Source organism: Diplotaxodon limnothrissa, linkage group LG8, assembly GCF_057381915.1.
Source record: "Diplotaxodon limnothrissa isolate DT_005_m linkage group LG8, D_limnothrissa_male_GT1.1, whole genome shotgun sequence".
In the NCBI taxonomy this organism is placed as follows: Eukaryota; Metazoa; Chordata; class Actinopteri; order Cichliformes; family Cichlidae; genus Diplotaxodon; species Diplotaxodon limnothrissa.
The window spans coordinates 11,328,374-11,400,462 of NC_140603.1; the positions used below are offsets into that span (position 1 = coordinate 11,328,374).

Genomic DNA, 72,089 nt, shown 5'->3' on the forward strand with positions numbered 1-72,089 from the left:
ATCGAATATATTTCCACATGCAAGCCCCTCTGTCACCTCTGATGATTCATTCTCTGGTTAAAAACCGATTTCTAAAGGACCTTCGATGTATTCAAACTGTCTGGCAAGCAAGAAAAAAAACCTTTGATTTGCCCTTATTCAGCTAGTGTTAAAGTATGCAGACAATCAGCGCGGTGAGGAGGACGGGTGGACGTGGCTCTCTCCGTGGTTCTGAAAGACTCTATCCTCTGTCCAAGGTTCTTCTTTCGTGTGGTTTCTTATTTTGCCATTCTCACACACAGCTAAAACACGTAATGGTGTGGACGATGCAGATGTTTGCTTTGTAAAGGTTTATCGGAAGAAGATGCGAATGTTTGATGACTTGATCGATTTTTCCCCCTTTTGTTTTCTGATTTATAAACGATGAGTTGTGGCTAAAACGATAGCATAATTCTCTTTCTTGTCGTTGAAACTAGTTAAACAGTAAGCATGAAGGTTGTATCTGGTTTAAAAGTTTGCGGGAAAACCTGTTAAACTGACTTTTTTTTCGCTTGTACTTGCCTTAACTGGTAGTCACACTGGGGGCCGCTGCAGTGACGATCACATACACACTCACAAAAAGGCTGTTTAGTCGATCGCCGAGAGTCTCGGGTTTAGCTAGCCGCAGGAACAGCTGAGGAGAAGCATAACAGCTACATAACCATCCCACTCGGACCTGCCGGTTTGCTCTGGAGACGGTTTAACCAAGCGGGTGTTATGGCTGAGAGTGAGAATATCTTTCTCAAGGCAAAACACCGGACATTCAGCGGACTCACTGAAGGTAACTGACTGCCTTTAGCTTCTTTAGCTCTGCCGGCTAGCCAACTTCTGTGAGCTAACTTGGCAGCACCGGTGACACAGGTTGTTGGTGGCGACAGGTTAATATTCTGACAGAGGGAAAGCTGTCACTTAGGTTTGCGTAGCTTTCTTTTAACCAACAAGCTGACACTGTCAACCACAGGAAGACAGAGTGGCTAGCTAGCTAGCTAGCTCGTGTTTACAAAATTAAAAGTAGGGAGCGTGGCAATCTTGTTCTTGCAAAGAATCAAATCGGGGCAATCCATAAACACAGGGGTTGCGGCTATTTCGATTTGCATTTGTTTCTAACTCTGGTGCAGAAGAGCTACAGAGCTGAGTATTCATTCATGCACAACTTACAAATAAAACCCATGCTTGACTTCGGCTGCAGTCTCTAATTAGTCATTCATTTATAGCTAAATCAAGCCCTGTCCTGGAAGGTTTAGGCAGACTTCTTTCAGTCGAAAGTGTTTTCTGTGCCTCGGAAGAAACTGAGGGGTGTATTAGATTTAGATGGTTTACTCTTAAGTGGCAAAGTAGTCCTGCCGTTAAGATATTCAAATATTGAAAACATGATCACAGCGCCCACAGCTATGTGTTTATGAGCTGCTGCCCCTCCTGTTTGTTTTACTTTATTTAGCACCCCCTGCTGGAGGCAGGCTAGTATGAGGAAACTGGGGGACAAAAATTGAGATCTTCAGTATTTTATTATTTGCAGCCCATTCACTTTAATCTGAAATGGTCATAAGTTTTGTTATGTGGAGTCCACGCAGTGGCCGAAATCAGCGCGATTGGTGTTTGACTTTGCAAGAAGGCTGCTGCTTATCTCTGGGTGTGAGAGCACTGCCAGTTTCTTTTCTTTTAAAATATGCCATTCAAATAGACACATACCTGGCTTCACAGAGTAAAAACATTTTCACTATAAAGTGTCCTGAATCTAATAAAAAGGTTTATTTATTTATTTTAATGAGGTCAGTTAAATCTTTTGTATCTGTTAGTTATTCAGTACTCAGGGGCAGGACCAGCATTTTAAGGGACATATGTTTGCATATTGAACTTGCCTTTTTCCTTTGCCAAGAATATCCCATCCAAAGTTGATATTTTCAGGAAGCAAAATTCACATCAAAGCATATTTAAAGCTGGTGCAAAATTAAAAACTTTTCTGTCAAACAATGAGTTCAAAGATGTGAAAGTTTTTGGTTTTAGGAGGTTAGTTCACAGCTATAAAAGTGTACCTGAAGCATTTCAGTGGGTGGCTCCACGGTGTACTGGTTAACACATTCACCTTGCATGCAGAAGATCCCCAGTCTGACACCAGGAGGAATTGCAAACACAGTCTGAGAGGGTGGTGCAGGATAAATGGGAGGGTTTTGTCAGGAAGGGCATCCTGTGTAAAACAAATCTGTGCCAAGTCATGCAGATCTATTCACTGTGGTGACCCCTTGGGAAATGAGGTAGCGGGTAGAAGTACCAACAACTGAAACATTTCAGTGCCGGTGTCAATATTGACATTTCTGTCAAACTTATTTAAACATGGTAACCTAGCAATGCACTCTAATCCGGATTGGCTGGCACACCTTCTCCATACACTGGTCTTAAGTGGAATTTAGTGAAAGTACTTTCATTTTGCATATGCAAATATAAAATCATCATCAATAGGGGGCTTCCACATTTTACTAACCTTCTACTTAGTGGTTTTATTTATTTAGAGATGTTAGATCACTCTATTGATACCTGAGAGGAAGAGAGAGCCAGAGTGAGTGAGCTCTGACTTTGGGCATTACAGGGGCTGGATCTAATGGCACAATTTAATTCCACACCGTGGTCCTTCACCACACTAAATATCCCCTTTAGATTTAGTATGGGGGAGATTCAGGAGAGGAAAAATCATTAGAAAGTATGTGCTGTTTTATGTCACTCTCCATTTTTCTGTGGCCCCTGAGTACCCCCGGCCTCACACATCCACAGCTCCTCTCCCTGCTCTTGCAAACTTTTGAGGATTTTTCAAAACTGTGCAATGGGTGGTGTTTGGCTCAGAGCTGGGGGTCAAGTTACACTTTAAAATGCAGCTTTAGTCTTTATCCTCTCAAGAAGTAAAAATGCTGACAGACTGTCACAGCCCGCTAAGATAAAATTAGGCTTTTTCCACCAAACTTAAGGAGGACTTTTATGCTCATTTCCATATTTTTATTTGTGAACTGTTTGCATGAGTCACAGTTCGAAATGATGCTTATTTATCAAACAGTGGCAGCCCCTCACTGCTCTCTGTCTGAAACAAGCCTTAGCTCCCTTCCCCCAGCTTTTAAGCAATGGTACTATGCAAAAGTCTTGAGACACACACATTTCTTTATCTTTATGCAAGGAACATCTGCAAACATCCATGGGAAAATGGTATATAAGGAAAACAGTTTGTACAATTCTAACAAGCTTAAAAGTCCATATTTGGCAGTGTGTTTGAGATCATCCTCATGCTCAAAAATGAAGCTGTTGGAAGTCTGACACTTTCCAGATGGTATTGCATGGTGGATTGAAATCTGATGGTGCTTTTCTGCACTCATAATTCATCAGTTTTGACAAGAAACAAACACCTCTGGCTGAAATGCATTCCCAAACCATGATGCTCACTGCTTTATGTCTCTCCCTACCAACTCTGTACATGTTGATGGTGATTTGAACCAAACTTGGATTCATCACTCCACGAGACCTGTTGTAAGAGACTTTCAGTCTAGTTCTTGTATAATTTGGCATACCTCACCCTTCCTTAGGAATGGCTTCTTGACAAACATCATTGAATAGAGACTATTTCTGATGAGGCTTCAGTGAAGTAGATGGATGAACTGAAGGGCTAGGTCCCATGTCAGATCTTTGTTGGATTTTTGCTCTTTTGGATTCTTGGATTTGTTTCTTTTGGATACTGTTCATGCTGTAGATCAGGCACCATGTTCATTCACTCATGAGCTGCTGTAACATGAATCAAATGGCTGAATTGCCACCTCAGCATGCAGTCAGGTGCTATGGAGTCTTGCTAATGACTTGCTAATTTTATTCAGGTGTGTTGCAGCAGGGACACATGGAAAAGTTTCAGGACACCGGCCTTCGAGGACTGGAGTTTGAAACCCCTGCTGTAGATAGTCTTTTTTTTAATGTCTGCTACTTTTGGCCTTTTTCCAGTTTCCTCAAAGTTTTGTATGGGCACACTGCACACCATGCCAACATATACCAAGTTTTTGGCTAATAGGTTTTTGGTTTTTGCAACAAACTGCTGGTGCCTCTCTCGAGCCATTCTCTTCAAGTTATTCCACTTAGCCTACAGCCTATTCCAGCTAACAGCCTATGGTAGTATTGTAGTTGTCCAAAGCACAACTTTGAATGCTGAAAGTCTCAAACGGTTGCTCAAGACCACTTTTTTAAAAAAAACAGAAAAGTCTGGCTCATTGGGAGCAAAATATGAAGACGTTAGGGATTGCTTAAGACTTTCGCATTGCGTTCTATATATTGCTGAAAGTCTGGAAAAGATATATTAGGTGCTTCTAAATTTTGTTACATTAATATGGCCAGCCTCAGGTTGAATTCAAAATTCATCAACAGCACTCGCTGTGTAGTATAAGCTGAGATCAAGGCTGGGCTTGTTTGGATCGAGGCATTCTAAAATAATCGAGTTGATGATGATGATAATCATAAAAGCAAAATGTGTCATAAATGTCAATTACACCGAGTTCGTCATTGTTGAGATTTTACGAGTTTTCCTCCCAGGAGCAAGGCAGTTTTTCTTTTTCTTTTTTGTTGCTCTTTCTTTTCTTATCTTCGCTCGAGTTTCTCTGGAGGACAGAATTATCGCCGACTCATTTGGGAGAGTGATACATGGAGAGCATGTTAAACACAGGATGCTGAACAGTTACAAGCCCCCGCTGAGTGAGAGTGAGGGGATTTGTGCAGAATGCAGATGCGGGCTCTCCACGATGACAGAGCAGTGCATAACTACAGTGGTACTGCTTCCACGTCCTCCGGAAACTCGGCGAGTGGAGTAGAAAGCTGTTGTTTACACCTGCTCTTAGTATCTGTCTGTTTCGGGGGAAATGGCGAGCCTCCGTTTCCATATTACTTTGGCGGGCGTCCTTCATGTCACGCCTTGTCATTACCATCAGCCAAGCCTCACTGAGTGTCTGCTTGTCTCTTTTCATGGAAAGGTGGGCACTGTTTGCCTTGTAAATGAATATTTGAGAGTGACTAGATTGTAGGGCCCTTCTGTTGCGTAATATCAGGATTATGTAAAACACTTGTTCTTTGCCATTCATCCTCTAACGTGTATCTCGCTGTTAATTATTTAGCATTGGTTACTCACAGGGAGAGAGCACGTACGTCTCTTCCCCGCCGACGAGGTTTAATTCCCAGTCCTACATCCTGATCCACGTCGGTTTTAACTAATCAAGTGTTGTGCCAATTCCAAGAATGAATATGATGAGGTTTTCACAGCAGGCCTTCCACTGATAAATGAGTAATGCTGTGGTCACACCTAATTCATGAAGCTTTAATGTTTCTGCTCATTACATTTTTTTATTTTTTATTTTTTTTAAAGCATCATGTAGTTTATTGGTATAGAAACACCAATGTTTACTGTAGATGTAACCAGTAGTTGATACCCAGGAGATAGCAAAACGATTTGAGTGCATATTAGAGCTGGGCGATAGAACGATAACGATATGTATCGCGATATAACTTTTTCTCGATAGAAAAATTAAACTATCGCGATAGACCTCGCCGCTCTTGTCCTCTTAAAAAAAAAAAGAAAAAAAAAAGAACAGCCAATCCAAATTAAGTAGCGCAGAGCCGAACCAATCACAGCCGCAGCGTCACGTCACGTGACTTGTTACGTACAGCACAAGTGCCAAGCCGCACATGTGTATTTGTTTGGGAAGCAGCCAGCCACCGTACCGCCCGGGTAATGGAGGAAATGAGTGTGCCGACTAGAGAAATCAACCGAGCGTGACCGAAGGTTACCGAAGAGAAAACAGATGATGGTTCCAATGCCGGAGAGATTGTCGAACGGAAGAGCAACAGAAGTTCCGTAGTGTGAAGGTATTTTGGCTATTTCAAGTCTGACAAAAAACAGAGTAGCGTCCACTGTAAATTGTGCCGAAAGCAAGTCTGGAAATACAATAAACTGGTGCATGCGCTACGTCCACACGTACCCGGGTATTTTTGAAAACGCAGATTTTTCTATGCGTTTGCACCTTTCGTCCACACGTAAACGGCGTTTTTGGTCACTGAAAACGAAGATTTTTAAAAACTCCGGCCAGGGTGGATATTTTTGAAAACTCCGTTTTTGCATTTACGTGTGGACGAGAAAAACGGAGAAAACGCAGCGTCAAAGGTGTGCGCATTTTTTGACGTCACACTGTGCGCCACGTTATTGTTTCGGTGAAATGAATTTCTACAATACTGTTACTGTTAATTCTACTCTCTGCAGTGTTTAAATGCTTACATATACACACAGTTACTGTCCCTCCACACATACGACTCGGTTCTGCTTCTATGCCCCAGCTTTGTTTACTTTTTCCCACCGAGGCTTCTAGACTTCTGATTGGCCAACATTTCTGCACGGTTAGGAATCTAGCGCCACCTGCTGCTTTGGCATGTTCATAGCAGCGTTTTCACTTCATTTCTCCCTTTATGTGTGGACGGGATTATTTTTTAAAACGAAAACGGAAAATCTTCGTTTTCAAAAATACCCGTGTACATGTGGACGTAGCCTCAGTCTCTGACTGGAAGCGCTAATTCATCATTCGGCTTTTGTCAGACTAAAGTAACTGTTAAAACTGTTTGAAAAGCTAAGCTATACAACAAGGAGAGATTGAGAATTTCCTTTTAGTTCTCAGTTTATTTGATATTGACAAAAGTTAGTCAGTTTTGTCTGTTCTTCTGTAAAACAAACTAAGATTTATTTTTTAGAATTAATATTTTGTTTCCAAGTGGAATTGACAATTTAGTCTGTTTCGTTTGTTCTATTTTGAAACTTAAACGCTTTAGCGGCTGCCTTTTGTGTAGTTTGCAATATTTGCCTTTATTTATCTGAAAAAGTCTCATGTTCCTTAAGTACATCTACCCTGTTGAACTTATTATGGGAAATAAATATTTAAATAAAAACAAGCTGCTGATTATTTCACATTTTACTTGTGAGCAACGGCACATTTAAATCTTACAAATATAGTTATTTGGCTTATATCGTGATAGATATCGTTATCGCCTGAAATGAAAAAAACATCGTGATATGAAAAAAATCTTATATCGCCCAGCTCTAGTGCATGCATATATATATATATATATATATATATATATATATATATATATATATATAAAAATTAGTGGGGGGGGGGATTCAATTAAAAATGTAAACTTTTGTTTTGTTTTTTATTTATCAGCTTGTCTTCTCATTTTGCAACAGCTGAAGCTTCCAGGTAAACCAGTGTAGGCTGTTCAGATAGATGGATATTTAGTTCAAGACAGTGCAGGTCATTGTTTGCAGATACAGACTACTCAAAAAGAAAAATTAGATTCAGTTAAGCTTCAGGGGTATTGCAGACTGACTCAGTTTTGTTGTCATTTTATTGTGGTTTTTCACAAACCCATGTGGCTTTGAAGATGGCGACTGACAGCAAGTGGGCAAAACCTTGAGGACCATCTTTGAAGCAACCGCTTAAATGCAACAGTATCACATGTTCATATGCAAACAATGCTTTTGATTGTACTGCAGTATTCAACCACTGTTTACTTGGTGTGCTTGTCACTACCAATGCATGCCATCTCAGAGGTCCTCAGTTGGTTTCAGGTCCTGTTGTCACTTTTATTTGCACCGAAGCAGATAAAATGGATTCACAAAAGTTTGTGCTTACTAACAGGACAGATTGATATCCATGAAGTTAAGCTGAATTCGTGTTATGCTGTCATGATACAGCGTTCCCTTAATTTGTTTTTTGAGTGTTGCAATTAGAAGAGGTAATTTGTTCACTAGCTGGTGGTTTCAAGATGGCTTTTTGAAACCACCTCGTGCACACACTGTTTACTGCCTCAAATGTATTTGGTTAATGGAACTCAAGCAACAAAGTGGAGGATACACAGAAATCTAAAGGACTGCACTTGATTTTTGTAGTGATTTGCACTCACTAGTGCTCTAACTGTGTGTTACAAACTGAATAACAGAGCTCTGGGCACACAGTGAGTCCCAGGAGAGAGAACACAAGGGGTTCACAGTTTTTAACATCTGAACTATAACCTCGTTCATATGCCGCAATGAATAATCCGACCTTGTAAACTGTAGTTAACGGACAAAATAGATGGATTTTAGCTGATCAGTTGCAGCTGTTCAGTCATTAAAATTTTCTGATTCTTTAGTTAGTTCTATTTCTTATTATATTTCTATGTGAAACAGTAGTCTTACAATACACAATAGCTAACCTGACAGTGTAGGTTTTGTATCTTAAAAAATCCCTAGTGCTGTGGCCCCAGCGGGAGAGTGATTTAGGCCTGGTGTGCTGCTGGGCTTCAGTACTATAGTGAAAACACTGTTATTTTTTGAGATTAGTCATTTGCTTTGCTGCACTAACTGATTCTTTTTTTTCTTTTTTGGAGGGGGATTCACCAGAGAGCTCAGCTTATCAACAATTTTTATATATATATATATATATATATATATATATATAGATAGATATGTACAGTGCTGTGCAAGCATCTCAAACCACCCCTCACTTATTTACTTCCAAGGAGCCAGACTTACCTGTATTTCTTTTTTAAGTTGTCATTGAGCAGTAGTTCTTCAGACTTTATGAAGGTCTTTCAAAGTTTTTCTTTGGATGTTGGCAGCTTTTTCACTCATTTTCAGTCCAGTTCTTGGTCTCGACCAATTTCACAGGAATGTTTTTCTGTTTATTTGTTCTGTGAATCCTCAGTTATTTAAAAAAAAAAGCATCTATTCTCAAAGGATGAATCAGACAACTTCGCAAAGATCTGTTAGTAGATTTTTTTTTTTTTTTTAAAACAGACATAACACAAAAGCACATAATTTGCTCTGTATTTCTTAGTTGAGTCAGCAAAAAATACATGAGGTAACAGTTTAAGAGGCATGAAATAGTATTTTTGCAGTTGATTCCCATGAGTTGTTAGCATCAAACTTACATGTTTTGGCATGCTGTGCAGTGTGTCCTGAGTGGAAGACAAAAGAGTGGCACTCCTAAAAGCTGTCTAACCTGCATTGTCTTTTAGCTAAAAGAAGCTTTATTCTGTTTTCGTTTTAGACGCAGAGCACAAATGGACTGGACCATTTTTCTTCATCCAAGCTGCAGACCCCCAGCTTGGGCTTATGAAGGCCTGGAGGGACGGCGACTGTGACGGCGGGGGGGAAGAATGGGCTGAGGAAGTGGAGCTCACTAAGCAGGCCGTGGAGGCCATTAACCAACTCAGACCCAGGCCGAGATTCATGGTGCTGTGCGGCGACTTGGTCCACGCCATGCCAGGTAGGGGTTAGAGCACAACAAAGAAACATTTACAGTTCTTTAAAAATGTTGCAAGGTTACTAAATGATTGTGTTAGTGGTGTAATATTTTATAAAAATGAAGAGGTAGGCTTGACAGTTTTTCACACGGTAAAGTTTTACCGGGCAGTCTTTGTCATTTTTCAAGGATTCAGAGATTTTTCAACAGGTGTTTAGGGAAAGCACAGAGCGTCCTTCCTGCTGTTCCTTCGTAATGAAACTCTGAAGTGCATCGCCTTTCGCTAAACACTAAATTACTTTTAACTTAACTGAGCGAAAGCACAACAGCCAAAAGAGGGAAAAAAAGGAAGCCACAGCAGCGATGAGAGGTTCCCAGTGGATGTACAGCCATATGGACAGGAAAAACAAGATAGCAGCATCAACCAGTCTGACTGCCAATTATCTGCGAATGTTTGGGGACATAATGTGAACTCACAGATGCCGAACTGCATGAGATTTAGCTCCGCTTAGCCTCTTATGGTCTGACCAGATTATACAGTATCGGTCCTGGGAGTGCTATCCCATCGCATCTGGGATGTCACTCCAGCCTGTTCAAAGGCTGCACGTATTTCAAAGTGTTCAAAATGTCTTTCCCAGGTTACAGATAACAGCATGTTATTGAGAACCACACGCTGTGATTTCATGCACTGAACAGCATTTCAACAATACAGCTTGCTTCATACTTCATTTGGTAATTTTCTCTGTACGTATTTGTTGAGGAAAGAATACAAACTAAATGACTTCGTTAAGATGTAAGTGATCCGTCTAGACTGTTTTGGTCTAAGTTGATGTGAGACGTCTGCCATTTTGGCATCTTTGAAGCAGATGTGAAGAACAAGGGGTGGATCCGACTAGGCAACTGAGGGACACTGAATACTAATACCCTGCTTTGTCCTTTTTGACTATTGGGAACCATAAGCCACAAAATGAACCTCATTTTGTATTTAGTAGGGTTTGAAAGTAGTGTTTGAGACGATCAACTCTGCAATAAAGTGCTTATTGAGGTAATAAAAAAAGGGCTCTTGAAAGTCTTCCCATAGACTTTCTTATTGTACCCACAAGAGTCGCCCCCTGCTGGCTAATTCTATTTCATGGTGCACTGTGCTTTTCTGTTTTGACAAGATTCTCAACACCACTGTCTGAAACGTAACCCCAAACCATGACAGAGCCTCCACTGTGTTTTACAGATGGTTGTAGACACCCACTGTTGTATCACTTTTTCTTTTCTTTTTCACTTTTTCAGTTTTCTGAGTTTTTTAGGGACGTGCACAACATGCTGAGAGGCTCCATATTCAATGTTTTCAGCTACTTTGGGATTCTTTGGGAGACAAAGAAATATGTTTTGTGAAAGGCTGTCAGAAATAAGGATTCTGCACAGTTATGTGAGGACACAGCATTGTAGGGCTGCTCGATTATGGCAAAAATGATAATCATGATTATTTTCACTGAAATTGAGATCTCGATTATTTGACGATATTTATTTAACAATGTATTGAATAATGGCTTTAAAGATTGTCAAAAAATAGTATAAAATAGTGTGCAAATACTGATAACAGTGCAAATGTTTGCAATATAAAAAATAAATGAAAAATGTAAATATCTATGTTTAGTGAACTTTGCAGTGTTGCTCTGTGGTGCAGCTACGACACCGTAGCAAAGTTTACACACTATGTCTACTTGATCCACGTCTGACTCCACGAACCCATAATGTTTCCACACCACTGAAGGGTTTTTTTTACCTCTCTTTTCAACCAACGGCAGTCACTCTCCTCTCCAAATAACTTCTGCTTAGCTTTCCGAGCTTCCCTCTGTTAGCTCCTCTTAATTGTTGTGATGCCTGTTCGAAACGCAGAGAGGTGCGCTCGATTTGCCACACGGAGCAGCGCGAGAGTAAAGCACGAGGGAGGTGCTAATAATCGGCTCAGTCCTTTTTAATGATCGTTGAAAGCCCAGATCGTAATTTCGATTAAAATTCGATTAATTGAGCAGCCCTACAGCATTGGTTCACCAATCATTTCATTGGAATGAAAATGAGTGAAAAAGCAGCAAATGTCCAAAGGAAAAGGTCTGAAAGACCTTCAGAAAGCCTGGAGAACAATTGCTCAGGACCACTTTAAAAAAAATTGCAACTCAGGCTCTCAGAAGAAAGTGTGAAGAAATGAGGGATAGTTCAAGGTTTTTTTTCACAGTTCTGTATAATGTAAACTGTGTGCTTATATTTGCCTTTATAAGCTGAAATGTTACTCAGTTTAAAACAGCTGCTGCATTGTGATCTAAACTGTGAACATATCGTTTCGGTCTGATGTTTGACTGGTGTTACTGTACGAAACAGGCAGATCTGACTCTACTTACACTTCTCCCACTGTGGGTTTTAACTTATGATATGAGGGAAGCCTCGACATCCCCGATAAGTCCCTTTAACCCAGTATGAAATACATCAGTCACAATGGTAAAACAGTTATGCTTTTTCTGTTAATCATGGTCACAAAGAGTGCAGGGCTCACCTGACCTGAAAAATCAGCACATGTATGCGTCTCTGCTAATATTAAAGTGGCAACTGCCAAGCATATAACAGACATGTTTTTTTCAAATTCAGACTCATTTCCCATGTGTGGTTATTAGTTATGTGTGAGTGAACATGTATATCATAGTTTGTCTTGAGTTTTAAACCCACCCCATGCAGCACCTTACATCTGTGTCCACTGCTCTAGATGTTTTCAAGAGAAACAGAGTTTTGTGATATTTATGCAAATGTTGAATGTAAACGCATATATATTGAGATAACCCTGCTCTAATTCATTTATTCCACGAAGAACATCAGCTTTGGGACTGTTCAGCCTCAGAATAGTTTTCACTGAGGTAGGTTTGAGCATTAGCTTTCTTCTGTTTCCCAGCCAGAGTCTGTAAACAACGTATTCCCATTTGACAGTAGCTGATATTTATCTATGAAAAGCAGAAGGTTTCTGTCTGTTCTCACGATGCTGATGCTGATTAGGATTTCGGCTATCGATCAGACCAGACAGGCTTTAAATTCTCGCCCAATTTAAAGGAATCCGTGCAAGAAAGATGCCGCTGTGTTGCGGTGCTACGACTCTTGCAGCTTGAAGGCAAAAGAAAAGAAAGTTAGTTCTGCCCATGAAGTCTAGTTTGAACACATCAGACCCCCCTGTGACAGCATGCAGTATTTATCTATAAAAAACACCTGGGTGCCTTCAAGCTATTTGCAGGAAGAGAAGATTTTTCTTTCACTTTTTTTTTATTTTTATTTTTTTAGTTGAATTATTCAGTAGAAGTCTGCTAGCTGCAAATGAAGGTTTGTTAGGCTATAAACAGTATATGTGAATGGGCTGCACTTGATTCTGTCTCTGTCCTATTCTCTGAGGTAAAGATTGTAGCTATCTTGTAAGCAGCACAGCAAACCTGTGAGAGTGTGTGTGTGTGTTTGCCACAGTGGCAGCTGGTTCCCCCCAATCCTGTCACCTGATGCTTTCTGAATCGCAACTGAATTTGAAAAAAGCTGGTTACATTAGAAATGCCTGAATGTGGAAACGCCACAATCACTGTGTTGCCCACCTTGTCTGATACCGAGACACCAGGTTTGACTTGTCCTGCGTCCAGTCCTCCCCTCTGCTTGTCTGTTTCAGTAGAACGTAGGATGATTTACACCACATAACCTTTAAATAGAAAACAAATTATTATACTCTTAAGGTAAAGACATCAAATTTACACTTTAGCTGAAGACGATGGCTCTGTGTTCTTGATTTTCTGAGTGTGCAGTCTGACTTTACAACAGGTTATGAGGAACGGGCTGACAGAGCCCACTGCAGGTTTAATGCTTGATGCAAAAAAGCGCCGCAAGCCGTTAAGCAATGCAGACTACCTTTGCATGAAAATTAGGGGTCTAAAGTGTGGCGCCTACCTGCCTGGCTGGCCTCCAGGAAGGGAAATCAGCAAGCAAACCTGTCTCCCTCCATCTCTGCATGTTCTTGCTCTTTCTCTCTCTGGGCTCTGGTGACATGTTTGATTGGATCGTGATGAAAGTTTTATTCTGCCTAATCCTGGAGACCATGTAAGATATTAAAGCCAATAAAAATATTTATATGTGGAGCAGTATGCCATTAGTAAAATGTCCTTCTGCTCCCCATTTTCTAAAATTTGACTCGAAGCAAACTATTCATATTCAGCAGAGATGTGGTTTGGCTTAGTCACAGAGGTACTCTTCCCCCCCCCCCCCGTCTTTTTTTTCTTTTTTTCTTTTTCTGGGTCGTAATGACCACCAATTTTAGCTGCACAGCCACAGTCATGAACCCTCCCGGAGCTGTCTCCCACTATCATCTAGCTGAGTCTGGCTGTAGGCATCCAAGTCTCCTTATTATCCCCATGACTGCACCATTTAAACCAAAAACATGTCCACATCAGTTTACCCCCCCCCCCCGACACACACACACACTCGTCTCCATGTTCCTGCCATCTCCTTATGATCAGTCGCATTTGGAGGTCAAAGCGCGATCTACTTCGCATGTCGTCGTACAGTAAATAGTGTAAGCATCAGGTTTAAACCTAAAGACTTCAGGGACCTTTAAACACCGCGGCGTCAGCTGCTGTTACTGTCAGCACCAGCAGAGCAGGTTGTGCGTGCCATCCTCATTACTCGCCACGTCTGTCACTCGGCTGGCAACTGGGCCGCCGCATTGGTAGGAAGGAGGGAAATAGGTATTATAACCGAAGCTGCTCCTTCCGTCTCTCGGCTGACATTTCCCCTTAAACTGTTTATTTACAATACAGAATGAATGTGTGGCGGCCAGGGGAAGCTGGCTGTCAACCGGCATTGTCAACACCGCTGCCTGTCGGCGACAGGAAATTGGCAACTGTATTTCTGCTCCTACAGATTTCATCTCTCTTCGCCGTTGCTCCTCACAGTGTCTTTTTCTTTTCGGTCTCTTTCCTCTATTATCTGTCTGCTCTCTTTAGTAAACCGCTGCGGTAACATGCCTCATACCCTATTTTGACAACCTTCATTTGCAAGTCTGACACTTACGCAAACATGCTGATTAATTCTTGCCTCTGATGAATCTGTGTGAAGCATCTATGTGAATTAACTGTGTGTTGAGGGTGTAAAGGTCCTGTCTTGTAATTGTTAGGGAAGAAATGTATGTGTGTGGGTGTAAGTGTCAGTTTCAGGTTTAAATTTATACTGTAGGAAAACTGCGGGCTAAGTGGTGATGTCTTGGTATAACAAATGATCTTCCTTATCAAAGACTTGGGCAGACTGATGGATTTGTTTGCGTCTCATCGCAGTGGTCCACAAGGAGCGACCCATTCCCCAAAACGAAAAGTTGTAGAAAGTGTCTCATCTAACTTCATCATGTCATCCAGACCTTTACTGATAGCACGTTCCTTGATTCTAATTCCCTGTCTCCTCTCCTCCACAATCCCAACTAAACCCCCAAGAGATGCTTTCTCTTCTCAAGGACTTCCTTCAATCTCACCTAATTTTCTGTCTGCCATTGCCGCCTCTCCCTCGCTTAATTTCACTTTCCCGTGTCTTTCTCTCACTTACTTTCAAAGCTGACAAATGAAGAGGATAAAGAGTAGGAGGGGGTGGGGGCAGCAAAGGGAGGTGGTGGGGGTGGGGGAGCCAGATATAGAGCTGATTAGATTAGAGAAACATGCTGGACTTGACACTCTCCTAATGAGCACTACAAAGGATTCAAGCTGTGTCTCTGGGGGTTCTTGAAGGATGTTACGCATAATACAGCAGGGAGAAATGTTTAAGTACGCATGTACACGCCTGTGTGCAAAACTCGGAAAGGTGAAGGAGAGGTTGCCTTGGGACTTCCCTGTCCCCTCTCTGTATTTGTGGAAACTAAAGGTGTACTAACTGTAGGGCTGCTCAATTAATCGAATTTTAATCACGATTACGATCTGGGCTTTCAACGATCATTAAAAATGACTGAGCCGATTATTAGCCCCTCCCTCATTTATCCGCGACACCTTAAAGGCCGGTCTGTGAAAATATTGTCGGGCATAAACCATCCGTGGCGCAAAAAAGGTTGGAGACCGCTGATTAAGAGGACCCGAGGGAAGCTCGGAAAGCTAAGCAGAAGTTATTTGGAGAGGAGAGTGACTGCTGTTGGTTGAAAAGAGAGGTAAAAAAAAAAAAAAAACTTCAGTGGTGTTGCACACTATTTTATATTATTTTTTAAAGTCATTGTTAACCCTTTAAATCCGGTCAGAGCTGCATGCTCCGTTTTGTGTAACTATTTTTAAATCCCTGTAGAACCTGAACCACGTAGCGCAATAATTTGTTTTGCATATGAAACCGGAGGAGTTGTACTTACATCTTATGCCATCAGCTTGTCCTCGGTCACGGTTTCCTTCCACATAAAGCTTTGCAAAAATTGCATAAAAAGCGCTTGCAGGAACAAAAACATAATATTCCAGAAACACGCTTTGCCGATCCGATCAGCTGTTCGTAACACTTCCCACAGTGAAACAAACGTCAGCGCGAACTGTCGCATGTCCGCCATTTTCTGGCCGAAACCGGAAGTGACGTCATTTTCGCGGAAATGTAGTTTTTAACTTGTAGGCCTTAAAAACCTCTACTGGTCATGTTTGACTTTTCTGAATAGTTTCTGGGATGCTTGCACTGCTGGAAATAGTTTATTTTGATGCACATGCTGTTTTCTTTGCAAATTTGCATCATAGGATTGGTTTTTTTTGTTTTTCCTGCAGTATATAAAAATTGGTGTATCTCCAAAATAAAACTATGAAGACACTCAAAATAAGTTTCCTGTTGTTGTAAACTATTTTTTGCAACTTTTTTGTATTTAAAGTTTTGAGGGATAAACCTCTTAAATTTCTCCAAGTAGAAATATATGTAAAAACAAAACAAAAACGATTTTCAATTTTTTTTGTAATTTATTGCACTTTTTTGCAATTAATGTAGTTACTATGGACTTAATGCATACATATTATTAAAATATGGGCTATAACAGTTATTTAGCAACTTGAAATGCTCCCACAAATGGCACTACAACATGTAAAAAAATAATATAAGCTCTGGCGGACTTGGTTCTATAGTAGGTCTTAAAGGGTTAAATAAATATCGTCAAATAATCGCGATCTCAATTTCAGTGAAAATAATCGTGATTATCATTTTTGCCATAATCGAGCAGCCCTAACTAACTGCAGTTTTCTTGGGTGACTTAATTGTTAGTTTATTCTGTTTTGTGGTAAAAGTCTGACCTCACAGTGGATCAAGTGGAATCTGGCTGATTTCAATCACCAGTTGATTGACTCCAAAGAATTAAAAAAAACAGGGTTTTGGTGCCTTATCCGAGTCCAAATTATGGTAGCAGTGTGATTAAATATAGTAGTCTAGACATTCTTTCCGTGAGCCAATCCTCTGGGCCTGAAGGTCGGAACAGCAATAAACACTTTTGTGTTTTTGCATTGGCTGCTGCGTTTCAGGCATAACGTTGTCTTAATCAGATCTGGGACTGCTTTTTGGGTGACAGAGAGCTCCACTCAGTCCCTAATACTATCTTATAACTTTTAGGCCTGCTGCCCTTTCAAAGAAATTCATTTCAGACACGTCCATCAGTGATCCCACCTGTTGAGTTCAGTTGCAAGCTTTACACATCTTCATCTTTTTTGGTAAGGCAGCATTAGGTAAGGTCACTAGTACTGATGAGTCTGCGCTTTTGGAAGAACAAACTAATCACACTAATTGTAATGCACAGAGAAAACGTGAAGAGACAATGTTACCTTTAACCAGTGCAGGCTTAAAAATGATTGAAACTGTAGAAAATTAATTCTTGAGGTTATCTTTAGCAAAGAAATCGCAGCATGTTTCAGATGATAGTTCACAAGTTTTGGAGTTTAAAGTGTTTTTCTGTGAATTTTTTCTCAGCCATAATTAATGGTAAAAATACTCACTGTGGCTGCTTCTCAAAAAACCTTTACTTGTGTTCATGGAGTCCGGCTTCATGGTTCTGGACTGCAGCTATTTGTCCTGCTTATGAAGCTGTTCTCCACCCGAGTCATGTTGCAGCTTGAAGCAGATCTATTATCACAAGCAGCAGTCCATGCCTGCTTAGTTAGAGTCCCATCCATGATGCTTTCAATGGTGTAACGAGAGATGCTCTGGAGAGGCAGCTGAATGTTAGCTTGGTTACCAGCAGCTAAACTTTCAAAATACCCTCACAACCACTTTATTGGGAACACCTGTAAATGCAAATATCTAATTAGCTAATGACATGGAAACAACTCGATGCATTTAGGCATGTAGACACAATAAGGTCATGATTTACTTTATGACCACAGTGTACCCATCTTCTGATGGTTGTTTCCAGCAGGGTAATATTCCATGTCACAAAGCTTAGTTTTTCTTAAACTAGTCACTTTAACATGGCATTGTAAATGGATGGCCTTCACAGTCACCAAATCTCAGTCCAATAAAGGACCTTTGGGATGTAATTTGTGGCTGCGCAACCAACAAATCTGCAGCAACCTTGTTGAATCTATGCCACGAAGCATTAAGGCTTTCCTTACTGGTCCAATCCAGTACTAACAAAGTGTACCTAATAAATCAGCCTGTGAGTGTAAATTTAAGGGGGCTGTCGACTAGTATTAGTACAGTATAGTTTGTACAGGGCAGATGTATCAGTTGCCAATATGTACTTGGGCAACTGTAGAAAACACTATTTACCTCATTTTGCGTTTGTGAGATTGTCTGAAGTATTTAATATAACATCTTCACTAAGATCTTGCCAAACACCAGTGCCACATCAGCACAAGCACAACATGTCGATGCATGCTTGAGTTAGTCACAAATATAGAGGCCACAAAATACAGTTGTTCAAGTGTAGAAAATGTATACAACAGCAAGACCCCAGGCACTGAGGACTCAGTGCAGCTTCGACAGCCAGTCTTTAAAGGAAATTGAGAGAAGTGCTTACAGTGTTGGACAGGCTCAATGAGAACCTGCCAAAGTCTCCTGTCAGGTTTTAAGAATCAGTGTTGCAATCTCATTAAGTGAACAAGGCCTTTCAGTTAGAGCCCCACGGGGAGTGGAGAGCAGCATTGTGTTTTTATTTGCGTATACCCTACATGTGCTGCATATTGCAGGGAGGAAAGTAGGGCAAGACAGTGCTGGCGTTAAAAATGTTTGTATGAAATGGAATTTCTCGCTATTTCTTATATATGAAAAATCCTTATCATTTATTTCATTTAGTGATGCACAACACATCTGCTTTAACCACTTGCTTTAACAAGCAAGATATCTTAAATGCAGATGGGGCTTGGATGAGGATTGGTTCGAGCTGTGTCACAGAGATTGTTGATTCATGCTTGTACTATGTCAACAGATGGCTGTAATTGAGGGCAGGCAGGTGGTGGTGTGAGGAAGCAGAAGGCAGCACAGCGTCCCTGCCACTGTGTGTCGCAACCAGTGCTATTTATTCACATTTATTTATCAGGAGAAACGTAAGTGTGGCTAGATGCTGTTGTTGAGCCCAAAATCCAGTACATTTGATAAGTGTGAACGTTGCATAGGGTAGTCGAGCACAGCGTGACAGTCAATCTCAAAGGGCAGAGGACGTCAACATTTTTCGACTATTGTTGTCGTTCTCTCCGGTCTCACAGAGACACTGGATGTTTTACAACATATTTGGAAAAAGCCTCCATTTCTGCACCACCTCATAAATCTGTGCGTTTTTCCGATTTCGACTCTCGCATCTGCTACCGTGCATGACAGATGAGGTTTCCAGACAGACGCGAGTGTCGAATAAATCCAAAACAGCGGTGGAAACTTGAAGTAGTACTCAATTATAAAGTTAGCTGTACAAACTTTATCAGTTGTTTTACATTTTCAAGCCTGTTCAAGTGCTCGATAGAACCTCAGTCCCAGAAATGTTGGGACACTGCGCAAGATGTAAATAACAACAGAATGGAATGATTTGCAAATCTCACAAACACAGATTTTATTCACAGTGGAACATAGAAAACATGTCAAATGGTTAAACTGAGTCATTTTACTGCTTCATGAAAAATATCAATAATAGCAAGTCGTCTGAAAAACATTGGGACAGGAGCAATAAAAGACTGGAAAAGTAAGTGCTGCTAAAAAGGAACAGCTGGAGGAACATTTTACAGTTAATTGGTTTAACTGTTAACATGTCAGCATATGATCGAGTATAAAAAAAGAGCATCTCAGAGATTTTCTGAAGTAAACATGGGCAGAGGTTCACCACTTTGGAGAAAAACTGAATCTACAAATGAAGGAAATCTCTCATCATCAACAGAGCATAATGTCCTCAAATGATTCTGAAAATCTGGAGAAATCTCTGTGCATAATTGACAGGGTCGAAAATCAGAAGTGTATTCCCGTGATCTTGTGCGCAGGCTCAGTCAGTGAGCAGTTTCCTGCAACATCAACAAATGCAGGTTAAGGCTGTATCATACAAAGAAGAAGCTTTATGTGAAAATGATCCAGAAACACTGCTGTCTTGACTAGATCCAAACTCATTTAAAATGGACCGAGGCAAAGCGGATAACTGGAAAGCATGGACACCGCGTCTTCTGGTCTAAGAGGAGAGAGACTAGCTGACTTGCTATTAGCATTCAGATAAAAAGCTTGCATCTCTGACGGTAAAACCTGTCCTGTAAATTTACACCTTTTATCTTCTACAATTTAATCCCAAAAAGACATGCTGACAGATTTCTTTCATTTATTACAGCAGCATTTCTTTGTCACGTAGCAAAACTGAGACTTGCTGTTGAAATTGCACTTTTTCTTATATTAGGATATGTCAGGGATTAAATATGTAGTTGCATTGGATGTGTTGTGAATAATCTATTGTGAATGACATTGTTTTTATTTACATTTTGTAAAGCGTCCTGTTTTTTGGCATTTGTAATCGAAGATAAGAGTATGCAACATCAACACACACACACAGAGGAAAGATCAATTGTATCTAATGTGGAATCTCCCTTGATTACCTATTATGTATTCACATTTAGGCGATGTCAAGCATAAACATGTTTTGCTATTCCACTGAGCAAATCCACTGGAGCAGCTGACAAGGTCAGGTACCTTCCTAAGGGGCATATTCATGGTGCTAAAATATACAGTAGACTGATTCTCATTCGCCAATCCTAAAGAAAATGACCTCATGCAAATTAAAACTTGTAAATAAACGAAGAAAATCAGGTACTGTAATCTGTCTGTAGCAGCAAAGTTGCAGAGAGTGCTATCAGCTGGAACAGTTGCCTAACAATCTTTGCGCCCCCGGTTTTTCATCTAAACTTCATTAGTGAGACGGCCTTTGTTTGTATGTAATTGTGGCAGCGGTCAAATATTGTGAAATAATTAATCCGCTTTGTTGTGGCTTCAGCTGTCATTTCCTTTCATCAGGATTATACTTGAAAATATCAGGTCAACAGGGAACGAAAAAAGCAAGTTTGAGTTTGTGCTGGCATCAGAGAAAAACCACTTATCTACTTATTGATAATTTGTAAGGCAGTTTTATTCATGCAGAACTAAATTATTTTGATGTCATTTGTGTTTCGCACAAATTAAATTTTTTGCTTGTTTTCGTGATAGTTGTGGAATATCTTATAGGATGGCAATTAAATTCTATCTTGGAGCAAAACTAACAACTCATTTGTTTTGGTGAGTAACATTGAATAAAAATCTAGCATACTTACAAGGAAGCTCAGTGGGCTACAGTTGAATTTGGACTCATTTTAGCATTAAATTCCAAATAAATGTCAAACTCTCCACCTGCACTCATCCACAGCGACATGGTGTTGCTGTTCAATAGTTCAGAAGTAATTTGACTACACGGTCAATAGTACCATGTCCGCAAAAAGAAAAGAAAACTGAAAGTATTACTAGTGGTACTATAATGATGTTATGAAAGTGGGCCCAACCAAAAGGACTATTCACTCCATGATCATGAACAACAAGTATATTAGATATTTTACGTTTTGAAGCTTTACCTGCAGAGGAGTACCAAGTGACAGCTCCAGGATGCATGGTGGTCCAGTGGCAGTACTGTTGCCTCACAGCGTATGGTCCAAACTCTGGCTGGCACCTTTCTGAATACCTCCTCAAACAGTCTGAAAATATTAATGTTTGGTTAATTAGCTCTAAATTAGCCATAGTTGAGGGTAGATAACGTGCTTTTGTTGCGTAGATTAAGTCGATATGTGACTTGCAGTCTACAAAGCACCTTAAGTGGTCAGTAAGATTGGAAGAGCGTTGTATAAACGTCAGTCCATGTTTTCCCTTTTAATGTTTCTTAAACTCTACACTTTCTCCCACTGTCACGAATAAGATGTTCTTTGGGGAAAGGCTCTTATGTAATGAGCCCTATCTAAATATCCGAGGAAAGATTTGCTCCAAAACTAGGCCAGTAAAATAATTACTCAGATGAATAAAAATGAAAAGAAATATGAGAGGGAAGAGAGAGAGAGGACCGGGGATAACACAAGAGCAGGGGCTGATGGGTTTGTTTGATATAAATTCAAAGTTATAAATAGATTTGAGAGTCACCCATTCTCTGCCCTTTATACACTCTGGGATTGAATTAATTTGGCTCAGAACATTACCCATTTTTGGATGTTTACCCTTTTTGTGAACTCCAGGCTTATAGCACTTTTAAAATTTTTGGGGGGGGAGGTGTATTTAAAGCAAATAGCCTCGTATGTCTTCACAAACCTGAATCTGGAAAGCGGTCTACACAGCTGTTGCCTGCAACATGTGGACCGAGAGGATACCGCCAGAGCACCACTAATCATGTCAGTAACCATGGTGATATGAAGTCGAGCTGTACTGAGCATTCATCATCCTTTGAGCGCTCTCATCATCATCCATATAATCTCTCTCTCACTCTCACGTTGTCCTCATTCACACTTTTAGGCTGTCTTTGGCTCATTTCCACCCGCATACAGTAGAATGCTTTTCTTAATCAAACATCTGTTTTTTTAGGTCCAGGTCGTAAATTGTTTGGTTTTATGTTACCTTTAATCATATGTGTGACAGTAACACATGCCATGTTGACAATAGGTTTTCTGTTATTCTTCCTTTAGGTACACCCTTTAGAGAAGGTCAGGAGAAAGATCTGAAGGCAGCCTTGAAGGGGACCGATCCCTCCATTCCTCTGGTGTTTGTCAGTGGAAACCATGACCTGGGTAACACCCCCACTCCCAGCACAGTGGAGCAGTATTGCAGGGAGTGGGGGGATGACTATTTCAGCTTCTGGGTAAGCAGACACAAACCATAATTAGTAGTAGCAGCCTGTAGCAGTGGTTGTTGGATGAATGGAATATTATAATGACGGGTACCTGCGAACACCATCTCTGCTCTTACAGGATTAAGAATAGCAAAGGACCAAAAACCCTGCACCTGTTTTGGTGTGTGACATTAAATATGTTTTGGTTCTATTTTCCTCAGCATGTATAGCTAATGTCATTTAGACTACTTTTGTGCATTAGACTTCCCTGTACTTTGATATTGCAGTTAAAAAATATATGTATATCACGGTGTGGTCCAGTTTTTATGGTGGCCATTTAGACCTCTTTTACCAGAAGTTGCACAAGGGAGCTTTGTGACGATGCATATTTCAGTTATAGCAACTGTTTCTTGGTAACATAACAAACTTTGATGTGGTGCCATGGGCACACAGTTGGTAAACATAAAAGCATTACTAATTAGGATTGCAAAGTTTTTTTAGAGTCTTATTAACATAAGACCAGAATGCATAGTATATGGACAGTATATGGTTCCTTAAAGGCCTTGCAATTTGGGACATGGCTAATGAGTTTTATACATGTAGTTTAAAATGCATGCCAGAGGTATTTTGCTAAAATTCTGCATGGTTGGAGTGTTTTTGCCACTGCGCATTCACCAACATTTTTATTGTCAGCAGTTAGGTTTGGATAATCTATAGGAATATAATATTAAATTGGGTGTAGGGACGGCAGATGAAATGGGAAATGATTCAAGTTGTTGTTTTCCTCTCTTGTTTTCTTTTTCTCACACTTTTGCCGTCTCAGGTGGGCGGAGTTCTCTGCCTGGTTCTGAACTCCCAGCTGTTCTTCGACGCCTCGGCCTGCCCTGAGCTGAGGGAGGCTCAGGAGGCCTGGCTGGAGGCGCAGCTGAGCAGAGCATCCTCCTCCTCTTCTACGGTAGGATGGCATGACCCCAGCGTGATTGAGCCTTTTTAAGCCATGTGGGCACATCATTTGAATTTCTGTCTTTAGAGATCTTGTGATGTAATCAACGCTCACATCTGTCTCCATTTAGGAACCTAAACCCAAACACATCCTGATATTTCAGCACATTCCCCTGTACCTAAAGAGTCCTGATGAAGAGGATGACTACTTCAACCTGCAGAGGACAGTCAGGCAAAACCTGCTGGACAGGTTCAAGAAAGCAGGTAGGAGACCAGAATACAGAAAATTATGGGGGTTTTCTGATTTCCTCTGGTTAAAAATTGGCAGCCTAGTTCAGGTTTGTGCATTTGGTTAGAATTAGAAGTCGCAGAATAGATAAATCAATTTTACTATCTTAAATGTCAAGCATCTCTGGCTTCCACAGCTCTGAAATAAGAGCATTATTATTTGTTCTTTTCTTTTCTTTTAGAATAATGGATTTAGGCCAATGTGAGTGGTCTTAAGTTTCTTGTCTTAATACGCCTTAGCTGCTATTCCTATTAAACCTGTTCATTTTAAGCATATCTCACTGAAGCACAGTTAAGATCCCAGCCCAGAGGATTAATATGTCATTATCCAGCAGCCTCAGGAAGAGCTGTTGGCACACACACACACACACACACACACACACACACACAATGCAGACATAATTGAATTAATTATTCCATTCACTTCCTATAAGGAGAATAAATCCTTAATCAATCCATTGTTGTAAGCTTATAAGAGAACGATACAAAAGTAGTGGGCAAAAAAGAAAAAAATAACCCTCCCTCAAGGACAACACGTCTTTAGGCAGAATCTCAGCGAAGGTGCGTCAGCCAGCTTTGCGCTGCTGACTGACAGCAGCCACCACTCAGTGCCGAGCTTTTCAATCATGCATCAAGGTGACAGACGGTGGATGGTTTTAATTTCATTATCCATCCATTATTTCTGCACATATTTAACCATGTTGGCCCGTCTTGGTCTGATGACCCTTCTCTCTCATAATTGATCTCTCCTCCAGGGCAACACTGCTTAAAATTTTAAAGGGCAGTCTCTACAAGCTTTTTCTTATCATGAGCAGGAGGGTATTGCTGTAGAATGAGCTGGTGCCCTTTTTCTTACCCGCACTCTTGTGCCCTGCTAGCAATTATAAACACGGGCCACATACAGAGCAAGCGCTCCATGAACTACGAGCACGTAGATTCATACTGACAACAGACGTGCAGATTTTTAAATATATGGTATGATTTTCTCAGGCGCTTAAGTGCGATGTGTGATACTCCTTTATTACAGCAAGGCAAAGAATACTCAGTATCCATGTTTCCTCTGACTCTTATCTATACTCTTATCATGAGTATAAGCCTTTTTCCCTTCTTCAGATGAATGCGCTGTCTGAGAATTTTTCAGGTCAGGGGTGTCAAGGGGTATTTTCAGTAATCAGTCTGAAGTCAGATTGTTGTATAAGAAAGATGAACTATAGATATGTGTCTGATCTAAAAAAAAAAATGAAAAAATCTGGTTTTCCAGATTGGAGAACAAGATGGCTGCTAGGGTGCAGACACACAGCTTGGCAGGTCCTGTGCGTTTGCCAAAAAACCATCTAAAAACCCCTGGATCTTGACATCAACTTGTCTTTTTGTTTTTATACATTTTTATCTTCTGTGGAGTTCGACATGTCCAAGAAAGCTGGATAATTATACCACTTTCCCAGCCAAATGGAGTCAACATCTTTTGTTCACAAGATTCTTGGATTGTGGTCATGCTAGACCACCCCCAGGTAAACATGAACAATCAAATATACCACGTCTGTCGCTGGAGATTCTGAAACTTGTTCTGATGCTACTTTTGGCTGGTGATATAGAACTAAATCCTGGACCTAATTCAAACATCAGTGATTTGGACTGGCTACAACTAATTAGCCTAGTTAGCCTAGGCCTGCCTGGGCCTCCATTTCAGCTTCCTGGGCCTCCATTTCAGCTGCCTGGGCCTCCACCTCGGCTGCCTGGGCCTCCACCTCGGCTGCCTGGGCCTACATTTCAGCTGCCTGGGCCTACATTTCAGCTGCCTGGGCCTACATTTCAGCTAGCTGGGTTTTCACCTCAGCTGCTCGGGCCTCCACCTCGGCTGCCTGGGTTTCAATCTGGGCTGCCTGGGCCTCCAACTCAGCTGCCTGGGCCTCCACCTCAGCTGCCTGGGCCTACATTTCAGCTAGCTGGGTCTCCACCTCGGCTGCCTGGGTTTCCAACTCGGCTGCCTGGGTTTCAATCTCGGCTGCCTGAGATTACACCTCAGCTGCCTGGGCCTCCACCTCAGCTGCCTGGGCCTCCACCTCAGCTGCCTGGGTTTCAATCTTGGCTGCCTGGGCCTACACCTCAGCTGCTCGGACCTCCACCTAGGCTTCCTGGGCCTCCACCTCGGCTGCCTTGGCCCCCAACGCGGCTGCCTGGGCCCCCATCTCGGCTGCCTGGGCCCCCACCTGCTGTACCCAAACTACAGTCTCCAGTAAAGGGTTTCTCATCATTAAATGCTCATAGCATTGTCAACAAAAGGACAAGAAATCCTGCTATTAAAATTTACAGAGGAACAAAGATCTGCAAGACATTTAATCAGGCTAAACTAATCTGGGACACTAAAAATAAACCAAAGGGGCTTCTATGTGGACACATTAACATTCGCAGTATGTTACCAAAGCATGAGCAACTGGAACATATTCTAAGCAATTCCAATATTTCTATTTTGGGTATCTCTGAATCTTGGCTCACAAGTTCTTCTTCTGAGTCTGCGGTTGTCTTTCCAGAATACACAGTATTCAGAAGGGATAGAATTGGAACAAGAGGAGGAGGAATACTTGTGTATGTAAAAAAACACCTGGATTGCTCTTTACTTAGTTCACCAATAGATGTCGAAATAGAACATATTTCTGTTAAAATCACTCTTTCCCCAGAAATGTCATTTACGTTGATCTGTTTATATCGCCCTCCTTCCGCAAAGAATATTTTTTATGAACAACTACAGATATTACTTAAATATCATGCTATAAATAATAAGTCTAATGAAATAATTGTAATGGGAGATTTTAATGTCAACTGGGACTGTGAAAAGGACAGAAAAACACTCAAGGACATAATGGAGACTTTGAACTTTACTCAACACATTGAACAACCCACAAGAATAACAAGACACTCTAAAACTAAAATAGATCTGGTTTTCAGTAATAAGCCCGAGCGAATTATTAAATCTTATAATTTTATCACTGGTATTTCAGACCACAATTTTATATTATTTTCTTGAAAACTTATAAAATCACGGGTTAAGAATGACTTTCAAAGTTCATCTAATAGGAGATCCTTTTATGAATTCATACCAAGAAGTCAGCGACAAAATGTAGCAGAAGCATTAGCATCAGTTAACTGGGAGCCTTTATTGTGTAGTGATGATCCACAATTCTGCATATGTTATATCAACATACTCCATTAGAGGTCGACAAAAAATAAAGACAACATCTAATTTGCCCTGGTTAAACAAAGAGTGCAAGAATTTAATGAAAACAAGAGATCAATTACTAAAGCAGTTCCTGAAAACAGGTCTAACTCTGGATAGACAGAGATTTACTTCAATGCGGAATAAAGTAACAAGAAGTTTGAGACAGTCCAAAGCAAAAATTTTTATAAATATAATTGAAAGAGCCAAAGGTAATGGTAAAGTTATCTGGCAACACTTAAATAAATTACTTGGCCGTCATTCAAACAAAAGCAAAAATACAATTGAACTTTATGTAAATAACTCTATTGTTAGAGAGCCTCTATCTATTGTCAGTAACTTAAACACTTTCTTTATTTCATCTGTTAAGGAGATCAGTCAGAGCTTTGACTCAGTCGTATGCTCTGATAATGTGAATGATGTTGGTCAAAATTTGTTCACCGTCACTCATATTTCAGACACTGAAGTTGCTAAACTAATTACAGGTTTAAAACAATCAAAAGCACTTGATGTATATGGTATTAACACAAACTTCCTAAAGGAACATATGGATTTGCTTGTACGTCCAATAACTCATGTTTTGAATATGTCTTTCAAACACTCCATTGTTCCAACAGATTGTAAAATTGCTGCAGTTACACCAATTCTCAAAGCAGGTGTGAAGACTGACATTGCTAATTATCGCCCCATAAGCATACTCCCGGTCGTATCTAAAATGGCTGAGAAGTGGGTGGTTAAACTCCTCACTGCTCACCTAGAAAACACCCAACCCTCATTACATCCGTTGCAGTTTTGCTTTCGGGCACATCACTCCACAGATACTGCCCTGTGTATGTTAGTGGAGAACTTGAAGAGCTTGCTGGACAAGCGTCCCTGTGTTGGAGCTGTATTTTTAGATCTGAAGAAGGCTTTCGACTCTGTAAACCATCAGATATTGTTGTCCAGATTGACTCAGTTTAATATCTCCAGTCAGGCTCTTCAGTGGTTTGCCTCATATCTCTCACACAGGAAACAGTGTGTGGTGTTAGATGGGGTTAAATCTCCATATTTAGACTGTGATACAGGGGTTCCTCAAGGATCTGTTCTTGGGCCCTTATTGTTCTCTCTTTTTATCAATAACTTACCTGAAGTCTGTCCAAATATATTTACTCAAATGTATGCGGATGATGCAGTTATATATACGCAAGCAAATAGTGTCCAGCAGGTGGCAAAAGATCTTACAGCTGCTTTAGCATTAATGCATAGCTGGCTGGAGGACTCATGCCTAATGTTGAACACCTCAAAAACTGTCTGTATGTAGTTTTCAAAACGCCCCTTAAACTTGAAGCAGTCAAACATATATTCCTGGATGGAGTAGCGCTTGAATTAGCTCCAGAATTTAAATATCTTGGGGTCATTCTAGACCCAACATTATCCTTCAAGAGTCACATAAATAGTGTCCCAGGTACTTAAATTTAACAATTGAAATTTTAATCATATACGTAATAATTTAAATATGAATGTTGCAAAAACTTATTTTTACTCAATGATCATCTCTCATATGGACTATTGTTTGACGTCCTGGTCACTTGCTTGTCCAACAACACTTAAAACTATTGAAAACATTTATAAAAGAAGTTTAAAACTACTTGACAAAAAACCGACTTCCCACCACCACTGTCATGTGTTAAAAAAAACATAAATTACTGAACTTCAATAACTTAGTGAAACTTAAAAGAGTGTGTTTAATATACAGTGGGGCAAAAAAGTATTTAGTCAGCCACCAATTGTGCAAGTTCCCCCACCTAAAATGATGACAGAGGTCAGTAATTTGCACCAGAGGTACACTTCAACTGTGAGAGACAGAATGTGAAAAGAAAATCCATGAATTCACATGGTAGGATTTGTAAAGAATTTATTCGTAAATTAGGGTGGAAAATAAGTATTTGGTCACCTCAAACATGGAAAATCTCTGGCTCTCACAGACCTGTAACGTCTTCTGTAAGACGCTTTTCTGTCCCCCACTCGTTACCTGTATGAATGGCACCTGTTTGAACCCATCATCTGTATAAAAGACACCTGTCCACAGCCTCAAACAGTCAGACTCCAAACTCCGCCATGGCCAAGACCAAAGAGCTTTCGAAGGACACCAGGAAAAGTATTGTAGACCTGCACCAGACTGGGAAGAGTGAATCTACAATAGGCAAGCAGCTTGGTGTGAAAAAATCAACTGTGGGAGCAATCATCAGAAAATGGAAGACATACAAGACCACTGATAATCTCCCACGATCTGGGGCTCCACGCAAGATCTCATCCCGTGGGGTCAAAATGATCATGAGAACGGTGAGCAAAGATCCCAGAACCACACGGGGGGACCTGGTGAATGACCTGCAGAGAGCTGGGACCAAAGTAACAAAGGTCACCATCAGTAACACACTACAATGGCAGGGAATCAAATCCCGCAGTGCCAGACGTGTTCCCCTGCTGAAGCCAGTGCATGTCCAGGCCCGTCTGAAGTTTGCCAGAGAGCACATGGATGATACAGCAGAGGATTGGGAGAATGTCATGTGGTCAGATGAAACCAAAGTAGAACTTTTTGGTATAAACTCAACTCGTCGTGTTTGGAGGACGAAGAATACAGAGTTGCATCCCAAGAACACCATACCTACTGTGAAGCATGGGGGTGGAAACATCATGCTATGGGGCTGTTTTTCTGCCAAGGGGACAGGACGACTGATCCGTGTTAAGGACAGAATAAATGGGGCCATGTATCGTGAGATTTTGAGCCAAAACCTCCTTCCATCAGTGAGAACTTTGAAAATGAAACGAGGCTGGGTCTTCCAACATGACAATGATCCAAAACACACCGCCCGGGCAACAAAGGAGTGGCTCCGTAAGAAGCATTTGAAAGTCCTGGAGTGGCCTAGCCAGTCTCCAGACCTCAACCCCATAGAAAATCTGTGGCGGGAGTTGAAAGTCCGTGTTGCTCGGCGACAGCCCCAAAACATGACTGCTCTCCAGAAGATCTGCATGGAGGAATGGGCCAAAATACCAGCTACTGTGTGTGCAAACCTGGTAAAGACCTATAGTAAACGTTTGACCTCTGTTATTGCCAACAAAGGTTATGTTACAAAGTATTGAGTTGTATTTTTGTTATTGACCAAATACTTATTTTCCACCCTGATTTACGAATAAATTCTTTACAAATCCTACCATGTGGATTCATGGATTTTTTTTTCACATTCTGTCTCTCACAGTTGAAGTGTACCTCTGGTGCAAATTACTGACCTCTGTCATCATTTTAGGTGGGGGAACTTGCACAATCGGTGGCTGACTAAATACTTTTTTGCCCCACTGTATAAAGTCTTACACTCCCTTGCTCCACCACCACTAAAGCAGTTCATTAGGCATAAAGAAAGCTCAGACAGGACCACTCGAGCTTCAATCCGAGGAGACTTGTTTATACCCCACAGACGGACAGCATTTGGGCAGAACGTCCTCTCTGTCAAGGGAGGCCATCTGTGGAACGGTCTTCCTCAACCCATTAGAGAATGCTCTACACTCAATTTGTTTAAGGCAAAGGTTAAAAACTGGTTATGGACAAATCAAGTGTGTGATCATGTATGAGTTGTATAGTTTTAATGTTTTATTTGGGAACAGAATGGTGCGTATGTGTACGTTTGGTGATGGAGTTTTTATTATGAATGAATGATGAATTTTTATGAATTATTATGTCTATTTTTTATGCTTGAGGACAACAGATGGAAATTAGCCCTTGACTATAATCTGGTATGTTTACATTCATGTAATTTTTTTTTTTTACATTTATGTTCATTAACATGCACTGTCCTAAATAAATAAATAAATAAATGTATGCATAACAATTAAGTCGATCTCTGCTCTGAACATATCTGTGAATGTGTTCTTTCTCCTGCTCACATGGAGAGATTTGATTTGATGTACTTTAGAAATATCCTTCATTTTGACATATTTATGAAGATTCTAAGTCATTCTGACTATAAGATAAGAAAACACATAGCCATGTTATTATTTCTATTAGTTCTTGATAGATGTGCTAAAAATATAAGTCCCAACATTGGAATCAGAGGATTTAGCAAAAAGCAACTCTTTCATAATAGAAATTAGACAGTTATTGATGAAGAACACACTTTTTTCCATTTTGCTCTCCTCTAATCTCTCTCACTTTAACGGTCTCCTTCCTCCAAGAAGTGACTGATGCTGTAATGTCTGTACTTAGAGTCTGCTGGAGTCTGCTGGGAAGAGGATGGATGGATAGATTTATTATTTATTTTAACAAACTTTTAAATTGTTTGCTTAGTCTGGGTTCGGGTTGTGGAAGCAGCAGTCTGAGAGAAGCCAACACATCTCTCCTGGGCCACCTTCTCCAGCTCTTCTGGTGGGGACAGTGAGTTGTTCCCAAGCCACAGATGGATGGACGGAAAAGCAAAACAATGTAGTATTATAGTGGTCCCTCGTTTTTAAAATTATTATGTTTTAAGGCTGTAAAACCCCTCACAACACTTTATACACTTTTCTCAGACAGGCATGAAAATTTTCATTCTTGTTTAAACACTCAAACTTCAAACCTTTGTAGAAAAATAAGCCCAGTATTATAGAATGAAACCAAAGATCAAACCCTGTTTTAGGTCCAAAACATGCGACTAGAGCAGCTGCTAGAGAATTCAACATTAATGAATCACTGGTACGGAGGTGGAAGAAGCAAGAAGAATGAGTTGAGTAAAGTTTGACTTACCTGACTGTTTTGTTTCGCTTAATGCACCTTATGGTCCGAAAAATACAATAACTTCTACTTTCCTTTAGCATGTCCAGAATCCCAACTTTTTGTGTGCAATGGTTAGCATCTTCCTCCACCGTTTTGGGTGCTACCACGGGTCCTTTGACTGTGCAAAACATTTCGCCGACATTGTTGTGTTTGTTGGGGAGAAAACTTACAAGCATACAGTGCAGCACTTCAAAGTCACACTGCTAGCGATTGAAGATTTATGTAAATTTCACAAGCTGAACACATTCTGTACTGTACAGGAGACACAGCACGAGATTGATTGATTGACAATGGTCTACAGCCAATCGGGATGCAGAACACAATGCACTGTAAAAAAACAAAAACAAAAGGCATGCAAAATTGCACACAAACAAAAAAAAATCTACGAAAGGTGAACCACGTTATAGCAAGCGACTAAAATATTATTAATAAAATATTTAGTAGCATAATAGTATTTAGTAGCATTTTGCGAACTTGATATTTCTGCCTCAAAATGAGTGAACTGTTGGAAATTTCCTGCAGGGCCAACAAATAATTAAACACCCCAGTGGAGCGAGTTCAAAATGGATATAAACGACTGTCAGATCATCACACTATATGATTAACACATACAAAAGAAAAAAAGAGAGCTTGGGAAACTGTGTTACTACTCTTCCTGTCTGTTAGTTGACGGGCCATGTTTCCTCTCTTGTGTGATAAATTATGTCTCTTTTTGACGTAGATCTGCTATGATCAGTTTTTTCCCCCCTCTTTGTAGTGCGTTATTAACACATCTTACCCGTCCCCTTATGGTTTTTCCTTACTGCTACACTGTGTGATCTGAGGCTTCCAGATGTGCTTTGCACTCTGGTGATCATTACTGTCATAACAGTAAAGGGCAGCATCATTAACCTCAGGCACACACACACACACACAAAAAACACACTTCTCTCCCATGCCTCTCTCTCGCTCTCTCTGAGGAATTTATACTGAGGTACAGCTCAGCTTTGACACAGAAAGCAAGGACGCCATTTTTCTTCTGAAATTTTCATTAAGTGAGCAGTTGGAAATGATGAGTTTCTTGCTAGAGCCAGCACTCGCTAGCTCTAGCAAGAAACTAGCTCTGACTAGCTAGCTTTGCCTTGGAAGACAGGAAAGCAGCTGAAGTATTGCATGTTTTATTTAGAGCTGGAAAACTTTTAATGAGTGATGTTTGATTGTATTAGTAACACATAAACTTTGCTGGAAAACTTGGATATTCTTAGTTAAGGTTATTCTTCTTGGGTGCTTGTTTCCAAGTTCATCCATCCATCCATCCATTCGCTACCGCTTATCCTTTTCAGGGTCGCGGGGGGCGCCGGAGCCTATCCCAGCTGTCATAGGGCGAGAGGCGGGGTACACCCTGGACAGGTCGCCAGTCTGTCGCAGGGCTAACACATAGGGACAGACAACCATTCACACTCAGATTCACTCGCACATTCACACCTAGTGGCAATTTGAATTATCCAATTAACCTATCCCCACAAGCTGCATGTCTTTGGACGGTGGGAGTTCCAAGTTCATATTTGAGCCAAATAGCAGTTTGGCAAGAATGAAGATGTTGACTTGGACAGCTTTTTCTCTCTCTCTTTCTCCCTTCTTGTAATTCTGAACTACAGGCCTTGTAATAGGATCACTGGATGTTAGACAAAGGTCTCTTTGGCATCAGCTCACTCCTTAAAAGCACACATTGCTGTGTGTAACAGATTTCTCCGACCACTCCAAAGGCGTCTTTTTGTGGCGTCTGCTGGGTTCAGCACTTGTGATGTTGTTATTGCTGCCGCTGTGTTTTCTGCAGCCCCCAAACCACTCAGTAGCATATGATGGAAAGAGCGATTATAGTCCCCTGCAGACAAAGAATCTCATTTAATAGATTTTAGAGCTTTTTGTCGTCTTTCTCCCCGCTTCGTCATCTCACAGAACATGTGTGCTTGTGGTTGTTGAGCAACTATTTTTTATTTTCGGCACAGTTTGTGTGTCTGTGTATGTGTGTGATTTATGCATATAAATTAGTGTGCAGTGGTTTGTTTTTCTATGCGTGACATATTGTACATTAAGTATCTATACGTTATCTCAGCAGCACAGATGCACATGGGAAAGGTGCAGCACCAATTAGTCTTCTTCTGGCTCATCAGAGCGAGGAGTTCCACACTGGGAACTGTTAAGTGCGTTCCAGCTCGTATTAATGATACCCTGTCTCAGTGATGACGCCCTCTGGACTAGTATTGAGAAATTCCTGTTTTTAATTGCATAAGCAATTACTATGGTTTGTGATTTTTACAGTGATTTGGTTAATATTAAATCATGCATTTAAATGTGAGCTCACTCTCTCTATTTAATATGTTTGGAGTTTTGCAACATAGTCATTTCAAAAGTACAGATAAATTAAGTCTGGAGGTTTTTGTGGCTTTGGAGACTTTTCATTAAAATTATGAAACAACAAGTTGGACACACTGCTCTTATGTTTTTATCTTCTATTATGGCATACCTGGTTGAACACCTTTTTCACTACGATTTAGTTTCAGTTCATTGGTAGTAATTGGGCAAAACCTTAAAACTATGAGGCAACTCCTTTAGACTTAAGCCATAAAGGTTTTTGGACTGGTCATTGACCATCTGACAACCACCGGTCACTAGGGACAAATGTTAACCAGCGATTGGTTGCAAACTGGTTGCTGGAAATTGCTGCCAGCCACTGTAAATTCGATTGCTAAACCCCTATCAATGTAGGCCTAGAGACTAGTCAGTGGACCTCTTGGTAATCACTGGTCAAAGAAGTTTGTATTCCAGCTGGGGAGTGGTTGCTGATCGCAAAAAGGTAAACGGTACTGTACATTTGCTTCGGTTGCTAGTAGGTTGCCACAGTTACGAGTAGTTTTCATCAAATATGCCAAGTTGACTGCAAACACTTGGCAGCTACTTGCCAAGCTATGGTAAAACTGTGAAAAATGCACAACAAATCGGAACTGGAGAACACTAACCTTCTGAGTTTAAATGTTTAGACCTAACACTCTCCATTTGCATGAGATGTTCATATTAGGGATATCTGCTCACACAGCCAAGATACCAAAAACAGTGAAATATCTTAGAGTAGTCTGGAGCCTCAGCTTTTGGCTAATAAGCATTACTTTGTGATCATTAGTATAAGTTTTATATGCACATCATGTTTAGGACAAGCAGGGGCCTAAATACTTAATACCTTAATTTAACCTTACTGTTCATTTTGGACTAGTATCAGTATGTTCATTGATGTCTGCATATCTGTATATCTTTAAGTGTGGTCTGTGTATCTGTACACTATGTCAAAGTACCTCACTTTTGCTTCTTTTTCTTTCTTTTTTCCTTTTTTCCACAGTACATAAATCCAGCGCAGACAGAATTAGATACTGCAAGTAGAGAAAGAAAGACATGCAAAAATTGTAGGCTTTTACACTCATCGAGGATGTTGAATTGAGAGAAAACAGGTTTTACGCACACCCAGAAACTCCTCAGAGAAGATTGAATTCCCATCGCCGGGGTCTGTTGTCTACTTTTCAGCGGCAAGTGGAGTATCAAAATCCCAGCAGTGCTCTCAGCCTCGCCTCTCCTTATAGATGGAGTACTGTAATTAGATTTCTTTGCTCTCCTTCTTCTCTCTCCTCCTGCAAGGTTTATATTCTACATTAAGGATGAGCTCACTTACACACTGGGATGGATGAATGTACAGACACACTTCTCTGCTGCCTTTGTTCACCTCCAAACCTGTTTACGTGTAGAGGGGGAAAAAATAACCCAACAAAATTAAAATACAGAATTTCATTGGAATTCCCAGCATTACTAGCGGCTGAAGAGTTGTACAATAGGTAATTAGAAGCAAAGATAAGCAGTGTATTGCTCTGCATAGCCTCTCTGTCTTTCACAGTCTCTCTCTCTTGCCGTTGGTTGTCTTTATCAGCAAGGGTTTTACTCTGTTCAAAAGTGAAGACACATTTATCACCCACTGGGAATTTGATAAGAGGGCATGGTTAAGCCTTTAACCCCATTGTTTTAATCATGAGCCTGAGTAATGCTCTGCTTTTTCTGTTTCTTGCTCTCTTAGTCTGTCTTTGTCTCTTTTTCTAACGCATCCAAAGGTGGAAGTTGTTAAGGATGTAGCACTGGGATTTCAGAATGAATACCAGGGCTGCATAGGTCAAGATGTATCATTTCAGGTACTACTGCACTGAAACAGAATCCAGGAAAGGTAGTGCTAATAGCATAGTGAATGGTAGAACTACTAATAAAGGGCAGACTCTTTTGACTTGTCAGTGGACGCTTCAGCTAAAAATTGTGTTTAGCACTGATTATTTGTGCTGAGCTACCATAGGCTTTCATGTCACCCCAGTGCTGCTGCTCTGTGAAGCTGTGGGAAGTGAGTTCCCACTATTAAATTCCATTCTTTTGAATTCTTTTGGTGACAGAGAAAGACTGGACTCAGAGTGGTCAAGCTCATAAAATAATCTTTATTTTACATTTCCAGAAATGGAGGCCTGAACACACGAACACACACGCTCAGGTCTGAATTCTTGCCAGCTAAATCCGTATATATATTTCTGCACTGCGTCACACCGACACACAGATTACTTAGTTCCGCTTTTCTATACTTCCTGTTTCTGCACAAGACGTGCAGTCTACTCTGTGACTTTTGGCCTACATTCTAACTCACAAGGGCGTTTTCCTACACTGGGCTCTATAAAACAATATAAACAGAAAATAAGCATTAAGAATATATGTTTATTTCCCCCTTTTAGCTAATAAAATTAGTTAACCTAATTAACTGACTTCCTCAATAACTACTGTGAACTAAAAACAGATATAATTAGCTTTTTCTGGTAAAAGGTCCTAGATTATTTTTGTCAATCTTTGGAAACGGCCTCTATAGAGTTAACCCATTTCCTCTTTAAAACTTACTCCTGGTTTCTTCTCCCCCTTTAACGGGTAGAGCATATCCGGCCTGAACACTGTGTTTGGGCAATTTACATAACATAGAAATCCTGCAAACTATTACTAAAGTCCCTCTCATTACTCTTCATTACTTTTATACTCACATTATAACCTCTGTCTAACGAGCTTTTAATCTTCTATACAACCTAAACAACAAATTTTCTGAGAGGTTTCTCTGTGCTCTGTGCTTCTTTTGAGTTCCCCTTTCTGGTGGTTGGTTCCTGGATTCTCGCCAACCCCTCCGTGGTTTTGCTGTGGTTCTGGAATCAGGAGGACAGGAGAAAAAACACCTCTCTCTGCTACGCCTCAATAATCAAATATGTTCATCAATTGTTCTGTTAACTTTTCAAAGTGAGTTCAAAATATCATGTTCTGGGCTCTATCATTCTATATATATATATATATATATATATATATATATATATATATACATACACACACACACACACACACAGATGCAAAAGTTACAGTTAATGACAATGGACGGTTGAACAAATAACGGCTGGCTGCGTCCACTGTTGGTAGCTGATTTTTTTTTTCAAGTTTGGGTTTTATTTTATTAAGTTATTGCTCTCCCTCCTTGAGAATTGGCAGCATCAAAGTCTTTCAAGTGACTTTCATCAACCATTTAGCAATTCCTGCACCTAATCTGAAGCTGTCTGTGTTCACCCTGTGATAGACTAGCTACCTATTAAGGGTGTGCCCTACCTTCCTTTTGCCCTAAGAGAGGTGGGATAGACTCCATCCCCACTGAATTGGGGCAAGCAGTTAATAGGGAATATAGATGGATGGGTGAATGCATGCACTTGGGTCATAGAAACTGCACTTATAGACTCGGTCAAATCTCTTACAGGTTAAATTTGCCCCAAAAGCCATTTAAAACCCTTTTTGCCCAGCAGGTTATAATTTTATGTGCACAGTTTCAGTTCAGTTTAATTCAGTTTTATTTCTGTACCACAAACTCCCAAACACCGTCACCTTTAAGGGCTTTATTTGTCCGGTAATAACTCTACAACAATACATTGAAACCCCAACAATCACACTTGGTGATAATGGGAGGAAAAACTGCACCAGCGCAGCAATGCAAAACAAGACGTTCTCTTGTTTTTTGGCTGTCGATTGGCTCTTGAGTGACGGGGGTAGGATAGAGTCACAGAGGTTTGCCATCAGTTTCTAACCAGGAACCAGGATCGATTGTCACACACATTGCATGTATAACAGCAATCGCTGATTAATGGTGACTGCGTGCCTCCAGTGTCACCAGGTCTACACTCTCCTCTGTGGTTGTGTCAGGGAGGACACCTGGGAGCTTTAGCTGATGGTGTCCAATTGAAAATGTAGATACATCAGCAAACCCAAATGTCTTGTCTCTAATCATGCTGTTCACCAAACCTTTGTTTATTGCATTCTCTTTCATTCACCACAAGTTTTCTTCTTCCTTGCATGCGTTTGCGTGTTCTTTTTCTTGTTTTGTTTTAATCCCGTGCCAGTGTGTAGCTGGAGGACACAGGGAAGGGGATGCTTCGTGGTGACTAATGGCTCAGAGTGATTTATGGGGAACCAGAGCTGTAAGATGCTTCTCCATGCTACATCATTTTGTATCCCTCTGTCATGCAAATTATCAACAGCTTCTGTTTCATGATGAATTATTTCCCAGACCTGCACTTTAATGACAACCGCCCTTCAATACAAGCGCGCATGTTGGATGTTCACTCCTACGCATTGCCATTCTCACAGATGTGCAGATGACAGCTTTGTTCAGAACTACATTCGGAGTTTGTGTCAAAAGAGAACGAAGGAGAAATGGGAGAAAGGTTGGAAGAAAAATGATTCTCTTGGAGGTTTTAACCAATGGGAGGCGATTGAGTGGCAAATGGGAACTTGGCTCGCAATTAGCGAATCCAATCTTGTAACCTGCAAATAACCAGTGATCAAGAGATGAAAGGGAGATGATGGAAAGCAAGAAGGGGATGAAGAGGAGGAGCGATTGATAGAAAGATCATAAACATCAAACCTAATTAGTGTGCACTGATGTTTCTTTACCTCTTTTATTCCATTATTACGTGGTCAGCATCTTATTAACATTTTAAAAGCACAAGGCTCTTCAGAATATTCAGATGGATCTAACCAAATAAGTAGCTCAGGTGATTACAGCATAGACGAGTCATAGCACAAAATACAGTGCATATTGGAATTCCAGTCTCCTTCCTGTGCATTTTTCTGCAACCCCTTCAAATTTGCATTCAATATGTTTTCATCACTCCGGCTGCTTACTCTGAGCATTTCCTGCACAGTCCATCCCCCACCTCTCTGTCTCCCCCCATCCTCCCCACACTCCCCACCTCCGTCTGTCAAACCAGAGTCCAGTCTCCACACGGGAGTCTTTATCACAAAGAAAAGCACAAAAGACGTGGTGCTGTTTGAAGACTGACAGGTAAATGGGATTTCCACAGAGACCGAGACAAGACTTGAAATTATCAGCACAAAGAGCCTGTGTTTTCATGAGGGCACCCACTTAGCAAGAGAAGGAAAGAATGCAGCAAAGCATGGCAAACAGACAAAAAAAAAGTGGTGAAATTGGACCTAATGTTCCTATAGTAAATGCAATACTGCTATTTAACATCCTTTGAATGCTTACTGCTCTTCCTGTCACCATATAGCTTCACGGGAAACTCAAGACAATTCGACTGAGCACAGTTTTATGTTCTATTTGTGGCTGAATGGGTTTAGTGTGGTATTGTCAGTGGAAGAAGGAGGATTTTTGTTCCCAATATATCTCAATGCCTAGAGCCATGGCACCAGCTAAGGGTTTACATCCTACCAGGCCACCCACGCCAATTTAACTTCGAGGCACTTCGGATAACAATCAACAGAAGGTGATACGCAACTTTGATTGGAGTGAAAGGAAGTGGAATCAGTAGCGCATTGTATTTTGTCATTGTCAAATCAAGACCATTTGCTCAGAAGAGTGCCAGCTGTCATTATCCTGGAGACAGCAGTAGCCAAATGCAGTGTCTGGAAGTTCAAAAGCTCTCCAGTTTTTATTACAGCAGAGGATTGCGGCTCTTGTTTGCTATGGCGTCCCCATTCTGGTTGAAGGTGGACAATTCATGAAATCAACTGCTGTGTTATTTTTTAAGACTGCCTATAAATTCATTGCTGGAGATTTGAAACACTGTAGCTTCCATTTCTGGAGTATGTTTTCAGGCATTATGTGGAGCTCCTATTTGGCCGTTGTAGAGACTATTCAATCTATCATTTTTATCTTTTTATCTGTGTAGGTTTGCAGTCATATAGGTCATGGTTGTCTCAAAAAACAAAAGAGAGATGGTTTCAGAAAGGATGAAAGGCTTTCTATGTCCACCTGGATAGGGCGTTATTAAACCTATAATAGTGGTGGCCTATGACACCATTATCAATTATAATGCAATCGCAGCAGGTAGCACGTCTTCAAGAAAGTTCTAAAGAAGTTAATTTATCTTCAACTTAAAAGCACTTGAAATCAACATGTAGGGTTGGTCAGACATGAATTGAAAACGGCTTGTCTTGTTGGCTTTGATCACTAAGAAAAAGGCATGTGAGGCAAGTTGTACAAGGGTAGTTCATGAACACTATTGCCTACCAAATCCACAAGTACACTAAGGTCTGAGGAGTGTAAATTTCATCATGGGACAGCAAGCATGAGCGTTCCTGCACATATCCATGTTCCTGCCTGACCGTGCACTCTCATCCACGGAGACTTTATTTTACAATTCAACAGCTACACATGCACCCCAGGCAATGAACTTCAAAGTTTAATAGGAATGACTAGTCGGTCATGGTTTCCCAGCTCTCCGTGGATGTGTCAGCGACAGAGTATAATTAAGGTTTAAATCAGGACTGGTAGTTGAGACATAACACACTCATAGTGGTAGAAGAAACTGTTGCCACATGTACACCATAGCCCTAAACCTTTCTCTCAGTCAGATTGGACATTTGCCAGCTTTAACTTGTCAGTTTCCTAGTATATCAAACCTCAGTTTGAGGGCTGGTTGTACAGCTAATAGTTCAGTGCATTTACCCACTAATGGATGGGCATCGTGTGTGGTGCTTCCCAAAGCTTTATCCAAGTAGTCTCCTAAACTACACATATTATTTACAGTAGTGTGAATATGTCTGAAGCAGACTATTTCCTGCTTCCAAAATTGTCTGAAGTTCAAATGTGAAAACTGCTTGATAGTCAGTGACTGAAGGAGGAATTCAGACAGGTTGTGTCAGGACAGAACTACTACTCACTACTATGACTTATTGGTGATGTTTAGTTTATTGGTTAACATGTTTTATACCAGTGGGATGAATGATTGGGTAACGAAGCAGAATGAATGGTTTATATGAAAGGAATCTTGTGAACTATTTTTAAAGAATTTGAAATAAAAAAGCTTAACTTTTCATCTAGCGCCATTACCATTTCATAACCCAGCCTGCAAGTACAAAAATACAGAAAAAAACAAACAAAACCTTTATTGGCAAATGTTAACTAGCATTTAGCTTGAAGCATGATATTTAGTGCCATTAATTGTTAATCATACCACAGAGAGCATTTCAACCAAGTTTTTAGTTGTATTTCTGAAAAAACAGATAATAGTACCATAGCTGTGTATGTCTAAATCGGCTTAAATGGTTGATATGACTGCAACTTCAGTACATTCTTGAAAAGCTGCTAACTTAGCTGTGAATTTGTGTCTCCACTGCTAATTTCACTGCTGTTGCTGGTGCTAAATGGGAACGTCATGCCCTTCAACTCAATCCTGAAGTGGCTAAATTGTTTTTGTTTTTTTGTTTTTTTTCCCACCTTCCAGACATTCACTTTTTGACAGACAATTTCAAAGGTCAGCTTCATCCTCTGACTGCATTACAGAGACATTTTCTCAATGCCTTTATTCTATTTTTTTTCCCCAGTTATTTATCTTTTATTCATACAGATAGTCTTTTAGAGATTGAAGATGCTTTTCTGTCTCAGACAGGCCATCTTTTTCTCTGAGTGTTTTTTAGCAAACAAGGGCCCGAATGGAGTCTTTGACTTCTAAAACCACATAATGATAGTTCTGTGAAAGGGGTACACTCAAACGAATTCGGGTCAGGGTAGGTGACTGGGGCTTATCTAAATTGTTTCTATGAAATTGGTTTTCCTCTGTGAAAGCCACTGGAACAATCCCACAGGGTAGGCTGATCCATTTCCAAAACATCCATGTTTTCTATTGGACCACTTCACATCAAATCTCAGCTATTAAAAAACAGCTTTTTTTTTAGTCTCAGCTTTTAAAAAAGAGCCTGTTGTATGTTGGTGTCCTAAAAGAGGTCTGATAGTCGTGCAAAAAGACTTGTGTGTTTCAGTGTGAGACTTGATCTAAGCGACTCGGACTGGGTGATCCATACCACGGTCAATCTCATTTGACCTCCAGAGCCCACTTTGCTTAATCAGTGTCACCACTTAACCGTACCCTGACCAGTTTAAAGGGATTCTCAGGAGTGCTTTAGTTGGACTAGAACAAGATATGCATCTAGCCTCAGTAGCCTCCATGACGCATTACTGAGAACTGTCTTGATGCATTCTCAATCATCCAGGAAAGTAAATCTCCAAAAGTTGATTCTGTTCATCTGGTCGTAGCGTTTTGTGAGAGAAACATTTCGTCACTCATCCAAGTGACTTCTTCAGTCTCAGCTGACTGCAGGTTTCCCCAAATCTTATAATTTGCATAATGACTGAAACCAGCCCACTGAAGGAACAATGGGCTGGGAGGTCAGTTCCTTAATCTTAATTATGCAAATTCTCATGACCATTGATCAATGGCCATGAGTACCATTCACAGAGAGTTGGGGAATGGCTGCAATCACAGCATTGTAAGATGGCCAAAGATGTACCCTTAGCCCCCCTCCTCAATTCAGAGATGGTCTTTCCCTTTTCACGTAAATGGCCTCCTTGACTCCGCGCTCAAACCAGCGTTCCTCCCTGTCCAAGATGTGTACATCCTCATCATTGAAAGAGTGTCCACTGGCCTGTAGGTGTAAATAGACTGCAGAGTCCTGGCCTGACGAGGTAGCTCTTCTGTGTTGTGCCATCCGTTTCGCCAAAGGTTGTTTGGTTTCCCCGATGTATAAATCCTGGCAATCCTCCTGGCACTTAACAGCGTACACTATGTTACTCTGTTTGTGTCGGGAGAGCCGATGCTTGGGGTGGACCAATTTTTGGCGCAGCGTGTTTTGGGGTTTAAAAGCCACAGGGACCCAGTGATTAGAAAAAATGTGTCTCAACTGCTCCGATACTCCTGACACATATGGGATCACTACAGGTTTTCACTTGGGCAGCGGTTGTTCTTCTCTCATGGATCGGCTGGAGCTTTCTTTAGGTGCCTTTCCAGCTTTGACAAAAGTCCAGCTGGGATAACCACATTTACTCAGGGCCTTCTTGATGTGCTGTTCTTCTGCCTCACTGGCCGCTGTGTCAGTGGGGATGGTGTTCGCTCTGTGTTGTAGCGTCCTGATGACACCCAGTTTGTGCTCCAGTGGATGATGAGAGTCAAACCTTAGATACTGATCCGTATGTGTAGGTTTACGGTACACGTCAGCTTTTAGATGTCCCCCATTACTGATGGAAATCTCACAGCCTAAGAAGGCTAACCTACCATTTTTCATATCCTCCCTGGTGAATTTGATGTGTCGGTCCACTGAGTTAATGTGATCCGTGAAATGTGGTACGTCCTGAGATTTGATTTTCACCCAGGTGTCATCCACATATCTGAACCAATAGCTTGGTGGTGTTCCAGGGTAGGATAGCAAAGCCCTCTTTTCCACTTCTTCCATGTACAGATTGGCCACGATGGGTGAAACTGGGGAGCCCATGGCACACCCATGTTTCTGCCTGTAGATCTGACCCTTGTATGTGAAGTAGGTGGAATGAAGACACAGTTCCAAAAGCAAACACACTTGGTCGATGCTGAGAGTGGTCCTGTTGCTGAGGTTGGTGTCATCCTGTAATCTCTTACGGACTACCTCCAACGCTTCCGTGACTGGGATGCAAGTGAAGAGAGATGTAACGTCGTACGAGACCATGGTTTCATCTGCCTCCATAATGACATCTCTCACCTTCTCAACAAAATCCAGGATGTTCTGGATGTGGTGTTCAGAGCTGCCCACCAGCGGGTTGAGGATCAAAGCCAGAAACTTGGAGATGTTATAGGTGACAGAGTCGATCATGCAGACAATCGGTCTTAAAGGTGTGACGTATCAATTATTTAACACAGTTTTATTATTCTCATCTAAAACCATTTTCAGTCTCTGTCGGATCCGCTTCTCTTGAGATTTTACCATGTTGATGGTAAAATTTGTTTGCCTCACGCGTTCATTAAGCAACTGATGCTGTGCCCTCTGGAGGATTTTTGTTGCCCGGAAGCCTTAACTGAAGAGCTCATTTGCAGACCCTTAGGAGTACTCCTGTTTTGTCGGCATCTGAGGCTGAATCTCAGGTGGTTCCTGTAGTCCGCCGTAAGACGGCGGACTACAGGAACTACAGGACTACAGGCAACGGGCAAGACACTTCACCCGTTGCCTACTGGTGGTGGTCAGAGGGCCCGGTGGCGCCAGTGTCCGGCAGCCTCGCCTCTGTCAGTGCGCCCCAGGGTGGCTGTGGCTACAATGTAGCTTGCCATCACCAGTGTGTGAATGTGTGCGTGAATGGGTGGATGACTGGATATGTAAAGCGCTTTGGGGTCCTTAGGGACTAGTAAAGCGCTATATAAATACAGGCCATTTACCATTTACCATTTACGTGCTGTTTGCTCATACTGACGTACAACCTTTAGGCAGTCCTCGCCAAAGTGGGTTAAAACGTCTTGATGCATTCTCAATCATCCAGGAAAGTAAATCTCCAAAAGTTGATTCTGTTCATCTGGACAGGGAGCAACACTAAAAAAAGCAGAGTGTAATAATAAGGAGCGATAATCTAAAATGAAGCACACTTGGGAAGCTTTAGGGTTAGGAGTAAAATTGGGCTTTGGCACAGAGCAAATGTGAGTAGGACCTTAAAGTCAATCATTTCTGAGATTTTTTAATAGAAAAATAGAAAAGAAAATACTATTCACAAATATACATGGGGTAGTCTGCATTTACATAATCCAGCAAGTTGATGCATTCTTATAAAGTTAAAATGACAAATACAAATACATAGGAGTCGGCACCGGTTTGTGGCAGCTACCATGTTTCCCAACCATATTTGAATAAAGTGGCGGGGAAAGACATCTCCTTTGACTAATTGTGTTATGTCTGTGGCCACATGTAGTAAACCAAAAGGTGGAGGAGAAGAGAAGTTATGAGTGTTTGCATGCTGTTGAGGTACATTTAAATTTGTGTCTGCACCTTCACACTCAAGATATGAAGGATCATACCTATGTTTTATCATCTCAGATGGGATTGATTCCCTTCACCAAAGAAATTGGCATCTTAATAAAAATCTCATTCTCTTCCTTCTACACCTCAAGCCTCATCTCCAAAAATGAAGGCAGGCCTATAATACACAAAAACCTGCAGACATGTGCTCATTTATTCCAGATATTGTTAGAATGACTTATTGTCAGCAGATTAGACACGTGACCCTCCCGTCTCCAGATAGCTGACAACAACAGCTGTTTATAAGCTAATATTGTGCCAGCTAATGTTAGGCTTGAGTTTTCTAAAAATCACAGTTTCCCTCTGATAAACAGTTTGATTACATTCTCACATCTTTTGAGCGTTTATTCATTAAGCATTAGAGCAAACAGTATCCAATAGGGGTGGGCGATATAAACGATATAAATTTGGCCAACGATAGATTTTGACTATATCACTCTACCGCGATAGCGCGTGTTGATGATGTCATCAAGCTGCGACTGTTTTGGTCAAAAGCATCGCAGCAGCTACAACCATTATCATCTGCAAATTATGCCGGACGACAGTCATAGCAAAGAGATGAAGCACTTTTGAAATATGGGGAAAGCCAAAAACTGCGCTTCCTCCACTTCCGTAACATTGATTCATTAATGTTGAATTCTCTCACATCTGTTCTATTCCCATGTTGTTGCAGTATATTAATGACTAACCTCGTATTGTGGATGAATAATCTCAGTTGTTCTCCTGACTGAAGTTTGGCCCGTGTATAGCATCCTGCTATGCGATTGCATTTGTCCCTAACCACCAGAATCCCTCACGTTAACTTTTATCGAGTGGAAAAAATTTGGCGTTCATCCTCCAGCTTCACTGTGCTAATGTTATGCTAACATAGCTGTGTCGCTAGCAGTCACGTAGCACAAAATTATATACCAAGTAGTCAAACTTCAGTAACCCTGCAAACGCCACTGCTGTTTAGTTTTCTGTCTTCATTTATGTTGGAAGTGATAGCAGAGCTGTACGTTTTAATTAGTTTCAAAAATTTCTGTCAGAACATGGTATGTCATGTTTACGTGTAAACTAGCGAGCTAACGTCCTGTTAACTTGTAACTCCGTTAAATTTAATAAATTCTATTTTCATGGATGCCAGGATGTTAAACTTGATTGCTGCACCCGATAAAGCAGCAACGCTGATGATTTAATTAAAGATAAAAGAATTTCGACCGTTTTTAACTCTCAGTGTTCGTTTGACTTTGGGACCTGAAGCGGACGGAGTTTTGGACCCAGATTGCTCCGCGAAGCTCCTCACTACGGCAGCCGTAATGCTCTGACAATCCATCAAGCAGTGCGGCTTACCAAAGTTGTACTAAAACATTTTTAACAGATTTCTGCCAAAATCGGTTCGAGGTCAGTAAGCACAACCAGAATTCATACATAAGGCACACTCTCGATTTTTGAGAAAATTAAAGGATTTTAAGTGTCCCTTATAGTGTGGAAAATGCGTTATACAGAAGAAAAGAATATATCGCGATATATATCGTTACCGCACGTGCTTCAAATTATATCGCGATATGGATTTTAGGCCATATCGCCCAGCCCTAGTGTCCAACAATTTCAGATCCACTTCAAAGATAATCTCACTAATATCAGCTATTAACAGCTAACAGTAGCTAACAGCAGCAATAACAGCTTACCAACAGTTCAGCATATCCTCAATAACTCACCTCAGTATTGTCATTGGTTAGCTTCTCTGACTCATTGAACCGTGTCTCAGAGTTTTACATCCTCCTCCAGACTAAATAATAGTGCACTCCTATCACTCTGCATTCACAGCTGTCACGGCTGGCGGGGTGAGCCGTGTGGTGTTGGAGGAAAAGGAGGACCCAAAATGCGGCAGTGACTGATGATTCGAGTGATGTTTATTTACAAGTGGTGGAGTGGCAAAAACAGGCAGTGAGACATGACAAAACAACTGAAGAAACCTAAACTGGGAGAACTAAATGACAAACCTGAGACCATACAAAAGGGGTGCGGGGCAGAGAGACGCAGAGACAGGAACGGAACACCATAGAACGCAGACGAGCCGACAACGAACACAGACCAACACCCACTAAATATACACACACAAGGTAATCAGGTAATCACACACAGGAGGGAAGAACAGCTGAACCTAATACACATGAGGACCGGAGGAGACAAGCTGAACACAATGACAACAGACACAGACTTTCAGAACAAAACAGGAAATCTAGGACCCGAACCGGACACAAGGGGGGAGGACACAGAATAACTAGAACAGAGGGAAATAATCACAAAACACAAAACGCTGGGTCAACGACCCAGGACCATGACAGTACCCCCCCCTCCAAGGGCTGGCTCCCGACAGCCCAAAACAAAAAACGGACGACCAACCCAGGGCGGGCGGCGGGGGACCAGGACGGAGGGACCAACACCGAACAAAAACAAGCTCCAGCGAACCAAGGGAATTGTCCAAAACGAAAACACACATGCTGGAGTACGAGAACAAAACACAGTTCAGGAGGCCGGCCCGGAGGCTGACAACTCAGAAGTCCAGGCCAATTCCTCTTCTGAGGCCGGCCACGTAGGCGACACAGACCCAAAAGCCGACCGCGCGGAAGGCAGTGGTGGTGAAACGGAAACCGTTCAGGGGGCCGACCGTGCACGCGGCGGCGACGGGGAAACCGTTCAGGCGGCTGACCGTGCGGACGGCAACGGCGGCGACGAGGAAACAGTTCAGGCGGACGGCAACGGCGCCACAAGTTTGGAGGCCGGCCGCGCGGCAGGCAGCGGCAGCGTCTGGGAGGTCGTCCATATCGACGATGATGCCCGACTAGCGGCCCAGCAGACGACCGCTGATGTCGAGGCGGCAGTCCGGGACCCGATGGTGGCGTGGCCCCCGCAGGACCAGGCGAGGCAGAAGCAGAGGCCGGACCAGGCGAGGCAGAAGCAGAGGCCGGACCAGGCGAGGCAGAAGCGGATGATGCAGCAGGCGGCTGGACGGGCTCCTCGGGCCCTCCAGCTGATGAGGCAGGAAGCTGGCTAGGTTCCCCTGAACCTCCAGCTGGCGAGGCAGGAAGCTGGCTAGGTTCCCCTGAACCTCCAGCTGGCGAGGCAGGAGGCCGGACGGGCTCCTCGGGCCCTCCAGCTGGCGAGGCAGGAGGCCGGACGGGCTCCTCGGGCCCTCCAGCGAAAACAGTCTCTGGACCAGTGGGCACCGGGGCCCCTGGAACACACAGGGCGGAACCAGCAGGCGCACGGGCCTCTGGCAGGAACGGGTCGGAACCAGCAGGCGCACGGGCCTCTGGCAGGGACAAAACGGACTGCAGCTGCGCGGAGCACCGACCCTGCTCAGGTAGCCACAGCCGGGTGCAGTCCTCAGCTGGGTTCTTAGCCTCCAGGGGTCCAGAGTCAGCTGAGGGCTGTAATTTAACCTCTGGTGAGGCCCTGGAGCAAGTAACAGTCTCTAAACTAGCCAGCTGTTGAGGAACGATTGCATTTTTAACGTGTTTGTCTCTCTGCAAATAATACGTACTAGAAAAAGAGTCCAAAATGGGAGGCACAGACGCAGCCTCCCGTACAGAGGGAGTCTGTGAAGACGGAGACTGCATGGATGACTGGGCTAGCGGGGATACCGGAGGCCGAGTTGAATGCGGCTGTGCAGCTAAACGAGCTTGCGGCTGTGCAGCTAAACGAGCTAAAGACAGCTCAGCAGGAGAATGAACAGGCAACAAACAGTTCTCCTTGTCGTCTGCTGCACCAAACAAAGCCCCTGGATAAACTGTTCCACAGTCCAAAACAGAAAAAGGGTCCTTCTCACTCAACACAGCCGGCAGTTCTGAAGTCCTAATCTCCGGCTGTAGGGTGACGCGCCGACGGCGCGATCGTCGCTTCCTCCCGGACAAAACCTCCGGCGGGCCGGGCAAAACCTCCGGCGGGAGAAGCTGACGTGACTGTTCCGGGGCGGCCGTAGTCCGCTGCTGCTGGACAAAGTCTGTGGATTCCCGAGCTCGCACCACCCCCCGGGCTTTATGCAGGTTGCAAATTAAGCCTGAAACTCCCTTAAGCTGGCAGAGGTAGGGATTTCCTTCCAGGATTGCCTCGATGGCTTTTAACCCCACCACTTTTGCCCTTGCGTTGGTGGTGTGGGTTACCCAGTCCATCAGGCGTTGGATGCGTGCGAGGTCGCTCTCTCCAGACAAAGCTGCTAGATCCATCTTGTGGTCGGCTCGTACTGTCACGGCTGGCGGGGTGAGCCGTGTGGTGTTGGAGGAAAAGGAGGACCCAAAATGCGGCAGTGACTGATGATTCGAGTGATGTTTATTTACAAGTGGTGGAGTGGCAAAAACAGGCAGTGAGGCATGACAAAACAACTGAAGAAACCTAAACTGGGAGAACTAAATGACAAACCTGAGACCATACAAAAGGGGTGCGGGGCAGAGAGACGCAGAGACAGGAACGGAACACCATAGAACGCAGACGAGCCGACAACGAACACAGACCGACACCCACTAAATATACACACACAAGGTAATCAGGTAATCACACACAGGAGGGAAGAACAGCTGAACCTAATACACATGAGGACCGGAGGAGACAAGCTGAACACAATGACAACAGACACAGACTTTCAGAACAAAACAGGAAATCTAGGACCCGAACCGGACACAAGGGGGGAGGACACAGAATAACTAGAACAGAGGGAAATAATCACAAAACACAAAACGCTGGGTCAACGACCCAGGACCATGACAACAGCTGAGGTAAACAGCTTACATAAATAGGGAAAATTCCAGGGCAGATCTCTGGACTCTGGAGCAAACAGGAGCAGAAACAGACTGACCACCGCTGTACATTCTAAATGTAATGTTTTTGACTGCCGTATTTTTTGGACCATGAGGCCCACTGTCTATGAACAGGTCTGTTTTCATACACAAGGCGCATCAGATTATAGGGCGCATTAACCTCCTACGACCTGGCGTCCACATATGTAGAAATCACATTCTGGGTTGTCTAGACCAAAATATAAGATTTTGCTCTACGAGTACGCTTTACTGCCACTGTTCTATCGAAATTTACAACGAATGTCCTCATCTCATTTTTCTCAAAAACAAAAATTAGGTAAAAAAAAAAATCTGGTAATTCTTCAGGTCCCAAACAGCCCAAATAGCAAATAGCAAATAGAATTTAAAAATGCATGCCATGAAAGAGTTCGGATTTGAGGTTAATCGAAACAAAAGTCAAATGTTATTCAACTGATTCTTCTTGCTTCCTCCACTTCCGTACCATTGATTCATTAATGTTGAATTCTCTTGAGGCTTCCTCGTATTGTTCATGGATTATCTCAGGTGTTCTCCTGACTGAAGTTTGGTCCGTTTACAGCATCCTGCCATGTGATTGCATTTCTCACTAACCATCGGAAACCCTCGCGTTAACTTTTATCGAGTGGAAGAAAGTTAGCGTTTTGGACCCAGATTACTCCGAGTCCAAGAGGGTCCTGACTACGGTAGCCGTAATGCTCCGACAATCCATCAAGCGGTGCGGCTTCGTAGCTTTCCAAAGTCGTACTAGAACATTTTTTGACAGATTTTTTTAGTTCCGTGTACCACATACAATCAGTTCAAGGTCAGTAAGCACAACCAGAATTCATACATAAGGCGCACCGGATTATAAGGCGCTCTGTCGATTTTAAGCGTGACTTTATAGTGCGGAAAATACGGTACAATGTAACATAAATCAGTCATGAATCAGTCATCTAACTTTTACTAAGGTTTAATGCCTCTACAATGGTCTTACTATAGCTTTTGTAAAAAATGGCTTTTCTAATAGTAATGTGGACTACAGAACATCACTATATTAATACAGTATATCACAAATGTTTCACATACATGTGAAGGAAGCGCACTGCTGCTGCGTGGTGTTTTGCGGCATGTGTGGGATACGGATCATCAGCGATGTGGCGACAGAACTCAGACGCACTGACACATGTACATATGCACACTTACACGCTCCCACACACTTTATTTAGCAGCATTAATCATGGTATCTTTGGAAGTTTCAGAGGAGGTTCAGAGAAACCATTTCAGCTTCAAAAAGATTTTTTTTTTCTTCCCTGCTTTCTCCCGCTGGTTCATTCGTCATTATTATTACAGGATTAATCCTCGTCTCTCACTTCTTCACTATTGTCGTCTTAGCGTCTTCCTCCCACCATCTCATCTTTCTAAAGTCTTTTTTTTCTGAGGTGATGAAGAAGTCGCATCTCTCATGTGGATACTGTAGCAAATCCAGAATTTCCACAGTCGGCCTCGATAACTGAGTCATCAGGTAATGCAATCAAACATTTCCCCTGGTTCACACTTCTGTCACTTCTTCGCTTTGTTGTCATTCACGGGGTCTGAATAAATGTAGATGAACTGTATAATTTCTTGTGGGATAGATATAAAAACACTAGCATGGGAAGCCTTCAGCACAGAGCACACACATACTGATAATCATACAGAATAATGAGTACATGCTTTGCCCTACAGTCAGAGAGGGCATTTATGGCCTTTCAGCTCTTATGTAAAACACATTAAATAAAATAACAAGGACACACATTTGCAAACACAGGACTAGACAGTTCTGAGCCTGCTCAGTTAGTCGGTCACCTCGAGAAGTGGCAAGGTTACATGAAGGCTGGTATTCCTGGGCACACAGATATACACACATTCAATGAATCTGTGTGGTCCATGACGATGTAGCTGCAGGCCCACCCACAAGTCACTGAAGGGTTGGACACACACGACGCTGCTCCAGGTTTTTATTGGAAATGAATTTAGCCCAGGCATACACCCATACAAGCCTTAAATCATCCATTCTCATCTACGGCAGATTAATTATTTAATGGTCCATCATGTGCAACCGCTGTCCTCTCACAGCTCCGAATATTAATACATATTTAGGTCACATTTGTATTCTGCTGCTGTTTGATTATGCAGAATGGCGGACTTGATGATTCAGGGCAATTTCACGGTGCCGACATCGAAGTAGTATCAGCGGTGGATACATGAGAGATTTCTGGGAGGGATCTTCCTTGTCTTTGTTGTGCAGATTTCTGAGACAGACCGATGTCTTTCTCATGAACGGGCTGAAATTTATCCTCTTTTGTTGCCAGTTTTCATTATTTTTTTTGGCCGGGTGTCTCTCCAGAGATGAGGCAGCGAGCAGCCAGACTTCCCTCCATGGAAACACTTGCCATTGGAAAATAGAGCAGCTCGCGTTTTCTGCCAAAAGGCGGCTGTAAACTAATTTCAACCCTCCCTCTCACCTACACGTACGTGTGCAACTTGCAAACACAAGTACATTTAGCTCCAGAAAATTAATTCAGGGGTTTGAAGTATTGAGTGAAACATTCAGGATTTACAACCATGGTTTTTTTCACAGTCCCCCATTTTAAAGTTTAATTTCACCTATTAACTTGACCACAAATTAGTTTTGAGTACTTTGAGGCTTCTTCACAGGCAACTAGTTTTGTGTCACTTAGCAAAATGTGATGAAGTGATTGATTTGACCCTGACAGAATGTTTCCTGCAACTCCTGTGTTGCTTTCGCTTTAGATCACTGTGCACTGTTACTATGGAGCATCTCTAATCACCTTAGCTGCGTTTGCTTAATCTGAGCAGACTGTATAACTCTAAAGCTGCTTGTGTCCTTGGAAACAGTTTTTATAGTTTGTACCACATCATCGATTATAAACTTTTGACAGATTCCCTTTGGAAACCACAAATACCAAAGTCGTCACACTTGCTTCTCAGTGTTTTACAGATGACGATTTATGGTTGCCATTGTAAGCCACTCCATGGAGTCTTCATACTTTCCTTGATCCTTGATCTTAGGCTGGTGTCACATACATCTAGAGACTGATTGGTGACTGGTTGGCGACTGGTTGGCATGGGCAGCATCTAATATGTCCTTTCTGAGCTCCATGTTGTGATCATTTTTGATCATACGCCACTGTGTTTGTCCACGGCCATCCAGCATTTTGTTTTCTTAGAATGTACTGTATTGTTAATGTGACCACTCCTAATCTTCTCTGTTTTCTCTGGTGGATTTCTGTTGTTTTTTTTAAGCCTAAGGATAGACTTTTTCACTTGTACTGAGAGCAGATTTCAAATGTAAATACTACATTTGGGATCCACTTACAACCTTTTAAGAGTTTTTGAATCAATAATCCAATTACCGCTGGTCCCCTGACCAAAAATAATTACTTCAAGCTCACGTTAAGCCAGTATTCATTCTGAGTCTTTATTCGTTATAGAACTGTAGCTTAAATATTTTTGGAAATGTCTAAAAATTTGGGTACCTACTGTATTGGACCTTATTATATCCTAATATTAAAGCATTAATCCAGTGACAAGTGTCACCTTATCTTTTCTTATCTAAAATTCTCCCCCTCAAATTCACATTCTGACCTTGTGTTTACCCCTCGCTCAAGTGAAAATTGGCCAGAAATGAGAGGAGCTTGCTTAAAAGTCCAATTGTTTCTCCCCACAAACGAGAAACAAATTTGTAGACAAATACAACCTTCACACAGAAAAACAACTTATCTTGCACCCCTCATTCAAACTGAGGCTTGTTTGGCATGCCATTTTAAGTGTGCATTCATTTCAACTGAAGTGACACAGCATGACTGCCGCAGGGCCAAGCCAAACCCTCACCATTCTATATAATGATGCTGTTTGTAATTGAAATCAAATTGAAAATCGTAACCACCCTAATGAAAGTTTCCTATGTGACAAGTGGAAGCTTCCACAGTTTGCTTTTCCGTCTGTTCCTTTCTCTCATTTCCTTCCTCCCTTTGTAAATTTCCAGTTTTGAGTCTTTACATCATATCATATTTTTCCTTTTTTGCCCCTTTTTTCCTGCTGTCCATCACTGATTCTTTACCCGATTCATCTCACCTTTTAGATTATTCTGCTTTTATTCCCTTGCTTTTTTGTTTGTTTGTTTGATCATGCAACTACAGTGGATGATCGCAGAATTTTGTCGTTGGTTAAGAAAAATCTATTCACAATAACTAGCCAAGAGACACTGTCAGAAATGCAAATACAAAGGGTTTATATCTAGGTGCAAACCACTGGTTACACTCAAGAACAAGAAGACTAGATCAAATGTTTCCAGAAAACACATGAGAGCCTCCACAGTCCTGAAAAAACCCAGCTAGCACTGCACTATGAACGCATACTGCAAAAGCAACCCAAAGAGTTTATGAAGGCCAAGTCATTCGCATGATTTCAACGCAATAGAGCATCTTTTTCATTTATTAAAAACAAAACTGAATGTAGAAAGACCCAGAAACAAGCAGCAACTGAAGGCATCTGCAGCACACAGGCCAGAGAGGAAGCTAAAAAAAGTAGCAAGCAATCAGTCAAGAGATGTTGCTAAGTGGTATATAAAATACAATGCTGGGAAGCTATTAAACAGTGACTTTAAAATATATATATATATCATAGACCTAAATGATGCCACCCTATTCCTGCCTTTTCAGTGATCGACGCTCATGACACATTTGGCTGCTTGTGCTTGTTAAGGATTGACCATGCTAAATATGCCCTCAAAGACAATCTTCTACCAGCCATCCAGCAGTGATTTGGTGACAATCTGTGCATTTTCCAGCATGATGGAGCACCTTGTCACAACGCAAAGGAGATAACCAAGTGGCTCCATTTTGCATCCATGGCCAGAAAACTTTCCAGATCTTAATCAAATCTGTAGTCAATCCCCAGAAAGCAGGTGGGCAGGCAGAAGCCCACAAACTGATCTACTTCAAGCACTGATAAGGCAGGATTGGTTCATCTAGAATTTGACCCAGAAGCTAACGTTCTGCATCCCACAGAGAATTGTAAAAGTTATGAAGAAGAAGGATCGAGGCTGTAAATAGTGACTCTTTGGATAAATGTGATTTATTTGCCAATAAAACTCTAAAAGCTGTGAAATATTTGTAATTGTTTTTCACCATATCATAGAAAAATGTTTTTAAAAAATCTAAATAGAAATTCATAATTCAGTATCAGCCTGAAAAATCTAATATTGTTCTGCCTCCAATTTATTGTAAATTCAGCGTCCCGTACCATTCACCACTACCTCTCTGTCCCTCCTCGCTGCAGGGGTGAAGGCGGTTTTCTCCGGTCATTATCACCGTAACGCCGGGGGCTGCCACGGTGGCCTGGACATGGTCGTAAGCTCGGCCATCGGCTGCCAGCTGGGAGAGGACACCCACGGAGTCAGGGTGGTGGTAGTGACTGCAGACAACGTCATCCATCGCTACTACAGCCTGGAGCAGCTGAGGGCTCGAGGCTTAGACGAGGACCTCAAGAAACTCCTGCAGGCCTGAGCGAACACTCAAACAACGATGAAGCTGGGTGTTTTGTTAACCGACTAGTATATTTTACATTCAGCACATTGTTGCAACGTGCCACAGTATTATGAGATCACTTGTTCTAATCAGACAGGAGATTTATTCTTATGGTCTACCAGACCCAGATTTGGGTTCTCCAACGACTGAATCATCAAGAACTCTGTTAATTTCATCAAAGTGAAAACAACATAATTTAAATAGTTATGAGAAGAAAAGCAGTGAATTCAAAGCCAGCAAAAATGTCAGTCACAGGTAGTCACGTGTACAGAATCTTCCAGTTTATGTTGTCTCGACTGAATGTTTTCTTGCAAGCATCTCTTGGAGGGTTAGATGTTATCTGTGCTTCCCACTCTCCTAAAAGCGCCACACAGATCTTTGAATGTGTTTTAAGACTCGTGGGTTCTTCTATTGACAAGTGCAGTCCTCCTGTATCTGAAGTAGCATCACATCCTCAGGCACTAGCTCAGTCTGTCTGTGCGGTCCAGTGCATGTGTTATGTGTGTGACTTTGTGCACATCCAGAGTTTTCCATTTTTAAAAGAAGATTCCAACTTAAAACAGTGAAGCGGGCTTGGGCTTTGTTTGCTCAGTTTCCCTTTGGAACATTCCAGAGGCATGATGGGAGATGTAGGACACAACAAGAGTATGTAAAAAGGATGAGACTGAGGGGGGGGAAAGGTCCACCTCAGCTCTTGTTTCTTTAATGTAATCAGTTCAAAATTGTGAAAAGTTGGAATTTTCCTTTTAATGTTCCTAAATTGTCTTCTTTGCTCTTCCTGCAGTCTGAAGCCTTTTTTGGACATCCTATGCAATCTTTAACATCACCTTATGATGTGTGTATGTGTTTTCTGTTTAATGTTGTACATCTGTCATCTCTTTGTTTGTAGCCCCCCCCCCCCCTCCCTCTTTTTAACAGTTATCAAGAGTCTTTTAATATAAGCTGACCTCACAGATTGTTCTTTATCATTGTCAACTACAACAAAACTGACAATCTTACTTTTAACTAAGACTAGTTTTAAGCTTACTGGTTTTTCATTGGCACAGTAAACAAATACACCACCATGTGACCACCTTAGAATAAAAAAAAAACAGACTTGCCCATGTTTGAACATTTATACAGTTGAGCTGCAGCTCTGGCTCAGGTTTGGAGAGAAAGTAAACAGCGAGGTTGATATCTGTGTGATAAAATGGAAAAACTGCCAAACAAAGAAGATGTCGTGGCCAGGACTTCATGTTTCATGCTGTAGTCGTTGTTTACAAATGCAGAATTTAGATTGAAGCTTGATTTTCATTTTTAATTCCAGCATAAGCTCGCCACAGACATGCTAACTTGCAACCGAAACCTGCTCAGATGGGAGTGGACATTAAAGCTCCACTCTGCATATTCGCATTCATATTCATACGTCTGTACAGATTACACGCTGCGCTACTTCATGTGCTCATGAAGGCAATTTAAAGCCTAGCGTGGTGGAATGGTGGACCTGCCACTAACAAGGGAATCTAAATGAATAGGTGATTACACAATGTAAATAAATTGGATGGCAAAGGAATTGGGACCATAAATAGTTTCTATAATAACTCGTGATTTAATCAGAATCTCTCGAAAAATTTAAGATTGCTTCATATTACCCATGAATGACTCTGTAGTGCGAGTGCTGCAATATCCACCCGTGGCTCCCAGTTACGATTTTATTGAAGCATAGATCAAACTGACTGTGATTTTCTCACGCTGTGATGCGGCTCAGATGAAAATATTTCATCATTAGGCTGGAGCTTGAGTCGAAATTTAGGATGCGGCAGCTCACACTTCAAGCACACCTAGTTCGCTTTAATCCGCACACGTCAGCGTCTGCGCAGCAAACCAGACCCGGAGACGTAAATAAAGAAATGAAGTGCAATTGTCCGATGAAAGCCAAACTTAAGGAGGTGTCAGACCGATGATGTGACGGTGCTGCGGTGTGTCCGCGGGAGGAGGAGGACAGTATTTCCTGACCGTTTGGTCACAGCGTTAACGCTCGACTCCCTGCAGGCTTATTTGGGAGCCAGTTCAAGTGCAAGTTCATACTCAAGTTTAAAACAACAACTACACTAAAGCTATTCTGGAATTGTCTTTTAAAATGGACGTTTCTGAAACTAAATGACTTTCTTTGTGAGCCCTAAATCACTCTACTCAATTACACTTTCCACACACAGACTCTCACACTCTCCCTGACCGACTGGGAACCTAACAGAGTTGTCATGGCAACCATTTAGCAACACATCTGTGTGTGTCTCGGAGAGAGACTGCAAGTGTCGGAGAGAAAGTCTACTTACTCCTCGTGTGTGTGTGTGTGTGTGTGTGTGTGTGTGTGTGTGTGTGTGTGTGTGTGTGTGTTCGTTCGTGTTCGGCCCTGGTCTGGTGGGTACTGTAGGTGATTTTCCATCGGCGATGTGATCACTGACCTCATTTCACACTGACGGATTCGGTCTCTTTTCCAAAAAGTCGGCGTGCGATAGAGGGAGGAGGCGGCATCTGAGAGGAATGGATAATGAGTGTGATGTGTGAAAGACGACTGAGTCCATCTCCTTCATTTCCTGTCTGAGAAGGAACCTTATGTCCTTATCTATTTTTATATCCTCCCCGGTAGACGAGCTCAGCCACTTTGTTCTTTTATCTGTTTTGAGGATGTGTGTCTAAATTTTGTTTTTGTGCATGTTTCTTCCATAAATGTGTGCGTGTGTGTGTGTGTGTGTATATATATATATATATATATATATATATATATATATATATATATATATATATATATATATATATATATATATATATATATATATATATATATATATATATATATATATATATATATATATATATATATATATGTATGTGTTGGGGGATGGCATTACACAACTTTGACTTGTTCCTGTGTTGAATTCTAACGAATGACCATACTGAACAATATTACTGTGACAGCCAATTGTATTTTTATAATAAATGTTGATTTTTCTCTAACAGTGACTAACTCTGTGATTTATTTTTTTTGTGTGTTCATTCATTTGTAGCCGTTACCACTTTACAAGCTCAGCTCACACAAACAATTTCTCATGCATGTGTCTAAACGGCAGTGAGATGTAGTGTTAATTTGTATTATACAAGAACTTTGGACACTTCTGAAATCCGCTCCCAGGAAACAACGTTGAGCCATCTCTGAACTCCTCCTCTTATATTTTAGACTTTTATAACCAAGATAGGCCAGTTTCTTTTCGTAAACAAGGCGTATTTTTCTTTTTAGGAAGTAGAAATAGTACACGTAGAAAACGTTTTAAAGGTGCACAGTCGATGGCTACTTTGTTACACGTGTTCAAGTCCTAATATCAGCCAATCACATGGCGACAACTCAGTGCATTTAGCCACGTCAACATGGTCAACACGACCTGCAAACTTAAATTCCATTTATTCAGAAAGAGGAAGAAAGATAATTAAGTAGTTTTGAATGTGGCATGGTAGTTGACCCAGATGGTACCAGATGTTGATCTACTGGGATTGGAATGGACACAACCATCTCTAGGGTTTCTAGAGAATGGTCTGAAAAAGAGAAAATGTAGTGAGCAGCCATACTGTTTCAACCTGATAGGAATGCAAATAAGCACTCATTACAAACAAAGTATGCACAAGAGCATCTCTGAATGCGGAACATATGGGCTGCAACAGCAGAAGACCACATCAGATGTCACTCTTAGCTCAGAATCAGAATACTTTATTAACCCCTTAGGAAATTATGTCCTCACAGTTGCTACAAGACAGAACAGTAAGTAACTAAATTAAATGATACAAAATATTACAAAGTTACAAAAAGAACAAAATAGCTCCAATTATAAATATCCCAGTATCTTATGCAAAATTAAAAATATATGTAGTTGGCGCTGAGGGCTCCCTCTTATTAGATTGACTTTGTAATATGCGTTTTGCGCAAGTTTACAAATATCGAACAACAGCAGACTGGAAAACATTAACTGGTCTGATGAGTCTGGATTTCTTGTGCAACATTTGGATGGTAGGGTCAGAGTTTTGTGTAAACAATATAAAAGCATGGCTCCAACCTGCCTTACATCAACATTCAGGCTGGTGCTAGTGGTGAAAGGGTGTGGGGGATATTTTCTTTACACACTTTGAGCTCCTTCATACCAAGTGAGCGTGGATTAAAACCCACAGCCTACCCAAGTACTATTATTGACAATATCCATCCCTTTATGACTGCAGTTTCCTCATTTTGTCCTGGCTGCTACGAGCAGGATAATGTACCATGTGACAAAGCTCCAATCACTGGACTCTGATGGCCTCCACAGTTATCAGACCTCAATCCACCTTTGGAATACAGTGGAACATAATATTCACATCTGGATGTGCAGCTGACAAATCTGCATCAACTGTGCAACGCTATTGTGTCATCATGGACCAAAACCTCTGAAGAATGTTTACAGCACCTTGTTGCATGGATGAAACAAAGAATAAAGGCAGTTCAGAGGGCAAGAAGGGGTCCAACTTGGACTAACAATGTGTCCCTAATAAAGTGGGCGCTGAATGTATACTCCTATAAAACTGTAACGTTTAAGCAATGGTTCACTAAAGCAGATCTAGGTTCAGTCTAGAAGCAATGTTGGTTAAATTTGCCCCATGATGGAGTTGGACAGCAGGAAGCAGGTGCTATCTGCGCACTAATCCAAAAGGGAACGTCTCAGCTAGTGTTTTGATTTTCTGAGAACATCTCAGCTGGACGCCACCTGGTGACGTTCTCAGCATGCACATCTTTGAGGGACAGAGGATGTTACTTGGCAACTCTTCAGAGCAAATTGAGGATATTCTGAGAACCTCCAGAGGAAGTCATAAAGCAGAAAATTTATATCATAATCAAAAGAACACTTTTGATAAGAACTTCTCCAATAATCAGTGAAGACACAGGATGTCCATCACCTTTAGAAAACACCAGCTTCTTTATAGCGACTGAGATTGGTGCGGCTATATCGTATTTTTATCGCCATCACTGCCTGAAACACATTCTAAGAAACACTTTTCTTACCTTTTAATCCACAAAAACCTTGGAGTTGTACAGCTATGAACAAACTTTGATTACAGCACTGACCAATTCAATCCAGCATTCAAGATATTCCTCAGACTGTGCAGGCCTAACTGAGACTGAATACATGAACCACCTCAGAATATATTGATGACTATTCTTCTTCCTCTCCAGCAAAACTTCATCCAATATGACCTGCAAACAGTTGCACATTTTTAATCAATCAATAAAAAAGAAAGCGGAACAAAGGGATGAAAAGTTAAACTTTAGCGAGGGAAAGGTCAGCACAATAACATCAGCAAAGTCTTGTTTATTTTCCTTGTACTCCTTTTCATTAAAGTTTGCTTCTCTGCTGGTCGTCCATGCAACCCCCTGCGGCGGCTCTATGCGCCACCAGGTGTGCCTTCCCCGCAGGTTGAGAGCCACGGCTCTGCAGGGTCTCTGCATGAGCACAATCGTGCCGTTCAGGTCGGAGCAAATGAATGTCCATTTCGGGCGGTCTGATTGATGTGAGATTGAACCCGCCTCGAGGACTGGTTATTTATGACATGGAAGAAAATAGAGACCCAGGGCGACATGATCGAGCAACGCCTCGATTCACATGAAAATGTATCAGACATATCGACTGTTCAAATTCTTTCTGAGTAAATATTAGAATCTGTTACTGCTGAAAAACAGACGTCATGATTGTGTGACAAGGTGGAAAACCACGCATATGAGCTTGAGCGACAACATTTTTTACATCCAGTGTTCTGTCGGGTTGAAGTCAGGACTCTGCGCAGGCCAGTCAAGTCCTTCCACACCGAACTTGCTCATCTACGTCTTTATGGGCCTTTGTTTGTGAACTGGTCATGTTGGGAAGGTGGGAAAGCGCCATCCCCAAAGTGTTCCCACCAAGTGTGGAGTATGAAATTGTCCAAAATGTCTTGCTATGCTGAAGCATTAAGAGTTCCTTTCACTGTAGCTAAGCGGCTGAGCCCAACTCCTGAAAACAACCCCACACCATAATCCTCCTCCACCAAACTTTACACATGGCCCTATGCAGTCTGAGAAGTATTGTTCCCCTAGCAATCGCCAAACCCAGACTCATCCATTGGTTTGCCAGACAAAGAAGCCACTCCAGAGGACATGTCAGCGTGCTTCACACCAATGCATTCTACGGCTCAGATCCAGCTGCTCAGCGATACACACTGTTCTTGTGCTAATCTGACGGCCACATGAAGTTTGGAGGTCTGTAGCAATTGACTTTGCAGAAAGTCGGTGATCTCTGCGCACTACACGCCTCAGCATCTGCTGTTTCCGCTCTGTAATTTTACATGACCTACAACCTCATGGCTGAGTTGCTGTCGTTCCCAATTGCTTCCACTTTGTTATCAAACCACTAACAGTGAACTGTGGAATATTTAATAGTGGATGCTCTAAATAAACCCCTAAATTCGATGTAAAGTCAAGTAAAAACTTTTGGCCATATAATGTATAAACAAGATTAAGGGATGTTATAAACCCCTATGCCATGTTACTTTAAAATACCCCTCATGGCAAAATGTAATCCATGTTTTTGTGATGTACACTGATCCAGTATTTAAGAGTACCATTTTCACATAAATACCCATTTTTAACCTTTCCACAAAGCAGAACCATGCCTGGCTCAAAGGGAAAGGTGAATAATGATGATTGTAATCCATCATTTTGTAGTTTAATCTCAAATCCGGGGGATCATAGACATACCACGTCAGCAGGGATTGTGCTAAAATGTGGTATTTTCACATGAAAGTACAGACACCTCAAACGTAAGTGGAATTCTAGTCAAATATTCCAAACATTCCTCACACAAAGCTTTTAGTCCAATACTTTTATTGCTTTTTTGTTGCTCAGTGTCATTTCTTTGAAATAATATAAAGACTTTTACACAGACACACAAAGTTCCCATAGGATGGCAGCTTTGTGTACAAATGTGCTTCCTGCTCAGTTCCTACACATTTGTTTTACTGTGACAGAGTGACAGATGAAAGCTAGTTCCTGTTTCTTGATGTAAAGTGCTGTCACAGTGTCTTGGAACGCTTACAGGTGTAGAAAAGAAACACACACGTACCTATAAAACAGACTACACGCTCATTGAAGCCTTTTCCACAACACTGTTTTTCTCACACGAAAGCATATCAGAAGTGGGCGTAGAGGACGCGGGTCATGGGTCACTTGCTTTCCAACACCCGTGAGAATCTTACATGCAGGGTGACAGCGTGAAATGGAGGGGTGGGGCTGACATTTCAAAAGTGAGAACAATAAATCACCAGGGGCACACTAAAGAGGTTATTTTATATTTTGGGTCCTAATGGAATCCAAGAAGTGATCATTACATGGTGGCAAGAATAATTTGGCCGTCCTCCGTGCTGTTGGATGCGCGAGGAAAATTACAAAGCAGACAGAGCATTAGGTGAAGCAACCAGTCGGCAAAGCAAAGAAACGACATTCAGCTCGGCACCCTTCATCACAGTTCTTACGCTCAAAGCGGTGACAGCCGAGGCAGTTAAATTACATGCTCCCATAGATAGGGCTCTCATTCCTATTGTTGTAATGAAAAAAACTAATTTCACAACACAAATCTTCTGAATTATAATACTCGAGGACTTAAATCCACGTTGTTTGGCTCTCTAAAATTACTCATGCGCAAGTCTGAAGGGACTTGCAGTAAATGGGAGATTTGTGCTGTAAACAATGAGAGCACTGAGAGTTTTATCAAAAATTAGACCCAGACTGAGAATTGCTCTCTAAAAGGATTTGTCTGGTTGTGGCATACGTCCTGATAATTGTGTGATATGATTATTAGCTTAAAAGAAAGCGGTTTGTTTGAATTAAACATCTGGTCACGTCTGCTCTGCTCCCAGGAAGGAACCTTTTCATTAGAAACAGCTACGTATTACCCAGAAGCTCCAGTTTAACCACATAACTCAGCAGCTTTAAAGAGACAGCTACTAACGTTTTGGGTTTGAGAGTAAATATACATTGATTAGGGTGTAATTACATTTTTAACAAACTCATGTCTTCCATAAACTTAAAATTAATTAATTAAAAATAGATATGAGCCGGTTTCAGGTTGTGGATCCACTTAATGGTATTTCATGTATTTGGATAAAGATGGCCACATATATATTATTGCCAAAGGCAGAAGAGAAGTCATAAGCATTCACGTGGTGCTTTATCACCTGATAAGGGTGCTCTTCACCACCAAAGCAAAAGCGTGAAGGAAAGAGACAATGTGACCGGCATCTGGATAAAACGTCATCCCCTCCTTCCTCACCTTGAGCCTCATCTCCTGAACTGAAGGCAGGGCTCTAACACACACAAACATACATAAAAAGGCTTTTTCTCTACGTCCAGCGAGAACCTCATAAATCTGGGAAAAAATTATGTTTTATTTTTATTGTAGAAACAGGTTTATTCCCAACATTCATTCTCCTTTCTGTGAATCAAACTTACCAGTGAGCTGATGGGAAATGTAGAGTTGATGTAAGATTTCAGGCCACATAGAATAATTTGTTTCACTGTTGCTGTGCAAATTGTGTCCACAGCAGCCCATGAATGTAGATGTGAACATCTACAACTGAATGACAATAACGTGCTCAGAAGATGGTGCAATATCATTAAACCTTGTGTATTTAATGTAAATTATCAGCCTACTTGCATCCTCCTGCTGCAAGTATGAGACTTGGCTCGGAAAAGGAGACGAGTACGAGAACAGAGATGCACACACTTGGCCGGGCTCCAGTATCGCCACCACTTCATTTCTCCACGCTGTCCACAGGTGTTGGGGGGAAGGGGCAGGAGCAAATGAAACTTGGCGTATCGAATCATGGCCTGACGTCAGGGTGCCACCCATTATGGCGGTGGGCCCGCTGACAGCGCGAGCCATCTGGGCAGCAGAGAAGCGGCGACAGGCCCATCTATTCCTGTGTCCTGCCCTCTGGGCCTGCAGCCAGTGAGACAGACTGGGAGAGCTGGCCGGGATCAGCGCTCCTCGCTCGCTCACCAAGCCGAGGCGTGTTTTGATGGTTCTACAAATCACTGGGGTCAAAAATGAGCACGATTCGCTTTATTTAATGCGACTGTTTGGTTTCACCCACTCAGTTTGACCGGTCACAGATGTATCCCAACTGTTGCATTAATGCCATAAATAATGTTACTCATATTCCTTGTTTTCTTATTTCTCTGATATCAGATGAGACACAGTAGTACAGAATGGCCTGCGCACTGCTTGATTGACCGCAGCTCCTCAAATTCAACATGAAAATGCTTTGATACACCTTAAAAGATATGTCACATTTGGCCTTATTACACGTCTACCCCGCAGTCACGGCAATGAAAGTCTGCGAGAGACCCCGATGGTGGAGCAGTGAAGCAGCAACGATAGCAAAGACAGTAAAGAAGTGTGCCAGCTTGGCTAATCATGGTCGACAGTGGTGTACGTGCACGTAACTTAGTGAGTTCTGTGGGTAATATTTGAGAGGTGGAGACCGGGTGTGATGAGAAAATTAAAATGATAATTGTCTTCCTTCCTGAACTAAAAGCTGCCGTTTTCTCATTCAAGTTCCAGAGAAACATTTTTGAACCCAAATGACTCACTTGAAGCAGTCCATAGAGTATACTAAAAAGAATTATTTTTAAACCTTTGTGACATGTGCCCTGCTGGTAAGTCAGGGAGCGAGACGTCGAGATTTTTCCAAAGTCTCAAAGGTGCTGTGCTGTTGCCAGACAGCTGACAAAACCGGTATTAAACTAGAGTGTGCTCTAATTCAACTGTCAAACTTCGCAGCCGTGCCGACGGTGTGGTTCTAGGTATGGAGGTGTTGCCTCGTCACCGGCTTGTTTTTGGTTTCTCTGTCCAAAGCATAATTGTGGGGTAGTTAAGTCAAAAGTTGTTGTTTTTTTAAAAAAACTCTCTGCCTCATCGTCTAGCCGTAAGTTGGACTTAGAGATGTGGCTCAGTATACAAGTACATAAGTATAGTATCAGTATAAGTATGAAGTATCAGTATGAAGTTTCTAATGAAAGAGTATCAGTGGGGTGCAGTGGGGGGGACATTCAGTTCAATTAAATGTAGTTTTGTTTATATAGTCCCAAATCACAGCAAGAGTCATCTCAAAGTAAAAATCCTACAATAATACAGAGAAGACCCCTGTATGCCATCACTTGGCAACAGCTGAAAAGAAAAACTCCCTTTTAACAAGTAGAAACCTTCAGCAGAACCAGGCTCAGGGAAGGGCAGGAATCCTCCATGACTAATGAGTAAATTCAGAGTGGTGTACAAACACACTGAGAGTGAACAGGAAATACTCAGTGCACGATGGGAAGCCCCCAGCAGCCTATGCCTAAGTGAGAATTCGGGGTCACCGGATCCAGCCCTAGCTGTAAGTTCTATCTAAAAGGGAAGTTTTCAGTCTAATAACAGTAGAGAGGATGGGCCAAAATTAGCATTCAGCTGGCAGCTACACTGCGTCTGTACTGTCATGTTTTTTTGCACCCACTCATGGTCTTCATGTGTGCAACATGCACCTCAAGTGCTCCCCTGACTTCTGCTGCGTCTGTGCTTCATGCACTGATTTTGTAATTTTGTAAAATTCTGGGTTTCAAAGTGCAGATGTCTGGTTTCCAGGCAAGCTTTGCACTTCTACAGAAACCAAAAGTACTTCTTTAGACTAAGATTAATGCATGGATTTGTGCATGGGTACACCGTTAAAATCAGATCAGACAAGATCTGATCGTGTTTTGTGTCAGCTAATTGCTGAGTGATGTCGTGGCTGAAAGTCAGAGATGGAACAGGGGGCAACAGGGAGATGGTAACTGGCAGGGGTTAGCTGGATGAAGAACAGACTGGCTGAGGGAGCAGATTGGCAAGTCGGGGATGAGAGCACACAGGGGCATGCCGAGTGTGGAGCAGACGGGCTGGGGTCAGATGAAGCTGGGCTGACAGAGGATCAGGCTGGGTCACTACTGATCTTGAACATGAGCAACAGAGTTAAACTAATGCTGGGTTCAGAATATGTAGTATCATCCAACTTATAGACTGACACAGACAATGTGGGATTTTAGTTTAGGTCGGAAAAGACTACGTTTTGTTTATTTTGACCGGTGTGTCATAATGGGATGAAAACCGATGCTGAATCTGGGACACTTCCCAACAGAAAGACTAGCAAGTTCGAGTCTTTTGGGGTCATGTGACAGATCTGTCACTTCTGTGAAGCTGACCAATGTGAAAAGAGAGGCTCCGCTAACAGTCGACTGCCGCTCAGCTTTGTACAGCTGTAAATGTGGCAAAGCTAAAGAGGAATACTCTTTTGATTCCTTTCCTTTGAATCTCCATCCATATCTCAAGAGTCAAGAAAGGGAGCAACGTGTGGTCAATCAGTCCCACAAAATGCAATATTTTTGAACGTTCGGTTAGTAGCCTAATCTGATGCACTGACCATATCTCTAATCTGACCTTGCTCTGAGACTCAGAATAATAATGGATTGGATTTATATAGCGCTTTTCAAGGCACCCAAAGCGCTTTACAATGCCACTATTCATTCACTCTCGCATTCATACACTGGTGGAGGCAAGCTACGGTTGTAGCCACAGCTGCCCTGGGGCAGACTGACAGAAGCGAGGCTGCCATATCGCGCCATCGGCCCCTCTGGCCAACACCAGTAGGCAAGTAGGGTAAAGTGTCTTGCCCAAGGACACAACGACCAGGACAGAAAGCCCAGGGATCGAACCGGCGACCTTCCGGTTACAGATACGCTTCCCAACCCCCTTCCCAACTATACACAGTTATAAAGGCTGAGGGCTAAAAAGAAGAAATAAATAAGTGATGAGTGTTTGAGAAGCTGGCGTTAGATATCATGAGCGAGAGAAGACAAGCAGAATGAAAGACAGAAAGGGCACGACCATAAACATAATGATGGAGTGGACCAAGGCTATTTTTCATAAAGCACCCATTCTCTAGATGAATTCTTAACATTTCTTATATTAAGATAAGTCAACACAACGTACAAATTTTCATTTCAGTCTTTTAATTGTATTACAGGCACCGCAGTTGCAGTAGTGAACATTTTAGCAGCGCTGATAAACCTGTTTTTTTCCTCTTGCTGGTCATTTTTAAAAGGTCAAATCACCTCGCTGTTTCAAGTCCATACTTCAAGTTATTAAACCCGCTGTTGCTGTTTTAAAGTCAACCTCTGACAGGAAAAAGCATAGAGATGAGCATAGTCGTGGAGCAGTGTAACTACAGAGCGATAACAAAGTGCCAGCTGACCTGGGATCAGCACACTGCCAACTTCTGCGCATAATTCTAACATAACAGCGCTTGCAAGTTGTGAACATGAGAAACTTTCCATGTCTGCCCTCCATCCCACATGACATGAGTGCAGCACTAGACACAAAAACAGGAAGTGAGCCATATGTCTGCAACAGTCACTGGTTGGATGAGTCCTCAGTGTGCCTTCTGCATGTGCTCACAGCACAGAGGGGACATACTGTACAGTATGGAATGATGCTTAAGGCAAGAGGCAGGAGTCTATTTTCCCTAAAAAGATGTTTCCCACTAAACAATCAGCAGTTGCAGGTATGTGTTTGTTAAGTCAGCTTGTTGTCCTACTCATCAGCAGCTCTTTCTATCTGCCTGTTTTGTCATAGCCAACACAAAGTGTTTTTTTTCTCCTTCGTTCACTTAGTCAGATATGGAACAGAAGGCTCTCTGTGACATTTACCCACAAATACTGTTCTTCGCACCACCACCAACTGGACTCCCACTCTCTTTCAAAGTGAAGAAGGAAGATTGTTTCAACTAGCCACCTGCTGACTAAAAATGTCTGAGTGCTGTTATTTACCAGCACACAGGATGTGAACGTAGTGGCTGCGAGGCGCACGGAGACAGCAGTGTTTCATCAGGACAATAAGGAGCACCTGCGCCCGCCTGGCTGCAGATCTCCGTACGTGTCGGAGTTGCACCGAGAGCGATGTTTGTGAGTCCGAGACAATGAATCGAAGCAGCTGCACGAAACTGAGAAACATCCACTTTAATTGCAGCGTAACGAGGGCAAATATTTCAAATGAAAACCAGAATTCATTAAAGCTTGGAAGGCATCCCAGACGAGGGGTATGCTGGATCATTGAAACTACCGCTGCACCTAAATACCACAGTCGTGCAGAATTTGTGCCCATCTGATGTGCAAATCTGGCCCCGGCCTCCTGCGATTCCTGTGATCACAAAACCAAAGCTATATGTTAAAGTTAGCTCAGTCGCAAAGACCGGCCACCTGTTGAATAGCCATTGGAGCTAAGCAGCATTTTCACACATTAATGGACACATAAACTCCCAGAACTAGAAGAAAGCTTTTCAAAGTGTTGCTATACTGACGCCTGTGCATCAGTTTCAGAGGTAAAACCCACAGTGTTTCCTGTGAGGCTTGAATTATATGATCACTTTACCATTTAAGGTACTGTCAGACAGCTCGACAAGTCAAACTTTAAGTGTCCACAGCGTGTCTTTTATCCTGTCTCCTTCCCCTCACCCCCAGATGGCTGCCCCTACCTGAGCCTGGTTCTGCTAGAGGTTTCTTCCCACTGTCACCAAGGACTTGCTAGCATGCGGTCTTCTGATTGTGGGGTTTTTCTCTGTATTGTTGTAGGATCTTTACCATACAATATAAAGCGCCTTGAGGTGATGAGGCGCCATATAAATAAAATCTAACTGATTTGAAATGAATTGAATCAAGTACTCAAATTAGTCTACAGTATGTAGTAGCTCCTGTGTTGAAATGTGATCACTAACTGCAGCATGTATCTGCACAAGATCTTTATTACATAAAATATCTCAGTTTCAACTCAACTTGTTCCACTAATTTTCAGTTCTATGATTTTAATTCTTGGACTCAGCTAGAGTTAGTTGCAGGAGTCATGTTTTATTTACTTATTGAGCACCGATGTTGCACTGTCTTCGGGTGGCTGTAGCTCAGGAGGTAGAGCAGGTCACCTACTGATCGGAAGGTTGGTGGCTCGATCCCTGGATCCTCCAGTCTGCATGTCAAGTATTCTTGGGCAAGATACTCTCCGATGCATCGGTCGGAGTATGAATGTAGTTAGAAAGCACTACATATAGAGAAAGTGCTTGTGTGATTGGGTGAATGTGGCATGTTGTAAACAGTGCTTTGAGTACTCCGGGATATAAGAATCAGTCCATTTACCATGATGAAGATATAGATGTGCATGTTAAATACTTGTACATATATATACTGCTTTTTGTTACAAGCCTCAGTCACCCAGCCTCCTGCATTCATACAAGCACTTTTTTCTATACCTGCACACTCCATGGATACATCAAGGGAAACTGGGGGTTCCTTGTATTGCTCAAGGATAGTAGCTGGGGAATCAATCCACCAACCATATAATTGGGAGACAAACTGCCCAACCTCCTGAGCCACAGCTGGACTATTGTTAGGGAAGAGGGTAGATAGAGTATATGTGTGTTTGTGTAAATACTTATATCTAGATAGATATACCCTTATGATCCTAAGTATCAGTGTCAGCAGTCTCAGAAGTCACATCATTTCTCACAAACAGCATTGTGCCTTGTTTCTCTCTTTTTTTCATCAGCATGCTGCAGTTGCAGAGGCAGATATATTTCACATCAAGTTCAGCGTTCCTTCAGGCCACTGCTAACTAACTTAAAGTTTCTTTTGCCAAGCAAAGCGATTTGTAGCATGGTGGCCATTTCGCACTGTCATCACAGCACTCTGCCTTCACTAGTGTGTCCCCCAAGGAGCGGCAGAGTGTAACAGCTGAATCGAGGTGAGCACGTCTCAAAACTGCCTACCATCCCCCAGGACGCACATATGGTCTCATACACACACACACACACACACACACACACACACACACACACACACACACACACACACACACACACACACACACACACAGTGTTAACACGCTTAATTATATTAAGAAGACACACACATGAAGGCTTTATGTGTACAAAAAGGCACACACATATAAAGCCAGGTAGACATTTTGACTTCGTGTCTATCAGTCATTCAACACCTTTAGCTGGTTTTAGCACATGGCAGCCCATCTGCCTACCATTATTGTGGCTTTTGACATTAATGGAGCCATTTCACTAAGCAATAAACTGTAGGGAACATTAACGCCCAAGATGCACACTAACAACACACTAAACTGACGGCTGCTGTCTTGCCGCGCATCGTTGAAAGCGCCTCTTTCATCCTTCTCTGAGAAGGATGAAAAGAAGAAAAGGTCAGACCTAATGTACTTGCTCAGTCAGTCACATTTATCAACAGTAAAAGTAGTAGAGCCTGAGTCAATGGGAACATGTAGAAAGCATGGGGAGCAATGGGAATAATAAGGACATACACCCCAGGGAAACGCTGTACTTAATATCAAGCCTACAAGTTAGCCTGCTTTTCATTTTGTAATCCACAAATCTTCATGCATGGTTTCACTCTTATATTTGCTATTTTGTTGGCAATTTATATTAAATCACCAAGGACAAATGTCTGAAAGACAAATGTGTCTGAAAGACTTCAAAGTAGCTAGTCCATCAATCAAAGTGACCACATTAATGCTATTTGGATAATCTGTTTAAAACACTATATCAGTCATTACTTGTTATTATGTTTTTATGATGATAATTCATCACTTGTAACTTTGCTTGAAATCAACAAGCTTATGAATTTGACATGAATCCACTGTGAGCTGTGTAAAAGTAATTGCTTAAGGACTCTTTATAACACCTTGATGGCCAAAGCAAATGTCCATATGTTTGTATTCAATTCAGTTTAATTCAGTTCTATTTATATAGTGCCAATTCATAACAGCAGTCACATCAAAGCACTTTATGTTGTAAGCCAAAGAGACCACAGTATTATAAAGAAGCCCAACAATCACATGACTCCCTATAAGTGGTCTATCTGATATCCCCATGTAGCTGTTGGTCCTGCATCATCATCATGTTTATCCAGGATCAACATTGCAATTTATCAGTCACATTGTTCTGATGTCATACAGTCCCAATTAAAAGTTTAAGACCAATGAAAACTCAAATAATCCTATTTTGCATTGTTGGCTCATCTGTAAAACAACCTGTTACAGTTTAAGCGTTGTTTTCAATAAATTGCATGTTTTGTCTCACTCCCAATTCTTCTTGTTGCACGTTGAAGCTCTACTTGGAACCTTGTTAAGATCCAACCATGCAAAACAGGATTTTTTGCCATTTTTCAAGTGGTCTTAAACTTTTGATCAGGACTGTATCTTTGAAATGTGGAGGAACAAGAAAAAAAGGATTAAAATGTTTCTATAAAATGCTCTTCTAGAACAAATTGAAAGCATTTCAGGTTTGTTCTTTATTAATTTATACAATATCATAACTATATTACCAAG

The 72,089-nt window shown here is 41.7% G+C and overlaps 1 protein-coding gene across 1 annotated transcript; it reads left to right on the forward strand.

The window, feature by feature from the left end:
• The first annotated feature begins 631 nt into the window (after window positions 1–631).
• Window positions 632–56,533, forward strand: cpped1 (calcineurin-like phosphoesterase domain containing 1). Its single transcript, XM_085360471.1, has 6 exons — window positions 632–799; window positions 9,105–9,323; window positions 22,439–22,611; window positions 23,405–23,536; window positions 23,655–23,787; window positions 55,349–56,533. The coding sequence occupies exons 1-6, from the start codon at window positions 736–738 to the stop codon at window positions 55,573–55,575; spliced, it is 948 nt and encodes a 315-aa protein (XP_085216597.1). The 5' UTR covers window positions 632–735; the 3' UTR covers window positions 55,576–56,533.
• The last annotated feature ends 15,556 nt before the right edge of the window (window positions 56,534–72,089 follow it).

Excerpts from the sequence above, each read along its gene's own strand:
- cpped1 (XM_085360471.1), top strand. The coding sequence starts at position 736 with ATGGCTGAGAGTGAGAATATCTTTCTCAAGGCAAAACACCGGACATTC. Across the intron at positions 800-9,104 it reads ATTCAGCGGACTCACTGAAG|ACGCAGAGCACAAATGGACT; the intron begins GTAACTGACTGC and ends TTTTCGTTTTAG. Across the intron at positions 9,324-22,438 it reads CTTGGTCCACGCCATGCCAG|GTACACCCTTTAGAGAAGGT; the intron begins GTAGGGGTTAGA and ends TTCTTCCTTTAG.